Source organism: Theropithecus gelada, chromosome 14, assembly GCF_003255815.1.
Source record: "Theropithecus gelada isolate Dixy chromosome 14, Tgel_1.0, whole genome shotgun sequence".
In the NCBI taxonomy this organism is placed as follows: Eukaryota; Metazoa; Chordata; class Mammalia; order Primates; family Cercopithecidae; genus Theropithecus; species Theropithecus gelada.
The window spans coordinates 61,710,310-61,782,398 of NC_037682.1; the positions used below are offsets into that span (position 1 = coordinate 61,710,310).

Consider the following 72,089-nt stretch of genomic DNA (forward strand, 5'->3'; position numbering starts at 1 on the left):
AGAGAGAGATTTACAGATATATGTATGTTTGTATATGCATATATATATATATGTGTAGGATTAAATTAATTACTATTTTTTAGAAGAAATTCTTTTTTCTTTTTTTTGAGATGGAGTCTCGCTCTGTTGCCCAGGCTGCAGTGCAGTGGCACAATCTCAGCTCACTGCAAGCTCTGCCTCCCGGGTTCACATCATTCTCCTGCCTCAGCCTCCCGAGTAGCTGGGACTACAGGCACCTGCCACCATGCCCGGCTAATTTTTTGTATTTTTAGTAGAGATGGGGTTTCACCATGTTAGCCAGGATGGTCTCGATCTCCTGACCTCATGATCCACCGGCCTCAGCCTCCCAAAGTCCTGGGATTACAGGTGTGAGCCACTGTGCCCTGCCAAAAGAAATTCTTTAATACAACTCATCACATTAATGACTGAAATAATAAAAACTATGTTGGCAATAGCCTTCAGAAAAGATAAAATGAAACAAAAATGTGTTTTATGTAAAAATAAAGCAATTTTTTCGGTGTATTTTCTTAACTTGTCAGATCATATACTTAAAATAAAATAATTTGTCTCTACTTTTTAAAACTATAATTATTTATCATTTATTTGTAGGAATCCTTGACCAATGTAGTAAAACTTGAGACAGGAGGAGCTATTTTACCTTATCGCTTTATCTGTGATTGAACACTAAATCCTGACAACTCTGATTAGACTTTGACTTACCCTGTCTCTGTGTCTATATCACCACTGTTGCTACCTTATTTGGGGCCTTCATTATCTCCTGTCACTTCACATGGCATTGTCTTCCAAACTGATCTCATTGTTTACCATTCCCTTTTCTCCTTTTTCCATGCCACAACTATAGAGATCTTCTAAAGAGTCTATCTGATTATAAAATGTGTCATACTCTTTAGTTTCTCATTGCCTAAAAATCAAGTCCCTTAGCACATCTCTTAATATTATCATCACAGCAAGTGTCTTTTATGCCTTATTATTCTTAATCATTTTTCCCACCCCAAAATAATTTGCTCTAGCTATAATAAACTACATGTGGTTCCTGAACCAACAGGCTGCTTTATGCTTCTGTAGTTTTGTTCTAACAGCCTCTATTTAGAAATTCTTCTCCACACTCATGTGCCTAAAAACTGTACATCAGTCTATTTATTCATCAAAATAATATTTATTAAACAGATACCCTGGGCCAGGCACTGACTCAGCTTTTGGGTTATCCACTCTGTGAAACATTTCCAGCCCTTCATTTGCTATGAGCCCTCTACCTACCTGCTTCTCCTCCCTCAAAAAGCGATAAAACATATATTCTATTATTTTTATGCTTTATTTTTTGTGTAGAATTATAATACAGCATTTAGAAACCATTCTGTCCTTTTCTGTTTATTGCATATAGCTGTTTATTTGAATTACAAGCTTCTTGAAAGAATGAATTATTTTGTTAATATTAGAATAAGTGCAAATTTTTTGAAAGGCATATCATGGCCTTAGAAAATTCCAAAATCTCTGAGACTCAATCATTTCTAAAATTGAGTTTTTAAAATGACTAGATTGTTGGGTTTTTATAAAGTCTCAAGATAATGTATGTAAGATGGTTGATATACTGGTTAGCATATAATACGTACTCAATTAAAAAAAAAAACTTTTATAGTAACCAGATTTTTATCTTTTAGAATTTAGCATTGTAAGATTACATATTAAATTTCAATAAATACTTATAGAATGGATAAATTAATGTGACCATTTTGTCATTATTCACAAATAATATTATGGATCAAGAAAACACAAAGGCTTAAATGTAAATATTACTGAAAATTGATAAAATTTGCCAAATATGATAGAACAATATGAAACTATTAATTTCTGAAATACTGAAAAGTTTTTAACCCACCTTGAGTTAATTTTTGTATAAGGTGTAAGGAAGGGATCCAATTAGAGCTTTCTGCATATGGCTAGCCGGTTTTCCTAACACCATTTATTAAATAGGGAATCCTTTCCCCATTGCTCAACAAAATAATTTTAAAGTTAGTTTGAAATTCTTATACAAATGAGACTGTCTGCCCTCAAATACAATGAGAACAGAAATATAGTAGACCTCCCAAGTGTTAAAATGTGAATATAAAAACAAACTGTATTAATTAAAATAGAACATGTCCTGCCAGAATGGATTTCTAGCTCAGGATAGCTGAAAGGATTGTATAAACCATGTAAAAGAATATTTTCAAATAAAGTACATATTATCAAATAGCATTATAGATGCTGACTTTTGTTTTGGATAAAACACTAGCATATCATGTTATTGCTAAATATTTGTACTTTTGTATAGAACAAATATTTTGAAGGATTATCACAAATTTTGTTAGTATCTGGTTAGTGAGATTTGGGAAAATGAATTTTCTACTTTTCTACAAAAAAAATTAGGTTTGTAATAAACTGAGACAGAAAGAGGACAGATTTTTAGATGAATGCCAGCAACTAAGAGTTATCTGAGAGCTTCAAGGAGGTGAGCCTCAAAGGGAGCAGTTGGAGTGTTGGTGCCCACTGGTTCCCCTCTGAGGTGCTTTCCAAGTGCACCTTTGTGCTCATCTCAAGGGATAAGTGTTTCTCTTTCCTGTCAGAGCCATTTTCTTCAGCTGTGACTGTTGGCTGCGAAGTGTCCACCATCACTACCAATGGGGCCCCAAAGAGGCTCATCTTCCCCGGCACTCAGGGAATTCAGTATGCAGTGGGAACAATCATAGTTTCACTCCCTAGCTCCCACTTCACCAGAAGGCTGTGTTAACCAGAATGTTTTCTCTGTTGTCAAAGGACAATATCAGGTAACTAATCTGAAATGAAATAGCAGAACACTTTATATATGTAACGGCTGATATCAGTACTACTAATTTCACCTGATCTCTTCATTTATCTGGGCCAGTTAGACCTGTCATTTAAAATCTCTGATGCTTATTTTAATGGCAGCTAACTAATACAAATAATAACATTTCTTTTTTTTTAACTTTATTAAGATGTAATTGATATACAAAATATTCTGCATATTTAATGCCTACAAGTTGATGAGTTTGAAGATAAGTATACAGCCATGAAACCATCACCACAGTCCATATCATACACATATGCATCACCTCTAAAAGTTCCCTCCCACTCTATTTATTTACTTATGGTGATGAGAACACTTATGATAAGATCTACTCTCTTGGCACATTTAAAAATATTCAATAATTCTTATAGGCACTATTTTGTACAGTAGATCTTTAGGACTTATTCTTGTTTAACTGAAACTTTGTACCCTTTGACAAACACCTTGCTGTTTTTTGATGGTGTCTAACGTGCTCAGTAAACTTTAAAGGATATTTTACTCATTTATCTATTTAACTTTGTAGCATATCAGCAAGCCAATGATATAGGTAAAACATTATTCTTATTTTACAGCTGGAGACACTGAGATGCAAAGAACAGATTAAGTAACTTGTCTAGGATAACACCACTAGTAAGTCAAAGAACAGGAGGTAAAACTCATATAGTCTAACTCCCAAATCCAAGACTGTATTATTTTGGGTTGGTGACATCACTGTGAAAAGCCTTACAGTTTTTTCCTTCCTCTTATTGGCTTATTCACGGTAAATTCATTTAATACTGAGGATCTTAGTTTAACCTGGAGATCCAAGAAATGCTAAATCACAAAGGAGGCTCATTCTTTCATCCAGTAACTATTTGTTGAGTACCTAAACATGTCAGACCCCTTCAGCATTAAGAGAATCCTTGGAGCGTGAGGAACAAAGGCACTTACCCTCTGAATGCCCCATTGTGGCCATACAGCATATTAGTTAAGAGTACTTAGGTTCAAATGCTAGTGTTGTCAGTTGGGTGTTTTGTGACTGTAGATAAGTTATTTATCTCAGAGTGGCTTCATGTAAAATATGAATCTGTATCATAATGTAATTGTAAAATTTAAATGAGTTTATGGAGTTAGTCAACACATAAAGTTCTCAATAAGTATACATGAATGCTATTAGTGGGGGGAAATAGTTATAATCCAATGAGATAAGATGTCATGTTCTGTCTGTGGTATCCCAGAAAATGATTCTCTAATACAGCCTATAGAGCTGGAGATTTCTCTACTGCACATGAACTTGGATTAATGAAAGTAAAAAGGTGAGTAAATCACTTTACGAAGATTTTATATGAGGAATGAAGAGAAGGTTTGGATTGGAATTTGGTTTCATCTAAAAAGAATCAAGACTCCAGTGTGGCTCATGCTACAAGATGGTACTGTGAGGCTGCTATGAATCTAGATACAATGAGAAAGAAACGTAGTTTGAATAGGTGTATGCAAGTCACATGTACCTTACCATGTGATTCATCCAATTTTGCAAAAGGTTACAGAAAGATCGCTGGTGCTGTTATGCTGATGGTGTTGGTTATGGTAAAAATATTAGTTATATGCCTAATGTTTGCTAAACATCATGCTGGGTCCATTGAATATATTAAGGAATAAGGGAGATGGTCATGTTTCATGGAATTTACATAATAACATAGAAGAAAGGAATTAAGTGCATACTTTTCCATTTACCTTAGATCATTTAATCACAACTCTGCAAGATATTAGTAAAGATCACTGGAGAATGCTATATAAGTATCTATTAGTAGATCCTCTTCCAGGCTAAGGGGTTAGGGGGATCCATAAGGCAGTAATATTTAAGCCAAGAGTTGGAGGATAAATAACTAGCCCTGTGAAGGAGAAGTGCATGGAGAAAAGCTTTCAGGACATGTGAAACAGCATTTGTTAAGGTCTTGAGGTTGGAGTAATCCTTGCATCTTCAAGGAACTGAAAGGAGGCCATTTTGGTTGGAACAGAAAGAACAAGAGAACAATAATATAACATAAAGTTGAAAATGAAGGTCGTGGCCAGTCCCAGGACTTTGGGAGGCCGAGGTGGGTGGATCACGAGGTCAGGAGATTGAGACCATCCTGGCTAACACTGTGAAACCCTGTCTATACTAAAAATACAAAAAAATTAGCCGGGTGTGGTGGCGGGGGCCTGTAGTCTCAGCTACTCGGGAGGCTGAGGCAGGAAAATGGCGTGAACCCGGAAGGCAGAGCTTGCAGTGAGCTGAGATCCTGCCACTGCACTCCAGCCTGGGTGACAGAGCAAGACTCCATCTCAAAAAACAATAAAGAAAATAAAGGTCATATTCCACAGTGCTTTACAGGCAATATGAATGTTTGGATTTTATCATGAAAATAGCATGATGAAATTTGACTTAATATTGATGTAATGTGGAAAATGAATTAGAAGAGGGCTGAATAATGTGGGGAAATCTGTTAAGATGCTATTGAAATGTTGATATATAATCTAGAGAATGACAGTGGGTCTGGTAAGAAGTCAATGAAATAGACAAATATTCAGGGAATTGGAACCGAAAGGATATAATATTTTTACAAGCAGAGTTCATAATTCAAACACTTACTTACTGAGCTCACTCCTCTCTTCCTCTGGCCATTTCTAATTTACCTTTAAGGTCTCAAACTAATCATCCACATTTTTAAAGGTTTTCTCCTTAAAAGTAGTTCCTATTCCTACCACCCCAAACTTATTCTCCAAAGCAAATTAATGCATGAAACTATTTGTTTAGCCTGTTGCCCTCATCACTGTGAGACGGGAGAAAAGGCTTATCCTGTCATACCTTAGCACCTCCTTCAGTGTGTTTTTTTTCTCTCAAAGATGAGTTTACACTAACCAACACATTGAAATGTATGTGTGATGTTATTAATTTCCGATGAGAAATAGAATTATTGCATTGGCACAAATTGTCTTGTCAACTTGAATAGTAAACTATCTGGGGAAAAACACGTCATAGTTTTATTTCTGGGTAAACAAGAGACAAGAGACAAAATGCTTAACTACAAAAGTCAAAAATTTCATGTCTTACATTTGGAAAGATAACAATCTCCAAAAAGCCAATTTGTTAGTTTATTAATCCATGACACTTAGTGGGCTAGTTGGGTCTTCTCTATAAACCTGCTTGATTAATGTTGTCCTTCAAGTCTCTTTTTGTTCTTCACTTTTATCTCCTCTTGCAAGTGGTGATTTTATGTGTGTGTGTTAGGGGGAGGGCATCTATTTATAATTACAACCTTTGATCCTGGATTGGACTGAAATCTTGTCTCACCCAACAGTTTTATGATATGGTAAGTTGCATAATCTCTTTGAATCTCATATATTTCATCTACAAAAGGTGAATAAAAATACTAACTCGTGGATTATTTGAATATTAAATAATACATATGAAGATTGTAGTAAGCTTATGGTATGTTGTTGGTGGATAATAAATAGTAATTATTTTCCATGGCTTATTCTTGTAATCAGGTTAAATCAGTCAAATCTCCAATGTTTGGGAATCATTATTTCTTGTAAGGGTGTCCTTTTATGTCCCTCTTCTGATGTCTTGTGACAGAATTACTGATTAATTCTAAGAAGGTAGACTTACTTTTCCCATTTCCCGGTAACTACAGGCACTTTCCCATGCACACTTTCTCCCCATTCTCATGCAAACATTTAGGCACACTCACACACTCATTTTGTAATTTAAAACAATTAAATTTTTTGTCCTATAATTTAAAAGAGTTGTAAAATCTTCAATGAAGTTCTAGTTTTTCATGAGAAAGTCTTTTATGTTTTTTTAAGATGTCAAATATTATACCCATACACACATTTGTATAAATAATTTGAATACTCTTCTTTTCTGATGCTCTAAATATGTATGCTTTTATTTTCCTTTAAATAATTCCATAGTGCTTTTAGGTATAATAAAATGTATTCATAAGGTTTTAACTGATAACAAAATGAACTAACTATATCAAAAAACCTAGCAGAATCACAAATATTTAGTAAATAAATATTAGTTACTCTCACTTTATTTCCTCAGCCATGATAAATGGGGATAATTTGGGTCTGCATCAGGATAATTATAATTATCTAACTCTGTTCGAACTCTGTATAAGTTCTAACTCTGTAAATAATATCTCTGTGCATATTAGCAAAACTTCTTAAAGTCTCCATTTCTTCATTACGAAAGTTTAAATGTGATACAAGATGGCCCCAAAATTTTTTTACAAAATTTAAGACCCTTACATTAGTGTTAGAAGTCAGCCTCCCCGAGAATCCTCAGGACCCCCAAAGCCAAAGGGCATTTGCACCCCTTATTCAAGTTGTTTTTTTCTGGCAGATGAAAAATTGGCAAATCCTTATGATAGGTCTTGTTTAATAAGTGTTTATAATGTGACTGTTTCAAATATGCCTGGATCTATAGGAGTTTGTTTATCATTTTATAAGTGAGAAATTTGAAACATGAACATATCAACTGATTTCATAATGACATTCATTTAGACAAGGTTTTGACTCCAGGTCTGGCGGTAGGGTGCAAGTTATATCAGTTTGCCGAAACTGAGGAGTTTCTCCTAATACAGGACTTTCAGTGTTAAAACCGGTACAGTTTGGGGCAAACAAGGATGGCCACCTTATTTGATGACTCTAAATAATTATGCTGCTATCTGTTATGCCATTTGACTTCTTGAAGTCCATTTAAGTTGTGGTATGCTTACTGGAAAGAACCCTAATCTGAGAATCAGTGGTCTGGGATTCAGTTCAGCTATGTTGTTGGCTTACTGAATGGATTCTTCCTGGGCCTCAGCTTTCCTACAAAATGAGGAGCTGAATATGTTGATCACTCCAGGACAAGCCAGTCTTCATTCTCAATGTCTTGGAAATTTCTAAGTGGGAGAAATGGCAGAGCACAAAGGAGTCGTTCACTCAAGATTTTCTATAATCCCTGCTGCCCAGCTACCTCTTGGAGCCCTTGGACCCAGGGAACTCTGAAGATGCAGCTTTACAGAGCTTAGAGCAGGGAGTGGGTGGAGACTGGCAGTGGGGCTGTGTGCACAGTGTGTGCAGTACTTGGTATTTCTCCCTTCAGTGGACTCTTCACCAGCCTCTCTCCTCCCACCCACCAGAGCTACCCTGAGGAGGTAAGTGGGGACCTCATCTCTTCCGCCACAGAGGCCCTCAGGAACCTCCTTCACAGCTTCAAAATCTTTAAGTGATTAGGGTACAAGGATTTGAAAGAGGCAGTCTGTGATTTAAGTTAATTTTTATTTTCCTACACTCCATGTCTCTCCCCACATGCACATCCTCATCTAGTTGTTGGTGCCTGAAATGCCACCATCTGGCTTCATGCTTGGAGCTTCACTCTGTGGTTCTGAGCATGCACAGCTCTGGCTCAGAGGGGCATCTTCTGAAGCCTTTGTTTGGTGTGAATGCCTCAGAGTGGTTAACTCACATGCCAGTATTCTCATAGACAGTGGATAAAATGGTGAAACAAAAGAAAGAAAGAAACCTTTGATTGGGAAACTGAATGTGGGAAGACAGTTTGGAGATGGGACCAGGAACTTTCAGCCCCTCGATGTCCCTCTTTATCACAGCTTTCCTAGTTGTCATGTATTCAGTACATCTTGTGCCAGGGATCTGAATAAGCACATTCAATGTTTACTTTGCATTGCTCTTTCCAGTCTAGGGATGTGAAAATAAGACGTGAGGAAACTAACTAAATTCACAGCTTGTATGTAGCAAAGGTGAAATAATAACTCAGTTATTAGATGCCAGGGGAGCTACTTTTACTTACCTAAACAATTTTACACTAAAAATATGTAGCTCTTATTTTAATACGTTATTCCTGTTAATAAAATAGTTTATTTATTTGATCAAAATTTTTTTTTTTTTTTTTTTCCGAGACAGAGTATTGGTCTGTCACCCAGGCTGGAGTGCAATGGCGCGATCTCAGCTCATGGCAACCTCCACTTCCCGAGTTCAAGCGATTCTCCTGCCTCAGACTTCCCAGTAACTGAGATTACAGTCATGTGCCACCACACCCGGGTACTTTTTGTAGTTTTAGTAGAGATGGGGTTTTACCATGTTGTCCAGACTGGTCTCGAACTCCTGACCTCGTGATCTGCCCACCCTGGCCTCTCAAAGTGCTGGGATTACAGGGGTGAGCCACCATGTCCAGCCTATTTGGTCAATATTCTAACCATTAAAACTAGAACTGGTAATCTCTGAGTCCCAGTCCAGGGCTCTATATGCCCAGTCACTTGTCTAAACATTGAGAATAAAATGAGAAGAAACACAGACAGTTACAGGGAGTTATAAATTTTGGGGGGAACAAAGATACTAATCAAATAACTAAACAAATATATAACAAATGCACTACAATTTAAAGTGTGATAAGAAAAGCCACAAAGAAGAGTATGTGTGAGGGTGTATAACATCCAAAATTATGAGAAGAAATGAAATGAATGATTAGAATTATTGGAAGACGGCAAGTTCTTATGTGGTCTTAAAGCTGCTATGAGCCATGGTAAGGACTTGAATTTTTATTTAAATTCTTATTTCATAAGGTAAATGAAGCCATTGAAAGGTTTCTAGTAGGAGAGTAACATCACTTTATATTAAAAGCAAATAATTTGGCTGCTTTGTGGAGAATGGATTAGACAGAGATATGATACCTGGGTGATCGTCAGGAAGATTCCACAGACATTTTGGTTGAAGATGTTGAGGGATGAGTGACAGCTGGAAGTGAGATGGAAAGAGGAAACCAGGGTTTACAATGAATTAATAGACTTGTGAATAGGAGAGGGTGAGAAATATCAAGAATGACTTGGCCAGGGTTTTCTGGCATGACCATGTGAATAGATGGTGATTGGTGATGAGATGATAACTTTGAAGAGGATAAAACATAGTAATTGACATAAAGTTCAATTTTGCACACGTTACGTTTGGGATGACAATGAACTCTTACATTTGGAAGTCCAATCGCAAATTGTCTGCATGAATACATATTGAGAAGGGAAGCCTGGGCAGCAGACGTATATTTGGGATAATTGAGGCTCAGAGCAGAGACAAGGAGGACATTTTGGGTAGATAATAATTTCAAAGGTATTAATTGTGAAAGTGAGTGGAAAATGGGTGATTACTAGGAAGAAATGAGGAGGCAATTAAGAGGTTTGCTGAAGTTTGTGATTGTTTGTTTCCTATGATAGTAACTCCCCAAATTGATCCTCAGGGAGGAATATGGGTGGGACATATTTGAATTGTGATAGGAGTCACCTACATTCCTGATACTCACACTTGGCTGCATGTTGGAATTGCCTGTGAGTTTAAACACATGCTGATTTGTAAGTTCTACCTGCACAGTGTCAAAATTAATTGGTAGGTTTCTTCTGAGGAAAGCAATATTTTAATGCTTCTTAATTGAATCTAGCATACAGCAGAATTTGAGAATCTGTGGTCTGAACAGAGATTTAAAAAAATCCATGTTAAAATATAGAAGAGCAAAACCAAGAGAATAAAGTGTAGAGAAGTGTGACATTCTGGACCCTTGGTGAATAAGTGAGGGGTTCCAGCCACAAGGAAAGGCAGAGAACTGAAATAATGCTTGAGTGTAGGCAAGAGAGGAGAAGCAGCTTGGAATATACACAAAAGATGTCATCACTTGCACAAGACAGAATCAATCAGTGGATGGGAATATTAAGGAAAGACTTCATGGAGGACATGGTGCACCTCACTTATGGAAGAAACTGATGGCTATGACCTGGTAGAGAGAAAGGGGAACCCATTTTTTACCATTAGAGAAAGATTTGAACCAATGTAAAAAAATATATAGACACAAGAAAAATAAAAGATAATATCTAAAAATTAGTCAAAAATTTCTGTGGGGGAAAACCTGGAACTCATGACAGATCTAGGGGTGTTGCCAGACTGTAGAAGGTCTGAAATGTGTCCTGCTTTTTTCTGAACTTTCCAAATCTTTGGCACTGGAATCTAAGCATCATTGTCTCTCCTAGTTTTAGATATCAGCCACTCCTAGTCTTCACTTCTCCCACCATCTCACCTCAATCCACCCAGGTTGATTTCCCTAAAAGTCACTGAGAAACCCTGATGGGGGACTTTGGGACTAACATCTCAAGTACTACCAGCTTCACTCTAACAGGCTTCCCAGAGATGAAGGGCCTAGAGCACTGGCTGGCTGCCCTTCTGCTGCTGCTTTATGCTATTTCCTTCCTGGGCAACATCCTCATCCTCTTTATCATAAAGGAAGAGCAGACCTTGCACCAGCCAATGTACTACTTCCTGTCTCTTTTGTCTGTTAATGACCTGGGTGTGTCTTTTCTACATTGCCCGCTGTACTGGCTGCTGTGTGTTTTCATGCCCCAGAGATGACTTTTGATGCCTGCCTGGCCCAGATGTTCTTCATCCACTTTTCCTCCTGGATAGAGTCTGGCATCCTGCTGGCCATGAGCTTCGACCACTATGTGGCCATCTGTAACCCCTTGCGCTATGCCACAGTGCTCACTGATGCCCGTGTGGCCCACATTGGCATATCCATTGTCATCCGCAGCTTCTGCATGGTCTTCCCACTTCTCTTCCTCCTGAAGAGGCTGCCTTTCTGCAAGGCCAGTGTGGTACTGACCCATTCCTACTGCCTGCACGTAGACCTGATACGCCTGCCCTGTGAGACACTACCATCAACAGCATGTATGGCCTGTTCATTGTCATATCTGCCTTTGGTGTAGATGCACTGCTCATCTTTCTCTCCTATGTGCTCATTCTACATTCAGTGCTGGCCATCGCCTCCAGGGATGAGAGGCTAAAGACACGCAACACATGTGTGTCACATGTCTGTGCTCTGCTAATCTTCTACATGCCTGTGGTTAGTGTGTCCATGGTTCATCAATTTGGGAAGCATGCTCCTGAATATGTGCATAAGTTCATGTCTCTGGTCTACCTCTTTGTACCTCCGATGCTCAACCCAATTATCTATTCCATCAAGACTAAGGAGATTCGCAGGAGACTACACAAGATATTACTGGGAAATAAGTCTGATCAAGGAGAACTGTCCCGGAAAGCCTTAGAGGTTCTTTGTTGTTGCTGATGTTTGCATGTACCAGGTTAGTCCTTTGGAGCCTTTCAATCTCCCTCCAGACATACACCTACAATTGTGTACCTGCCAGTAGTTATATGCGTTAGCCAGGCTACAACCCGTAACTTAAAACATCAGGCTGCCCTATGTTGTAATTAACTGTGTCACAGGTTGCCACAAGTGACTTCTCTCAGACCCAACAAGAAAGAGAGTCTTGAATTGAATCCTTTTTGTCCCAATGTACTAGTAACATCTATGCTTTCAAGCGATTCTCAGAAACAGACAAAAACGAATGCCTACATTAGTTATATGTTATAATGTAGATTATGTTACCTGAGATCATATCAGCCCAGAATATTTAAATAATCATTTTGAATATCTTTAAACTCAAAAACTAAAAAATACATAATAGCTGTGACCAAGTTTACACTTTTGAAATAAGAATACTCCAGAGTTCCATAAAATGGAACAAAAATAGAAACCATACAACACATGGAATTCAGAAATTTAGTACAAAGAAAAATGTTTTATGGAAAAGCCACATGCTGTCATCCTTTGGGCATGACTACAGAGAGGACTGAATGACTAGAGGCAGCTAATGAGAACTCCAAATCGAAGCCTAACAGAGGTTGTTGATTAATGGAGTGGCAAGTCTGCTTCAGTGGCAGTGGTTGCTTAGTCGCATAGTTGGCTGAAATCTGGGCTCGTGTCCTGCAGTGAGCAACCCAGACAACAAGCTTAAGCACCTGCTTGAGCAGAGGAGAGATAGCTGAAAGCTGTCAGCAAATTTACAGAGAATTAAAGCCACAAAGAAAGAAATCCTCTGAAAAACCATGCCAAGAAAACACAACCCAGACCACACAGGCAGGCACGCACTTAGCAGATTTAGAAAGAATGATATGTGGACTTCAACTGGAGAGTAAACAGGCAGTGGACAGGCCATGGAATAACTCAACTCCGATGGATGATTAGGGAATGAAGGCATGTAAGAAAAAAAATTGCTTTTTAAAAAGCAATAGCTAATAATTTTTTTTTCCTCATAGGATCATGGAATAACTTTTCTAAAATAAAGCCATAGGGATCAAATAACATCATCACTTACTAACCATAGTTGCAGTATAGCCTTGAATTACTCCCAAACAACCTCTGAATGTCTCATTAAGCAACCAGGAGAGAAAAGCAAAACAAAATTAAAACTTACAGATGACATCTTTGGCAAAATCACATGACAGAAAAATATTGTCCCTAATTGGACAGGACGGTATACTAAGCAAAAATCTGGGCAGATGGTTTTGAGATTGGTGAAACTTGGAACAGTACTTGCAGGCTCTAAGTGCTCATAAACATAAGAGGATAAAGCAGTGCTGTGGTGATCCTCAGCATTTGAAAATCTCAAAAATGTCCAGCAAATAAGCTCTTCCAAAAGGATGTAGCCTCAGCCCAAAGAAAAGCACGTTAAAACACATAAAGATCCACTTGCACAAGAGAGAAAGAAGGCTCTGATGGTAGAGGAAAGGACTTAGGGAAAGCAGACACAAGAAAGTGATGCAACAGCTAAATACAGCTTCTCAAAACCTGTGGAGTTCTAGGGCTGGAACAGAAGGAAGCAGAATGTCCTCCAGGACCAGACTTTGCTCTAACACACAGAAGTGGCCTCAAAGAAAGTGCTACTTTGAGCCATTTGAACAGCAACAGAGGGACCCCTAGAGCTGCAAAACCATAAAAGCTATTCTGCCATTGCCTCTCCCTCCAGGGGATCCCACAAGTCATCCCAGAAAGCTATGCTTATTTATACAGAGAGACAAAAAAGAGATATGTGCTAATTCTATACACAGTTATGAGCAAAAATAAAGACATTGATGACAAAGATGAATCCATGGCACTTAGGGCCATGCTGATGATAGGAATCTCCCTCTTTTTTGTTTCAAGTCTTTTTATTATTATTATTATTATATTTTAAGTTCTAGGGTACATGTGCATAACGTGCAGGTTTGTTACATATGTATACTTGTGCCATGTTGCTGTGCTGCACCCATCAACTCGTCAGCACCCATCAACTCGTCATTTACATCAGGTATAACTCCCAATGCAATCCCTCCCGCCTCCCCCCTCCCCATGATAGGCCCTGGTGTGTGATGTTCCCCTTCCCGAGTCCAAGTGACCTCATTGTTCAGTTCCCACCTATGAGTGAGAACATGCGGTGTTTGGTTTTCTGTTCTTGTGATAGTTTGCTAAGAATGATGGTTTCCAGCTGCATCCATGTCCCTACAAAGGATGCAAACTCATCCTTTTTTATGGCTGCATAGTATTCCATGGTGTATATGTGCCACATTTTCTTAATCCAATCTGTCACTGATGGACATTTGGGTTTATTCCAAGTCTTTGCTATTGTGAATAGTGCCGCAATAAACATACGTGTGCATGTGTCTTTATAGCAGCATAATTTATAATCCTTTGGGTATATCCCCAGTAATGGGATGGCTGGGTCATATGGTACATCTAGTTCTAGATCCTTGAGGAATCGCCATACTGTTTTCCATAATGGTTGAACTAGTTTACAATCCCACCAACAGTGTAAAAGTGTTCNNNAACTATACTACAAGGCTACAGTAACCAAAACAGCATGGTACTGGTACCAAAACAGAGATATAGACCAATGGAACAGAACCGAGTCCTCAGAAATAATACCACACATCTACAGCCATCTGATATTTGACAAACCTGAGAGAAACAAGAAATGGGGAAAGGATTCCCTATTTAATAAATGGTGCTGGGAAAATTGGCTAGCCATAAGTAGAAAGCTGAAACTGGATCCTTTCCTTACTCCTTATATGAAAATTAATTCAAGATGGATTAGAGACTTAAATGTTAGACCTAATACCATAAAAACCCTAGAAGAAAACCTAGGTATACCATTCAGGACATAGGCATGGACAAGGAATTCATGTCTAAAACACCAAAAGCAATGACAACAAAAGCCAAAATTGACAAATGGGATCTAATTAAACTAAAGAGCTTCTGCACAGCAACAGAAACTACCATCAGAGTGAACAGGCAACCTACAGAATGGGAGAGAATTTTTGCAATCTACTCATCTGACAGAGGGCTAATATCCAGAACCTACAAAGAACTCAAACAAATTTACAAGAAGAGAAAAACAAACAACTGCATCAAAAAGTGGGCAAAGAATATGAACAGACATTTTTCAAAAGAAGACATTCATACAGCCAACAGACACATGAAAAAATGCTCATCATCACTGGCCATCAGAGAAATGCAAATCAAAACCACAATGAGATACCATCTCACACCAGTTAGAATGGCAATCGTTAAAAAGTCAGGAAACAACAGGTGCTGGAGAGGATGTGGAGAAATAGGAACACTTTTATGCTGTTGGTGGGATTGTAAACTAGTTCAACCATTATGGAAAACAGTATGGCGATTCCTAAAAGATCTAGAACTAGAAGTACCATATGACCCAGCCATCCCATTACTGGGTATATACCCAAAGGATTATAAATCATGCCGCTATAAAGACACATGCACAACGTATGTTCATTTCAGCACTATCACAATAGCAAAGACTTGGAATCAACCCAAATGTCCATCAGTGACAGACTGGATTAAGAAAATGTGGCACATACACACCATGGAATACTATGCAGCCATAAAAAGGGATGAATTTGTGTCCTTTGTAGGGACATGGATGCAGCTGGAAACCATCATTCTCAGCAAACTATCACAAGAACAGAAAACCAAACACCGCATGTTCTCACTCATAGGTGGGAACTAAACAATGAGATCACTTGGACTGCGGAAGGGGAACATCACACACCGGGGCCTATTATGGGGAGGAGGAGAGGGGAGGGGTTGCATTGGGAGTTATACCTGATATAAATGACGAGTTGATGGGTGCTGATGAGTTGATGGGTGCAGCACACCAACATGGCACAAGTATACATATGTAACAAACCTGCATGTTGTGCACATGTACCTTAAAACTTAAAGTATAATAATAATTTTAAAAACCTGGGATTGAGTAAAAGAGTGTTACTTAATATCTCTGCTAGGAAGAATGAAGGCTGAGAAACACTTTAGGGAGAGTATCTTGATTAACATGGCTGGCAGTAAATGATATATCCAGGTGATCTCATAGCCAGCACTGCTGTTTGCATTTCTATTAGTTGAGATCAGTATGTCATCTATACCTTTAATAAAGCCTATCACACACCAATACTCTGGATAAGTTACACATGCCTCCAGAAATTTATAGAAAGTTTTGGCTGGCAATTATACTTTACATTTGGAGTACTGGAGGCTTGTGCAACTATTCATTTGTGCAAATATTTATGGGTTGTCAACTGACACCTGAATTGTACATGTACAAATCAAACGAACTAATTAATGCCTATTCAATGGATAATTTATTCTATTTATTTTCATACACATTTTTGATAGACAAGTCTTCCATGCATAATGGAAACAAAGAAAAAATCCTTTATAAATATGAATGAAATGACACCCACCTACCCCTAATATGACAAAACAATGAGACCAAATCTTGATTTCTGACATACATGTCAAGTTACTATTTGCTTAATAGTCCTCCTGTTCCCTGCAGAGGGTTATTTTTTGGAATAGATTTTTTTTTTTTTTTTTTTTTTTTTGAGACGGAGTCTCACTCAGTTGCCCAGGCTGGAGTGCAGTGGCCGGATCTCAGCTCACTGCAAGCTCCGCCTCCCGGGTTCACGCCATTCTCTTGCCTCAGCCTCCAGAGTAGCTGGGACTACAGGCGCCCGCCACCACGCCCGGCTAATTTTTTTTGTATTTTTTAGTAGAGACGGGGTTTCACCATGTTAGCCAGAATGGTCTCGATCTCCTGACCTCGTGATCCGCCCGTCTCGGCCTCCCAAAGTGCTGGGATTACAGGCTTGAGCCACCGCGGAATAGATTCTTGATTAGTTTTTGAGGTTAGGAAGATGAGAATTCACAAAGTAACTGATGACTTTATATGCTGTATGCTGTTTCTAGGACTCCTGAAAGCATTTACAAGCAAATGCTCTCCTCAGTTGTCTGGAGGGCATCTGATTGCCTGTGTTCAAATGTACAAACACAACAAGTAGATTACTTCTTATCTGAGAACGAAATTAAACAATAGAGGGTCCTGAGTCCAAAGCAGTGCATGAGCCCAGGTAGAAAATGTGTCTAGTTGATAATGGAATATTGGAAATCCTCCTGATGAGGAAGTGCCCTTGCTGCACATTACTCAACTCAGAAGATAAACTCTGTGCCTCTGCTGCCATTTATTGTTTTTTAAAACACTATCTGGCTGAAAAAAACTTCTCAGCCAACTGAACTATTACTGCAAGAGCAAACAAGTTCTTGCTGTAGTAGAGCTAATGAGGTCTGAAGGTAGCTTAATTGAGGTAGGTCAGGACCTCTTTGTGGTAATCAGAAAATGAGGCTGGTGGTCAGTCATCCTAGGGACATACCCTCCTCTACCACGTTCTCCTTTTGCCTTTCCCCTCTTGCCTGAGTTTACACAGAAATTAATTCCATAAAACTCCAAGAAACATGAATTTGTATTTTTTTTCATTCTGCATTAGATTCTAGTTTTCTTAACCCTTCTGTTGGTCTTACCCATGAAACACAGAGAGCAAGAATTTCATCCTACTATAATTCTTCTGAGTTTCTCTTCTCTCTCTCTTCTCACCATCCTGCCCAGCACTGGCCCTGGAGGATGAAAACATACCCATGACAGAGCAAGACAAAAATATTATTACTCAGATATTTTTTCCATACACCTTAAACCTATGTTCAGTATTTGATTTTCTTATGTTAGAGGAAGGCCTAGTGAGCCTAAAAAATAGAAGTACAAATTTTCTTTGATTAGGGAGAGAGCCATGTGGTTAACTAGCCACAGCCAGTAGGAGCTTCTCCCATGAAGAGACCAGGTCATCAAGAGACCAACACACCCTGAGTGGATCTTCAGAAAGAAGGCATCCAGAGTAGATACAGGAGAATACTGAAACAGGGAGAAGCTGGAAGCCTGTATGGGGTTGCCGAGCACTAGGACTCCTTTCTGGCCCTGAGTGCTGGTAGGGAAGGGATGAAAAACATAGGCATGTAGTGACCTACTCTTGCCACAGACTTTCAGGATCCTACCTGCAGGATAACCCACAATCCCCGTGGGCATTTGAGTTGGCAGGGAGAACTGCCCAGAGAGTTGGCAGAGACAGAATTCCAGTCTGTGCAAGGCCCCAAGGGTTTGGCATGGGAAAGGCTGCAGTGGAGTATGGCCATGGATGCTCATTCCTCCAAAGCTTGTCACACTCCTCTAGGTGACTTTAGCCTTAGTTAGCAGTGGGACCTGGAGAGAGCAGAGCTCTCTTGCCTGCGGGACAAGGCAAGTCTGATCTGAACGCACCCCTGTCTGCCAGCCTCTCCCAGGGTCTCCACTTGGCCTCACCACCTTGCAGTGCAGTCTCAGCTCTCCTGCCAAAATACTTGCCAGTGGCTGCTGCCATAGCTCTTTTTCTGGCAGCCCCTGCCATCGAGCACTTTTGCAGGTAGACCCTTGCAGGTGTGCACCTGCCTGCAGCCTCTCCCAATGGCACGCACTTGCCTGCATCCCCTGGCCTGCAGCCTCTCAACATGAATAGGAAGACCCACCATCGCCCACCCAGTGCACATGAGCACTGGGGACACCAGTCATCCCATTGGTGTGCACTTGCCAGGGCCCTCACTTGCCACCCCACCAGTGGGTGAGCCGCTTGTGCACCCTCACCCACAGCCCCCCAGCCGCAGCCAGCACATACTCATGTGCCCCCCTGCCACCCTGCTGTTTGAGCATGTAGCCCAGGAGTGCTGAGCTGAACCTTGGCCCTTTGAAAGCATCTACAAACAAAGTCAATCAACTAAACAAAACTTATATCACATTTAAATCATCAAAGCATCAAAGAATATGAAAGCAAAAGCCCTATTCAAAGGATAGCAACTTCAAAGATTAAGGGAACATAGGCCAACACAGAGAAAGAACCAGGGAAAGAATTCTGGTAACTCTAAAGGCCAGAATGTCTTCTTACCTACCAATGACTGCACCAGCTCCTCAGCAATGATTCTTAACCAGATTGAAATGGCTAAAATGGCAGATAAAGAATTCAGAATCTGATGGCAAGGAAGCTCAATGAGATACTGAAGAAGGTTGAAACAGTTCAAGGAAAGCAGTAAAATGATGCAAGAGTTGAAAGACGACATAGTCATTTTAAGAACGAACCAAACTGAACTTCTGGAAATAAAAAATTCACTAGAGGAATTTCTTTTTTCAAAATATTTAGGTTCAAGGGTACATGTGCAGGTTTGTTACATAGGTAAACTTGAGTCATGGGAATTTATGGATTATTTTATCACCAAGGTACTATGCCTAGTACCCGATAGTTAATTTTTTTGATCCTCTCCCTCTTCACATCCTTGACCTTCTAGTAGGCCCCAGTATCTGTTGTTCCCTTCTGTGTGTCTATGTATTTTCACCATTTAGCTCCCACTTATAGGTGAGAACATGTGGTCTTCTGTTTCTGCATTAGTTTGCTAAGAATAATGGCCTCTAGCTCCATTCATGTTTCTGCAAAGGACATGATCTCATGATATCATTTTTGATGGCTTTCTTTTTATGGCTGTGTAGAATTCCATGGTGTATATGTATGACATTTTCATTATCCAGTATACCATTGATGGGCATTTGGGTTGATTCCATGTCTTTGTTATTGTGAATAGTGCTGCAGTGAACACATGTGTTTTTATGGTAGAACAATGTATATACCTTTCGGTATATACCCAGTAGTAGGATTAATGGGTTGAATGGTTTTTCTGTTTTTAGCCCTTTGAGGAATCACTACACTGCTTTCTGCAATGGTTGAACTAATTTACACGCCCACCAACAGTGCATTAGAATTCCCCTTTCTCCACAACCTCGCCAGCATCTGTTCTTTTTTGACTTTTTAATAATAGCCATTTAGACGGGTGGGAGATGGCATCCCTTTGTGGTTTTGACTCACATTTCCCTAAAGATCAGTGATATTGAGCTTTTATTTTATATGCTTGTTGACCACCTGTATGTCTTCTTTTGAGAAGGGTCTGTTCCTGTCTTTTGCCCATCTTTTAATGGTTTTCATTTTTTTGTAGATTTGTTTAGCATGGAAGAAAATATCTACAAAGCATACATCAGACAAAAGTCATTCTATGAGGCCAGCATCATCCTTATGACAAAACCTGGCAGAGATACAATATATTCCTGATGAAACTAGCAGGCCAATATTCCTGATAAAAATAGATGAAAAAATCCTTAACAAAATACTAGCAAACTTAATCCAGCAGTACATCAAAGAGCTAATCCCCCATAAGCAAGTTGGCTTTATGTTCCTGGGATGCAAGGATGGTTCAACATACACAAATCAACAAATGTAATTCATCTGTTAAACAGAACTAAAAGCAAAGACCATGTGACCATCTCAGTAGAGACAGAAAAGCCTTTTAATATCATTCAACATCCTTTTATGTTAAAAACACTCAATAAACTAGGCATTGAAGGATTATACTTCAAAATAATAAGAGCTGTCTATGAGAAACCCACAGCCAACATTGTACTGAATGGACAAAAGCTAGAAGCATTCCTTTTGAGAACTGAAACAAAGCAAGGCTATTCACTTCCACCACTCTTATTCTGCATAGTATTGGAAGTCCCAGCCAGAGCGTCAAGCAAGAGAAAGAAATAAAAGGCATCCAAATAGGAAGAGAGGAAGTTAAACTATCCCTGTTTCCAGATGACATGTTTCTGTACCTAGAAAATCCCATAGTCTTTGCCTATAGGCTCCTAGATCTGATAAGGAATTTCAGCAAACATTTAAGACAAATTGATGTACAAAAATCAGTAGCATTGGCTGGGCACGGTGGCTCAAGCCTGTAATCCCAGCACTTTGGGAGGCCGAGACGGGCGGATCACGAGGTCAGGAGATCGAGACCATTCTGGCTAACGTGGTGAAACCCCGTCTCTACTAAAAAATACAAAAAACTAGCTGGGTGAGGTGGCGGGCGCCTGTAGTCCCAGCTACGTGGGAGGCTGAGGCAGGAAAATGGCATAAACCTGGGAGGCGGAGCTTGCAGTGAGCTGAGATCTGGCCACTGCACCCAGCCCGGGTGACAGAGCAAGACTCTGTCTCAAAAAAAAAAAAAAAAAAATTCAGTAGCATTTCTACATATCAATAACATCAAAGCTGAGAGCCACATCAAGAACTCATTCCCAGTCACAATAGTTACAAAAAGCATAAAATACCTACTATTACAGTTAATTGTGCAGGTGAAGGATCTCTATAATGAGAATTACAAAGCACTGCTGAAAGAAACCAGAGAGGACACAAACGGGAAAATATTTCATGCTCATGGATAGGAAGAATCAATTTTGTTAAAATGACCTGCCCAAAGCAATTCAGAGATTCAACATTATTCCTATCAAACCACCAACATCGTTCTTCTCAGAATTAGGGAAACTATTTGAAAATTAATATAAAACAAACAAAAAAGAATGCAAAGAGCCAAAGCAATCCTAAACAAAAACAACAAAACCAGAGGCATCACATCACCTGATTTCAAACTATATTACAAGGCTACAGTAACCAAAGCAGCATGTTACTGGTACAAATAGACCAATGGAACAGGTTAGAGAAACCAGAAACAAAGCCACACACCTACAACCATCTGATCTTTGACAAAGTCAAAAATAAAAAGGAGTGGGCAAAATAATCCTTATTCAATACACAATGCTGGGATAACTGGCTAACCATACCCAGCAGATTGAAACTGGACCCCTTCCTTTCATTATACACAAAAATCAATTCAAAATAAATTAAACACTTAAACATGATACTATAACTAAAACTATAAAAATCCTAGAATAAAACCTAGGAAATACCATTCTGGACATAGGCCTTGGGAAATATTTCATGATGAAATCTCCAAAAGCCATTGCAACAAAAACAAAAATATACAAGTAGTACCTAATTAAACTAAAGACCTTCAGCACAGCAAAAGAAGCTATCAATAGAGTGACTAGATAACATACAGAATGGGAGCAAATACTTCCAAACTGTGGACCTGACAAATGTCTAATATCCAGAATCTATAAGCAGCTTAAATCAACATGGAAAACACATAACTCCATTAAAAATGGGCAAAGGACATAAAGATATCATTCTCAAAAGAAGACATATACGTGGCCAACAAGCATATAGAATAATGTTCAACATTATTAATCATTAGAGAAATGCAAATCAAAACCTCAATGAGATATCATCTCATACCAGTCAGAATGACTATTACTAAAAAAATCAAAAAATTACAGATGCTGGCGAGGTTGCAGAGAAAATGGAACATTTATACACTGTTGGTGGGGATGTAAATTAGTGCAGCCACTGTGGAAAGAAGTTTGGATATTTCTCACAGAACTTAAAACAGAGCTATCCATTGACCCAGCAATCCTATTACTGTATACCCAAAGGAGTATAAATCATTCTACCAAAAAGACACATACACTTGTATGTTCATTGCAGCACTATTTACAATAGCAAAGACATGAAATAAACCAAGGTGCCCTTCAACAGTGGACTGGTTAAAGAAAATGTGGTACATACATATCATGGAGTGCTGTGTAGCCATAAAAAGAACAAAATCATGTCCTTTGCAGCTACATGGATGTGACTTGAGGTCATTATCCTAGGTGAATTAATGCATGAACAGAAAACCAAAACCATCTCTTCTCACATACAAGTGGGAGAATACACATGGATACACTTTGAATACACATGGATACAAAGATAGGAACAGCAGACACTCAGGCCTACTTGAAGGGGCATTGTGGGAAGAGTATGGGGTTCAAAAAACTACCTATTTGTTACTATGCTGTATTAATTCATTTTCACATTGCTGTAAAGAAATAATCGTTCTGCAGGCTGTACAGGAACCATGATGCTGGCATCGGATTGGCTTCTGGGAAGGCCTCAGGAAACTTACAATCATTGTGGAAGGTGAAGATGGAGAAGGCACATCAGATGTCCAGAGCAGGACTAATAGAGACAGAGGTAGGCAGTGCCATACATTTTTAGACAACTAGACTTCGTGAGAACTCACTCATTATCATGAGAACAGCATCAAGAGGATGGTTCTAAACTACGCGTAAGAAATCTGTCCCTGTGATCCAGTCACCTCCCACCAAGTTCCACCTTCGATAATGGGGATTATATTTCAACATGAGATTTGGGCAGGAAATATATGCTCACTACCGGGATGATGAAATAATTTGTCCCCCAAACCCCAGTGACAGCAATTTACTCATGTAAGAAACCTGCACATGTACCACCTGAAATTAAAATAAAAGTTCAGAAAAGAAAAAGTAACCAAAGAATTCAAAAACAGTTTGATTTTTACCTTTATTTTAGGCCAAAATTCAAGTATTTTTGCTGTTTCAATAAGGGAAAATGTTGAGTTCAAAACCGATCATGTCAAATAAAAAGAAGTTAAAGAGTTTTTAACCCAAAGTCAAAACAAAAACAAAAACAGGGCTTAGCTTAGGCCTTTTTAGGATTAGAGCTGCAGGAGTGGTCCTACATTTTTCTTATGGCACCTGCCTCGTGAGGGAGGGAAAAATATAAATATGCCTTTTCCATTAGAACCAAAAATCAGTAGCTCTTTTAATTAATGCTGAAGAAAGGAAGGGGAAAATAAAGTGCAAAGGAGTCACAGGCCTTTTGGGAGGCTCATATTTTCTTGTTCCTTGTCCTTTCTATGTTACACCATTGGGTTTCTAAGTAAGGCCTATGGTCAAAAGAATGTATCCTTTGCTGCTTCTGAGGTAGGAATCAGTGAGAGTTTTCTTCCATTAGGCAGCTTCCCTAAGCCTTGCCTTTATATTTATGTATTCATTGTATATATTTGAAACTAAAATATCAAAACATTAAAATTATTATTTCATGTTGAAATAGGAACTTCTTATATGAATCAGAAAATTTATCATTTAAATTGACTGAAGACCATGCTTTAATCTAAACCACTAAATATCCTAATAATTTTCCATTGGAAATCATGCTAAGTTGCGCTATCCCAACATTGTTCTAAAAGCAATCTAGTGGACCAGGACACATGTATTATTAGTCTCTTATTGTACCTGTAGACATTTTTGAAAAACTCTAGATAACAATATGCTTTGCTACCATGTGGTTTCTGGATGAGTTTCCCTGGTGAGCTAAGTTAGACTACATAGTATCTATATCTATATCTATATCTATATCTATATCTATATCTATATCTATATATATCTCTCTTTCTCTTTCTCTCTTTCTCTTTCTCTCTTCCTCTTTACCTCTCTCTCTCCCCTCTCTCTTTTTTCTCTTTTGATCTACAAGTAAATCTAAACTTAGTATGAGAGCGCCAAAATTAGCACCAAGGAATTTCTTACTATATCCTACCTCTGGTATCAAGGGAAGAGTATGAGAAGGTCTGAAAGAATTATTTTCTGGTATCTAAATAATAAGTGCTCTAGTCTGTCTATCCTAGGCTTTGTTTTGTTTTGTTTTGTTTTGTTTTTGTTTTTGTTTTTGTTTTGCAACTGGAAATCCTAGAAGGATTTAATTTCTAACCTCTCTTAACATGTAATTTTTTGGAAGACAGTTAAAACCTCAAGAAGGAAAGAGAAAGAGAAGTTGTGCCCCTAGCATAATTTGCCCTATCCCCCAAAATTCTGTGAATCAGATATCTCAGATATTAAATATCACTTTCTGTTGGTGAGGGTTGAGTGCTGGGCAGATAAAAGAAGTAAAGAGAAATCTGGAGATTTTCCTAAATGTCAATATCTATCAGTTTACCTGGATCACATTTGTTCATACATTTTGTGGTGAGTTCTAATAGTTAATCTGATGTCACTTTGTGAAGTTAAAGCAATGTGTGAGTGTTTGAGAATGACAGTGGTGGGGAAAGCAAAGGCAGCAATGGTAATGTTAAATGATGCCAATTTGACTGTCAGGCCATATTTGTAGTGGTTGGGTGCTGCACTACCGACAGAGAGAGATTAGTCTTGAATGTCAACTGGACCACATATTATCTATGTTAGTCTGAAGAATTAATTATCTGTGTCTTAGAGGATTTGTATGAATATTAAGTGAATTAATACACACAAATTATAATAGAACTTGACACATTTTAGGACTAAGTTCGTTAATTGTTATATTAGTAATATTCATTATTATAGAAAATAATTCCTAGCTTAAATCTTCCTCTGTAAAACTTGTCTAATTACTCAATTGCCCCCAATATTTATCTTTCTAAGAATGCTGTTGGTATTTAGTGAATGTACTATTCATTTGGAACTCCTTGTTTTGTGTTATAAGTTTTGCATCACCATTTCCTGGCCTACTTTCCCCACAGCACATAATCTATCTTATACTTTGATGATGATGATGATGATGCTACTGATGAGAACCTATGGCCAAAATAAACAACAGATTCTAAAGCCAAGTGTGAAAGTCATATTTTGATGTGGCGAAACATGTGGACAATGGCTTGGCGGATTTCCTTTGTCTTGGCACTATAAATGAGAGGGTTGAGCACGGGAGGCACAAATAGGTACACATTTGACATGAGGACATGTATGTAGTGTGGGACATGCTTCCCAAAGCGGTGCACTGTGGAGACCCCAGTCATTGGCACATAAAACGCAAGTACAGCCAGGATATGTGACACACATGTGTTGAGAGCTTTGAGAGATTCCTCACGGGAAGCAATGGCCATGACAGAATGCAGAATGAGCACATAGGAGAGGAAGATAAAAAACAGGTCCATGCCAAAGGTGGATACAAGAACAAAGAGTCCATAGATGCTGTTGATAGTGATATCAGCACAGGCAAGCCTCATCACGTCTGGGTGCAGGCAGTAGGAGTGAGAAAGAACATTGGATCTGCAGATAGGCAGCCTCTTAATAAGAAAGGGAAGAGGGAAGAGGGTGATGAAGCTTCGAGCAGCTGCACCTAAACCTATTGCAGCAATGACTTCAGTGGTGAGCACAGTGGCATAGTGCAAGGGGTCACAAATGGCCACATAGCGGTCAAAACTCATGGCCAGCAGAATACCTGATTCCATCATGGAGAAGAAGTGAATAAGAAACATCTGAATTAGACAGGCATCAAAAGCGATGTTGCGGGCATTGAGGCCGAAGGTTCGGAGTACAGTGGGCAGTGTGGCCATGGATATAGCCACATCACTGAAGGACAACATGGATAGAAAGTAGTACATGGGCTCATGGAGGCTGGGCTGCACTCGCACAGCCTGCAGGATCACTGTATTTCCCCCAAGGGCCACAGCGTACATCACACAGAGGGGCCCCACCAGCCAGGAGTGAGAGCTCTCCAGACCAGGGATACCAGTCAGGAGGAAGAATGCAGGGTGAGTGACATTGAACGACCCCATAGCAGAACAAACTTAGGGTACTTTTCAGGGTCAGATCTTCTGACTTGGAGAATTCTAACAGTTGCACTTGCTGGAGGATAAGAAATCAGGAAATAAGAGACAAAGCGATGATGTCGACATAAATGGAAACTGATGCATTCATGAAATCACTGCTTTTGAGATGATGCAGGCAAACTTTTCTTCGTATTTTATGATGATCAGGCTGCAGGCTGAGCTAATATTTCCCTCTGTTTTATGAAGAAGGGAGACATTGACAAATACTTCAATAATAGAAATTAGTTAAAAGGAAAATGTTTAAACTACATTTCTACAACTTTCATGTATTTCGGAGGCATCATTCAATAGAAATATGCTAACTACAATTCACACCACCAGAGAAGAAAGCACGAGTTTGTGTTATCAATAGCACTTGGAAATATTTAAATATTTTCTTAAAAACATTGCTTAATTCACATGTGTCCCTAATTAATGAGAGAAATTCCCAGAGCAGGTTTGTATCATGTCATGTGCTTGGATGGAGAGGGAAAAGGACAGTAGGGTGTGGAGGTCATTGACTGCCTCTGGGCATCAGCTTTTCATTGGCAGAGTTACTGCAAAAAAGCAACAACAGAAACAACATGTATTTGTGCAAAGGCACAAGGCTGTATCTGTTTCTGGAAAAATTATGCATTTGTCCCTAAATATTCTATAGGTACACTAGCATTCTGTGTGTGAGAGCATTGTTCCAAATACAAACTTACATGCCCTCACATGGTTAGATGTACTCTCAAAATACCCGTTAGTCACAAGGACACATTAATGTACCTTCACAACAGCTAGTAAAAAAGTTCATTCATACTCTAACAAGATGCTCATTCACATACTCTCTCCATATCTCATAAAGTCACTCTTGGTATGCAAATATATTCACACAGTCCCTCTTGATCTTTATACCATTTAACATGCACATCTTGTCCTCATACTCTCAGTCTGCACTGACATATATGCAGCATTTATACATACATACACACTCATAGACACATAGATTTGTATACTCACACAATCCTTCTATCTACATGCTTGGGGACTGCCCACTGATATCAATCCACTAATCCACACAGGCACTTTTTAAACCCTTAATGTCTTGTATTTATTCACTATTTTTCTTATGCTTGCACTCACATATTATTTCCTACAGCCATTTCTCTGTCACAGTGATTGTATTGTTTAATCTGTTTTTGACACACTTGTGTGTGTCAAAGCTTCAGTATTTCCAATGGCCTTATATTTACTAAATATAATATAGTAATATAGTAATAATATTTAAGAAGACTGAGAATTCACCATGCAATCTCAGAGGGAAAATGGAAGTGACTTCCTAAGATTCTCATTTTATGTTAAGCCATTTAACAATCTGGTCCTAACATCCACTCATGGCAGATGAGGATACAGAAGGCTAGGCTTTTCACTAAGCAGACTTTTCAAGCTAATAGGGTGCATGAGGTATCTAAAAGTAACAGAGGTTGTGGAATGTGGTGCAATGCCACATTGTCACCCCAGGAAGCATTTAAAAAATTTCCCCAGCAATACATAACTCACAGGTACTATGGTTTCCAGCAAGGCAGTGGCGGCCCCTCCATGTTTATACTGAGTTTGTCCCTTCTGGTCTTAGAAAGCAGTCTGCACATGCCTGTGTCTCCTCAAGAACTCTGATTCCTTGGGATCCAGGACTGATGTTTGTCTCTTATTTCTCCTGTTTGACTACACTCTCATTCTTCACATAAAGTCTTGTAGAAAGACATCACAATACATAGAAGAGAACCAAGCCAATGTAAAAGTAACAGAAAGAGAAGGGAGAAGAAAACAGGCTGAAAGCAGGATTTTGTTCAGGGCAAAGTCAAAGCCATTCTGGGTCTGGGTACTTATGTTTTAGTATTTGTAGAAGAAAGACTGCCTGACTGTTCCAGAATTACATCAATTCCCATACCTTGGGGATTGCTAACTTTGTGGGTTGTCTGGACAGATAGGAATAAAGTAATACTGAGAAAGAAAATGAATACTTATTGAACACACATGATGTGCCAAGTACTCTGCAAAGAACTTTACATTTATTTTCTCATTTAATACTTAACAGATATGGACACTGAAACCCAGTGAGGTGAACTTTCCTCACAGTTTGTGGAGATCAGGTGATAAAACCTCAATTTAAAGACTTTTAAGACTCTCTTCTCTCTCTCTCTCTTTTTCTTTTCTTTTTTTTTTTTTCACTTTAATTTCTGGGATACATGTGCAGAGCATGCAGGTCATGTCCTTTGCAGGGACATGGATGAGGCTGGAAGCCATCATTCTCAACAAATTAACACAGGAACAGAAAACCAGACACTGCAGGCTCTCACTCACAAGTGGGAGTTGAACAATGACTCTCTTCTCTCTTACCAAGGTCTTTGAAGCATCATTAAGGCATTGGAGAGGAAGTTTAAAAGGAAAATAGAGGAATGCATTTCTGAACAAAGATTTCACAGGTACCCTTAAACAAAGAAAGTGAGTGGCTAAAGGCAGATACATAGGAAAAAATTATACTAAAGTACCTGTCTCCAAGGCCGAACACAAATTCTCCTATTCCTGGAACCGAGAAGCTTGACATTTCTGAAGTCATATAAGAATCAGGCAGTTTAGAAGAAAGGACCCTGAGGGTGTCAGGAGTCCTGACCCTGGCTCTGGAAGGTACTGGCTATATGAGTGTAGAAAATTCCATTTCTTTTTCTAGACCTATGTATTTTATTTATTTATTTATTTATTTATTTATTTTATTTATTTACTTGAGAATGAGTCTTGCTCCATCGTCCAGGGTGGAGTGCAGTGGTACAATCTTGGCTCACTGCAACCTCTGCCTTCCAGGTTCAGGCGATTCTCGTGCCCCATCCTCCTGAGTAGCTGGGATTACAGGCGCCTGCCACCATGCCTGGCTAATTTTTGTATTTTTAGTAGAGACAAGGTTTCACCATGTTGGCCAGACTGGTCTCGAACTACTGACCTCAGGTGATCTGCCCACCTCAGTCTCCCAAAAGTGCTGGGATTATAGGCATGAGTCACCGTGCCTGGTGTATGTCTTATTTTTAAGGATATTCTCTGAGACCCTTTATGGCTGTGATGTTCTTTTACTTTATTTTGCTTTTTAATCAAGAAAAGACTGCCTGTGAGAGTTTGCTATGGTGCTGTTATGGGGGCAGAAAGAAGGTAGAGAGATACTAGAGGAATGTACAGAAAGGCTGTCTAAAGACCATAGTTTTCAATCTATATCATGGATAATAAAGAATGAAAATTGTTAGCTGTTCATTGTTCATCTAAAGTTTAGCTGATTTCTCCTTTTAATATCCTGGAGACTTTTACATATTTTGTTATCACTGAATTCATAAGGGAAGAGTAAAATTAAACCACATGTGCTTCAGCTGTTTGTCATGGGTTAGGTTGTGACCACTTCCCTTCTAGATTCCTGAACTGTTCCTGTATCCCGAGGCCTGCTTCCCTTTCTGAATTTGCAGCAGTGTTAATGAGCCACAGAAACTTTGCCCTTTGAAACTTGGAGTCACAGAGAAATTGACTATGGCAAGTAAGAACTCTAGAGAAGTACAATGAATTGCTTGGGGTTATAAAATCAGTACATGGCAGTGCCAGAACAAGAACCCCGAGTCCAGAGATCTTTCCTGCTCCTTTGCTCATTCTACTAAGATGCTTCTATCAGATACCCTCCACCAGTCTCTTCCACTTCCCCTCACCATACCCCTTGCCCAGTCTAATGCTTTCATGGAGCAGGCTTCAGGAGAATCAGCTGGCTTATTCCTACAGGGTTTCAGAACTCACCAGAAGAGAGACTGATGAGCCACCCACAGAACAAGTTCTTCCCTCTCTCTGCTGAAGTGAATTCATGCCTGCCACTTTTATGTCTCATGATAGGCCCTGGGATAGAGGGCAGTGATGCTGACTTTGTGTCTGAAAATTCTTCAGGGAGGTTTTAGTCTCCTGAGGTCCGTAATAACTACTGAGAATAAAGCATGTGCTCTTTTAGCTGAAAAAGAACTTAGCAATCTGTCAGACCAATTCTCTAGAACTTAGCAATCTGTCAGACCAATTCTCTACCCCACTCAAAACATCTTCTAGTGATAGACAGGCAATCGCTATAAGAGAGGAGCTCATTACCTCCTAAGAGATTCTAGGTTTATGTGATATGATGACCAAGCCCATCAATTGAGGTGCAATCAGAAACTGACTAGTTTTTCTCTTCTTGTCTCTTTAAATATATTGAGTGGGGCTGGTTCTCCTTTTATATTCCTGTACAAAAACTCTGTTCTTTAAATTTTCTGGTCACATTCAGATAATAAAATACCTTCTGGTGAATAACTAGAATGTTTAGTCTGGAATAATAGTCAAACTTTCCAGCATTCAGAGCTGTATCCTTTCTTCTTCTTTCATCCTTCATGTGCTAACTCTGATTTCTGGCTTCTCCTCCCAGAGAGAGATGGGGAAATGGAAAGTTCACAATTAATTAGTGCTGCAGTTAGTTGTTATCATGTTAACTGGGTCTCTTACATGTATAAAGCTGACTCTTTCTTATATTTACTTTCATAGGTTATTCTTAGAAGCTTCTTATTTTTCACTTGTTCTCCACTTGGTTTAAGCTAAAATATTCTGTGTGGTTGCTTGTAACTCCTTCTACAACCTCTTGTGGAACCTTGCAGTCTTTTGGATAGGACATAAGACAACATCATGCCAGCTCTCTCTAACTTGTACCCCATTCAAGAAATGATCAGGCTTTTACAACAAATGCCCTACTTCACTGCAACAATAGTCTTTCCGTCAATGTTGCTATCAGAGCAGAAAGGTACATTTATCAATGTTAGTTTATTCATTTAGATTAATATCTACTAGGTGTGGATCATATTAAGTGACTCTGTTGGCTTCACACGGGTCAGTCACCATCTAACCTAGGAACAAAAATTAGGGTTCAGTTATGGTCTAGTCAGAATATAAGAAACATACCAGCTCTTTTAATTGAGAAAAATTAATGAATTGTTAAACAAATATTGGTGAATGCACAAGACAAAAAGGGAATATGAAGGTATCATTATAGGCAGCAACTTCAGGACATAGCTTCTAAGCCTAGGACTGGAGGGAAAAAGGTAGGAATTTGGCATGATTAAATCTTACAAATTTGAAACAGGAGTGCTGCAAAGCTGAAACTCAGACTTTGAGGAATGGTAACTGTTTAGGTGATGCTGGGGTCTCAAGAATTCAGAAGAGAGATTCCCTGTGACTAGGACTTACTCCTCTGAGATTGGGGTTGAGGGGAGACTTATCTGGCTAATTCTTAGGTCTTTAAGAGGGCATTGTAAGGCTGGTCTAGAAGTGTTGGAAAGCTTCAAAATACAACCAACTAAGGCCACTGGAATTGACCACTAGTACTTGGGTAAAGAAGTGCCACTAGGGAAAGAGCAAGAGAAAGGAAGTAGGGTACAAGTTCCTTCTTCCCGCTCCAGCTTCCTAATGCACCATATTTGTAGATCTTGGGAGCTGGTTGGCAAAGGAGGAATGCAGTTTGCAGAGACTCAATCCCAATATTCCAAAAAATGGTATAGAAGATATGGGATTGAGACTGAGCGGTGATAACATAATAACAAGTACAATAAAACTGAATACGTTTACTCCTGGAAATTATTTATGCAGATTTCAAAAGAGCTGAGGAACTGACCAGCAGACAGTAACATAGTCTAGAGATCTGTAACAGCAGGAAGCTACTACCACCTACAGACTGGAAAGCCAAAGGTGAGGTTACCAGAACTACAGCCAAAGTGAGCCCAACCAGTGGAAGCTGGAACCATAGAAGAGATGCATCTCACACTGGAGACTCTGCCTGAGGCAGGGGAGTGGAGTGAGGGATACCTTGCATCTGTCATTGCTTCCCAACCAGCTTTATCCATCATATTCTTCAATTAATGGTTGGATAGGTGTGATACAAAGAGTCGCAGAAGAGTCAGGAGTGGACTTGAGGGTAAACGGGCTTAGCCTTAATACAGAACAGAAGCACATTTTATTTGCCTCATTCTTATTGTATTATTATCATTGTAAGATACATGATCTCCTAGGGGCTTTCATTTTCATGGTCAGCACCATGCAAAGCATCAACTCGTTGTAGTCCATGAAAGATGAAAGTAATTGACATTTTAGAGTTCTAGGGAATAGAGATTCTGTTGTACATAATGATCTTCTCCCTTAAAGCCAGATGACCAGATTTCTCTGGGAACTACTTCTGGCAGGTACACTATCAAACACTATATCCCTATATCTCTAAAACCTTACCCACTGAAGTAGAATCAATGCCTCTTTTCTTCATAACGCTGTTCAGTTCTGCCATGAAGGCAGTGACCACACTCTATTATAGTTGGCTCTGCATGTTTCTGTGGCATCCACTGGAGAGACAGACCTGTGGGGGAAGAAATAGATGTCCCTGGAATGGGATATAGGCATGGCAGGGAATGTTTATTTGTTGAACATAAGTAATTAATCTTTGGCAAAATAGCTTCAACTGAAAAATTTGATTTTTTTCTTTAGTCATATGAAAATATCAATTATGTCAAATACATAAAATTTATCCCATAACATGCTTAATACCGAGTTGATATGAAAGATGCTCAGGGTTAGCTTAAAGGACATTGAGATCACTTGTATTAGTTTGCGTTTTCACTGGTGTTTTGAACATGGTTTGTACTTTTGGCATAATAGCCTATGTCTTGCTTCATCCTTTTTTCATTAAACATTTCCCAACATTTTATTGTGAAAAATTTCAAACACAGAAAACTTGAAAGAATTTCACAGTAAATACCAGTATACTCATGACATAAATTCTACCATGAATATTTTATTATGCTTGATTTCTTATTTATATTCCGATGTATCCATCTTTCTACTAATTTATCAATACAGCTCACCTTTTGGATGCTTTTCAAAGTAAGTTGTAACACCAGTACACTTCTTCATAAATAGTTCAGCAGTTATAATATTATTTGTAGTTAATTATATTGTATAGTTCTTTGATTTCTTTCAAATACACCCTGCACAAATCTTACATGCACACTAGATAAGTTTTGATAAATGCATTGGCTTTGTTTTGAAATATGTTTATAACATATTTCTAGGTAGGCTTGGAGATATATTTAGCCTGGTAGGTGGATTAGTTTTTAAATATTTATTTTCTTTGCAAGGGTAGGTGCTATGTCTTTATTGGTCTGTATACTATCAATACTGATAATAATATCTAGACTAAAATGTTGCTCAAAAATGTGTTTTTATCTGTTTGGTTGGCAGAAATAAACTGATTATAACTTTTAGGTTCCATATAGTGATGGAGTAAAAGGAGTGCTTGCATAAGAAATTTGTTATATGGATGCCAGCATGCATTTGTACAAAAATACATAACACACTTAAATTCCACATGTGAGTCTGAATAAATGTGGAGATCTGAATTTGTTGAATATTTTATTGATTTGTTAATGGGAATGTGAATATGTATCTGAAATATATATTTTTAGCTATGTAAGCAGTGGAATGTATTTGAATCATTTCTTCAAGTATAAGTTTCTATTTCATAGTCTTTTTCTAAGTTTTGTCTATAAATTGGTGTATATAATCAATGTAAGAATACATAGATTATAATGTATATTTGATGTGTCAATACATACAATTAGTGACAATTAGTGACTAGAGCACTGGGCAATTGCCTGAGCGTATTTGTGTTTATCTGTTTGTATGTGTGTAAATTTGAATGAGGCAATGTGAATGTTAGTAAATAAATAGTTAAATAGGTCTCAGGGGGTATCTGTGAAGGTCTTAGGAGAGCTATGGCTATTTATGTTTCTGTGCACACATGTATGCAGTGTGTTTATATTCCCTGATAAAAGAAGGATTAACACACTAATAGATATGGATGATTACATCAGGGATAATTGGGCCAAGAAAGAAATTCTCCTGGGAGCAATTTTCTTATGGCCCAACTCACTCTTCACTGTACTGCCCTCCCAATTATTTCCATGGTCCCTCCTCCTACCACACATAAGCAAGCCTTGGGGTTCTGGAGGGCTCATAAATTTATAAGTCTTAGGAGAATGAGCTGATGCCATTGCTAGCTGGACCCACAGCATAGTATATCCAGCTACAAGGAAAGCATCTTCCATCCAGTGAGTGCTCCCTACGTCACACTGCCCACCTGACCTCTGTATCTAGATTTTATTCTAAATTTTAACACTTTTGCCAAAATTCCAGGCAGCTTTTAACCCTTATATCTCCCCTTCTAAATGTGAGCCAAATCTGACCCCTTCCAAAATCCAGGATCACAGACCCCTGATGCCAGGTTTCCATCTAAATCAAAACCATACTACCAAACCACGTATCATTGAGTTAAGGCACTGCTGCATCATTTGTACATTTTTGTCTCAAGGATATTTTATACTTCTTATTTAAAAGCCTACAATTTGAATTTTGGTTTTTGATACCTGACTTTTGTGTGTACAGCTGGAGAAAAGTTACAGAACCAAATGAACTGAAGTCATTTAACAATGTAGTTGTCAATCTTAGCTGGATTTTCAGTATTGTGTATGTCAGTGTATATGTATGTATGTGGGAAAATAATTGGTGGAGATATTATTGTGGTTTTGTTAATGCTGATGCATTTGTGACACTGTGTGTGTGTGTGTGTAAACATTTATTCAAGAGGGCTTAAACATAAGGGAATATTTGAAATATATTGCATAATACCAATGAGTCTTCCTAAGTTGTTGCATGATACTATTTTGTGTGAGTAAGGGAGTGTTTGATAGTTTGTGTGTATGTGAGTGTGTGAGATAGTGCCTATAAATACCTGGGTGTGTAAGTATAAGAGGGTAAAAATGTATATTTTCTGGTACCTTTGAGTAACTGTGTGTATGTGTGTGTGTGTGCTCATGATATTCTATGCATTGCTTGTGTCTCTCCACCTTCTTGACCTTCCTTCCAAGATAGGTCATATTTAGGAAGTTTTGATGGACACTCCTGTGGACAAAGCAAAGAAAAAATGTTTTGAGGGTGGTGGGGGGAATTTTCTCCATGGAGGAAAAGTTTTCAAAGTTTCTTTGTAGACTGATGAAAATCTGGAGAATATATAAAATATTACCTTCTAGACTACCTCAATTTGCATGCCAGTGGTTACAGACAGCGGGGTAAACCTATCTTCTGGATGAATTCTTAGAAGAGTCTTTTTATTTCTTCATGACTCAGAGAAAATCTTGCAGCAAAGATAATCAAAGAAAAAAAAGCAGATCTGAACAGGCTATAGATCTAAAAAGACCTCTTAGAGACATGGACTTTAAATGTGGGTTTCGGGGAAGAGAGGTTTAGCAAGGAGAGTAGCCCATGAGGAGAAAATACTACGCATTAAATGGATGCTTTGCCTTTTCATTGGAAGGAGAAAGAAACCAAAAGAATAGAGGAATCTCTTCTCACTACCTATATATATTTGGGATTATGACTGATATCTGGATATTATTCAGCACCTTGTCACCATCTAATTTCACTCTGTTTATGAGGAGTGGTAGGAATAAAATGGGAACTCTAAAATGAGAAAGATAATAAAAGAGACATTATGCTGAAATTCCAGAATGAAGGTTTAATTTTGAGATATCAAATACCATGAAAATATAGTAGAAGAGCTACTTTAAATAAAGGTTACGTTGAAGTCTCTTATGGTGTGACTTCTCAGTTTGCATCATTCTGACTATTGTTTATTTTGCCTGAAGTTAGGTTGAGGCTGCTTAAAATAAAGACAGAAAAGAGAATTCAGTAAAGAAGCTAGAGAGGGAGAAGCCAAGGAAGAAATATAATTGTGGACAAATAGTACTCTTGAATGAAGAAGGTGGTTCTAAAAAGGTGAGTTAAAAACAGTGTTAACTGTAGCAGGAAGATCAAGTGAATTGGGAGAGAGAATGTTTGCATTAGATTCAGAGACAAAGAGGTCACTTGGTGACCATAGAGAAATTTGTTTCAACTCAGAGGAGGGGAGTGTGGAAGCCACAACATAATGAAATGAGCAGTGATAGAAGGTAACGTAAGATTGAATCCTGACATTGAAGATCTCAGAAACAAGCTGGAGAAGCAGGCAAATCACTAAAAAATAATAATTAAACAATACAAACTCCTATTTCCAGGTACCTGGAGAGACAATTTTTCAAGAAATTTGGTTAAGAATTGGGAAAAGGTCATAGAGTGGTGGGTAGAGAAGAATGTTATTGCATATTTATGATGGAACAGTCTTGCACACACTTATTGTCTGAAGGAAAAGAGGCAGAAAGGGAGAGAATGAATATGCACTGGATTAGTGAAAAAGGCTCTGAAGAAGGTGACAAGAAATGAAATCCTGAAGGTGGAGAGCTTGTCCTTGGAGAAGGAGAGAAATCTCTTTCTCTGAAAATAGAGATTAAGAATCAATAAAGGTGAGCATAAGTTTCAAATTTTGGTAATGGTTAAGTAATAATTCTCTCTTTTTTATTCCCATAAAATACTTTCTTCTTTGGTTTTATCCAGCTGCATACCTGGTTTGATTGTAGAATTTATTAAAGGTTGGAGTTTACTATGTGAATGTGAAAGAGAGGTAAAGAGGAGATGAAAATATCAGTCTTGGTGTGGGTGAGTAGTTCAGGGGAAAAGTGAGGAAGAAGAGTTCATAGACCAGAGGGAAATTAGGGGATCATGGGGACTCAAGAGCAAGTGCATGGGCATGAGAAGGTTGGAAGGTAGAAGCCTATAGCAAGGATATGAAAACAGGAAATTTAGGATTTCAGAGATAGAGAAGTTTTTGACTATGTCAAGTTCAGGGGCAGCCATTGGGATTGGGAGGCTGGGGTGAAATCTGAGTATAGGTTATTGAATCTGTAAATTTATAGTAGTAGATGTTCCATCTATGCTATCTACCAAAGACTTTCCAAAGCCTAAGATGTATTTCCTCTTCCTGGTCTACCAGGAACAATTAATGTTGTCTCCTATTATGCCTTGCTATGTTATGGGAACTCATTTGATCATCAAACCACAGAGTTTCTACTATGGCCTAGATAGTGAGCAGGGTCCTGGTGGTACAAAAACGATTAGAACCCAGTTGCTTCCTTAAAGAGATTAGTGTCTTACTTGGAAGGCAGAAATTTATGCCCAGCATGAGGCATCATCTGTTTCCGTCTTTGTCCATGATTTTGTTACCTAACTTACAAGGTCATGATTCATGATTACTACTGAATTTCATCTCCTGGTTCCCAACTCATTATTTTTGATCCAACCAATCCTATAACAATAATGAAAAGTAGAAGGTGTTCTTCTGCCACTGTTCCTCTGCTCCTTTGGTATTTCAGTGCTCTACATGGGGAAGAGAACATTACATCTTCTATTTCCCTCCCTGAACCATTCTACCACTTGATGGAAAAGGGAGAGAGCCCTCCTGCTGTTCTTTCTCTCAATACACCCTCACTCTAAAACTGAGATGAACAGGAGGTAAAATGGATTATTTAATGGGAAGTTCAGATGTTGGGAAAAAGAATCTGTTTGGGAGACCTGAAATTGAAACCTGCAAGGACACTTATGATAACTAACATGTGTGATAAATTCAATAAAAAGAAAAAAAACTTATTACTTTCTTCTTCTCATTTGGATTTCAATCGCTTGTATATAGGTACTATCCTTTTTTTATAAATCAGGTTCAAAGTTAAAGGAATGTTAATCTTCTAAAATCAGGTGGCAAAGTCAGGACTTAAAATTAGGTCTGTGTGATTTTGAACTCGTGGTCCTTCAGTATCCTGGAATGTTTCTTTTGGAGGAGGCCCTGAACTTGTAACTTGGCAGACCATGGGAGTGGGAATTTAGGAGGGAAGTATAGGACTAAGTGGATTGAGGCAGTCAGGTCATATCCTCTATGGCTTAAATCCTGGTGTTTTCTCTGGCCTTCAAGCTCCGGCCTCTGAGATCTGAGCTCTGGAATTTTCCCACTGGAATCTAAGCTTTAGGTTTTGCCTGAGATCTGAGTTTTAAGCTCAGAATTCAGGGATCTAGACTCTGTGTTCTGGGCACAGAGTTGCAGTTTTGAGGCTGGATAACTGTGAGGGTGTTGCTATGAAGTTTGGAGAATTTGTCTCCAACTTCTTCATTATAAGGAAAGAGCTGAAATTTCATTTCTCAGTGGGGAGAGGGCAGTATCTCCAGGTGAAGTGGTTTCTTCTTTGTTTGTTTATTTGCTTTTTCTTAGCTTTTTATTCCCAAGATCTAACCCCCCTCATTTCCCCATCACCAGCACAGCATCACACTCAGGCAAAGCAGGACCCCAGGAGCTCTGGCATCTGGGAACTCTTATGCAGAGGCATAAAGGCAACCTCCTCTCTTGGCTGGTGCCTACCTGAGGCCCATTCTGGAGCCATTGTGAGCTCTGGTCCTCTGCCTCTTAGTCCAACTCTCACATCACAAAGCTCTCTCAGGTGAATTTGATCAGTCTGTGTCTTTGAGGTGTGTATACAATAAGTGTGTTTCTAGCTACAATTCTGCTTGCGCTTCTGTATGCTTCTGTCAGATTCTCTTATCATGCCTCTGTATCTTTGAGTGAATCTCTATCAATGCCTGTGTATGTTTGCATAGTTGTCCGCAATTTAAAAATCCTCAAATCTCACTTTTATACAGGTTTTCTGTAGAAAGAACAATATTCATTCAAATACCCTCGTGGTCTGCCAGCCACTTTCAGATAAGCCTGCCAGAGACTGCTTTAGCAGTGAAAGACATATGGGTGATCACACAGCAGGGGTTGAGAGCTTGCCTCTGTTCTGTCCCACAGAGATCCACAGACATGGGGTTCTGTCACTGAATAGGAGAGACCTTGCCAGTCTGGAATCTCAGGCCTGCAGGCAGAAAGAGAGTTGAGCGCCCATTAATCCTGATTCAGCAGATGCTGACATTCTCTTTCCACAACTTTCATAAAGAGTTATCCAGTCTTTGCTTGAACACCTTCACTGCCCAGAAGCTTATTATTTCATTGTGATTTTAGAAAAATGTTTCTTACATGAACCCCAGACTCTCACCCTGTGATATCCACCTACAGCTCAGTACCTGTCACACTGATCCCAACCCGTCTCTACTGCAGTCTCCTCTGGTCAAAATGAAGCATCACTCATTCCTTCAATGTCCTTAATGTGACTTAATTCCCGTTACTTTTTGCGTGTAATGCAGTCAGTTTAACTCCTATTTAGAATATAGAACCAAGAACTGAAGGTACTCCAGTTACAGCCTAAGTAGTATATTCATCTTTTATTCATTAATCTTTTTTTTAGCATATCTTTGTGTCAGAATCATGTCATGTGTTGAGAAGGCGAGGATGAACCAGGCACAAGTCTGATCCTAAAAGACCTCAAAATCTGACAGGAAGCAGGTATAAATGTAATTTTAATAAAATAGAAAAAGTCTGTACAAAATACTACAAAGTTATAGATGAGAAAGTTATTGTTTCTACTAAATAGTATTAGAAAAACTACAGATTTGTTGTAAGCTCTGTATCACACTGCTGATTCATATTACGCTGGACTATTGATTGGCCACTCTGACAGGAGGACTTTTGTGGTGTGCAAATTAAAATTCAGACACTTGGAGAAATAGCTAAAGGGATTTAGGACAGGTTAAGAGAAGAAGGAAAGATTACAGGATATCACCATGGAAACCTCAGATACTATTTATCCATTCAGTTACTTATTCATCCAGTTAAATATTTATTAGGTGTCTGTTATGTATTTGACCCTGTGCTAGTATGGGATATCTAGTGATAACAGACAAATAAACACACAAAAACATTCAATATTATCCATTCTTTTTAGAATTTATGATCTAGTAGGGATACAGACTTTAGGCAAAAAATTACACAAGTACATGTATGTTTACAAATTAACATAAATGTTCTGCAAGAAAATAGCACATTCCATGAGCAATATTCAGTTAATACTTGATTAAGATTATTATGGCCCTGAGTCTGCAACATTATCTGTAATGTGGAGAAAGCATGTTTAAGACCAATATAAGAAAGCGCTTCATATCCGTGAGATCTGACCAGGACAGTGATTTAGGGATGCAATAAACTCCCCATCACTGGGAATGTTGAAGCTGAGCATGGGTGACAATTGTATAAAGATGGACATTCTCTCAGTGGGTACAGGATTGGACTCTTGTTTCAGATTCTAGAGAGCATATTAAGTTGATCACTGAATATATAGACTTTTGAGATGGGGCTATTTTTAAAGGTGACTTAACCCTTGTTCCTTACCACCTGACCTTCAGTTTGCGTAGGATGCTAGAAAAAAAATCTATCTGCTATTCAGTCTTTTTCTCTGCCTGGAAAAATAAAGATGACCAACTTCTCCAGCATCTTCCCATTTTTCTCATTTAGATGTCTTTTGCTTCAGAAGGTTGGCTGCTGGACCTTATAGGGAAGACCATGGGACTTGTAATTGGAAGAACTAGATTCTAGTCCCAGATCAGCCACTTACTGGTTTCAGGCTTTAAATAATTTCTAAATTACTTATCATGCCTAATACAATGTAAATGCTATGTAAATAATTGATATTCTATATTGTTTAGAGAATAATGACAGGGAAAAAGTCTGTGCATGTTCAGTGTAGATGGAAGTTTTTTTCCAATATTTTTGACCCAAGATTGGTTGAATCCATGGATGTGGAATACACAAATATGGAGGACCAACTGTAGTTCTGTTGAATTCCAAAGCCAAAGTACATTACCACTATGTTCTTAAAAGCACTTCTTTTCTCTAGGCATGCCTGATAACTCCTTATTACCTGAGATGCTGAAGACATTTTCATTCCTGGATATAGATATAAATTGGGCACTATGAGTAAAGCATTAGCTTATCATCATGATCTTGGGATGTCTGTGACACACAAGTGTGCCCCCAAAAGTCTCATTATGGCAAACAAAGAGAAGATAAGAAATCTTACATCATTTCAAAAATAAAGAGGGGAATATTTTAGACAATTTGAAGGAGAGTGAAGATGTATCAAAAGTAAGTCCTCAGATGTCTTATTAGGATATAGAATTCATATACCTGCACATGACTCAAAAAATGAGCACATGCCTCAAGAAATAATCAGAAAGTACCCTATTACTGATATTAAGAAACACTCACCAAAGGATACTGTGGTCTTTAAGTTCTGGGGTACATATGCAGAACGTGCACCTTTGTTACATAGGTATGCACGTGCCATGGTGGTTTGCTGCACCTATCAACCCATCACCTACATTAGGTATTTCTCCTAATGCTATCCCTCCCCTAACCCCCCACCTCCCAACAGGCCCGGGTGTGTGATGTTTCCCTCCCTGTGTCTGTGTGTTCTCATTGTTCAACTCCCAATTATGAGTGAGAACATGTGGTCTTTGGTTTTCTGTCCTTGCGATATTTTGCTGAGAATGATGGTTTCCAGCTTCATCCATGTCCCTGAAAAGGACATGAACTCATCCTTTTTATGGCGGTATAGTATTCCATGGTGTATATGTGCCACATTTTCTTAATCCAGTCTATCACTGATGGACATTTGAATTGGTTCAATGCTTTTTAATGCTTTCACTGTTAATGCTTTCTGGAGCCCTGAAAAAGACCAGGCATCTAGGATTTACCGAAGTAGATACAGTCACATTCTGGCAAATGATTTGCATATCAGAAAAACGACCGTATCTGTAAAGATGCATAGATTATAATGTCCCTTGAGCAGAGAAGCTTGAATTTGAGGACAAGGAGAGAAAGGTCGGTGACGTTATGTTAGTTTTCTGTGGTGACCAGAGCAAATTACCACAAACGTAATAGCTTAAAACAACATTTTTTAAAAAAATTTTAGAGTAGAGTCTGTAGTTCAGAAATCTGAAATAGATCTCACTGGGCTAAAATCAAGAAATTGGCTGGACTGCCTTGCTTACTCAAGGCTTTAGGGGAAACCCATTTTCTTGCCTTTTTCAGCTTCTAGAGGCCAACCACATTCTTGGAGTTTTAGTCAATTTCTTTCTCTACAAAGCCAGCAACATCAGGCTGAGTCCTTTTGACACTGCCTCTTCTCTGGTACACTTCTGCCTCTTAGGACATTTCCCTTCAAAGGACACTCGTGATTATGTTGGGCTCACTTGATTATGCAGGACTTTCACCTTATTTTAAGGTTTGCTGATCAGCAACCTTAATTCCATCTGCAGCCTTAACTGCCCTTTTCCACGTAAACCGACACATTCAGAAGTTCCAGGGATTAGGATGTGGACTTTTCTTATAGGGGTGGAGACATTATTTGGTCTACCACAATTATATTCTTTTTAATCATCCCAAATGCCCATGAATGGGGACTTATTTCATTTTCCATTCATTGATGTATTATTAGAAATACAGGCATGTGTCACTTAGCAACAGGGATATATCCTGAGGTATGTGTTGTTAGTCAATACTGTAGTTGTGCAAACATCATACTGTACTCACACAAACCTAGATGGTACAGCCTGTTACACACTTAGGCTATATCATGTAGCCTATTTTTCCTCGGCTACAAACATGTACATGTTGCTCTACTGAATACTGTAAGCAATTGTAACACAGAGGTATTTGTGTATCTAAACATATCTAAACATAGAAAAGGTATAGTAAAAAATGCTATGAAAGACAAACAGTGATACACCTGAATAGGGCATTTACCATGAATGGAGTTTGCAGGACTGAACGTTGCTCTGAGTGAATCAGTGAGTGAGTGGTGAGTGGATGAAAAGTCTTAGGACATTACTGTTTGCTACTATGCAGTTTATGAACACTGGACATTTAGGCTATGCTAAATTTATAAAAAATAGTATTCTTTCTTCAATAATAAATTAACCTTAGCTTACTGTATCTTTTCTACTTTATATACTTTGACTTTTTCACTGTTTTGTAATAATACAGCTAAATCCATGAATGCATTGTACAGTGGTACAGAAATATTTTTTCTTTATATCCTTATTTTACACATTTTTTCATTTTAAAAATGTATTTATTTTTACTTTTTAAACATTTTTGTTAAAAATAAAGACACGAACACACACATTAGCCTAGACCTACACAGGATCAAGATCATCAGTACATTGTCTTCAACTTCCACACATTGTTCCACTGGAGGATCTTTTGGACAATAACATACATGAAGCTGTCATCTCCTAGGATAATGACGCCTTATTCTTGAATACCTCCTGAAGGACCTGAGTCTTTTTTACAGTTAACCTTTTCTTTTTTTCTAAGTAGAAGAAGTACTCTCTCAAATAACAATAAAAGGTAAAGTATAGTAAGTAACTAGTGATAGGATTTTTCAGCTTCATTATAATCTATGGAACCACTGTCCTACATGCAATCCATTGTTGATAGAAAAGTCATTATGTGGAACATGACTGTATTTTACTATTCTTTTAGTGATTATCTTGTAGATAACAAATTGCATCTTGACATCTTATTGTCTACTATAAATTACCATTTTTCCATTTTCCCAATAATGCTAGACAGAAGTTCAGAACTTTAAAAACTCAAATTATATCTCCTTCTTTTTGCATTATTCCTGCCACAAATCTAGTTCAAAGAATGTTTAAACCCCAATACAACATGAGTATTATTGTTTTTTTAGTCAATGTTTGCTTTTTTCTATATATTTACCTTTTCCAATGCTTTTTTTTTAAATTTATTTATTATTATTATACTTTAAGTTGTAGGGTACATGTGCATAACGTGCAGGATTGTTACATATGTATACTTGTGCCATGTTGGTCTGCTGCACCCGTCAACTCGTCATTTACATCAGGTATAACTCCCAATGCAATCCCTCCCACCTCCCACCTCCCCATGATAGGCCCCGGTGTGTGATGTTCCCCTTCCCGAGTCCAAGTGATCTCATTGTTCAGTTCCCACCTATGAGTGAGAACATGCGGTGTTTGGTTTTCTGTTCTTGTGATAGTTTGCTAAGAATGATGGTTTCCAGCTGCATCCATGTCCCTACAAAGGACGCAAACTCATCCTTTTTTATGGCTGCATAGTATTCCATGGTGTATATGTCCCACATTTTCTTAATCCAATCTGTCACTGATGGACATTTGGGTTGATTCCAAGTCTTTGCTATTGGGAATAGTGCTGCAATAAACATACGTGTGCATGTGTCTTTATAGCAGCATAATTTATAATCCTTTGGGTATATACCCAGTAATGGGATGGCTGGCTCATATGGTACATCTAGTTCTAGATCCTTGAGGAATCGCCATACTGTTTTCCATAATGGTTGAACTAGTTTACAATCCCACCAACAGTGTAAAAGTGTTCCTATTTCTCCACAGCCTCTCCAGCACCTGTTGTTTCCTGACTTTTTAATGATTGCCATTCTAACTGGTGTGAGATGGTATCTCATTGTGGTTTTAATTTGCATTTCTCTGATGGCCAGTGATGATGAGCATTTTTTCATATGTCTGTTGGCTGTATGAATGTCTTCTTTTGAGAAATGTCTGTTCATATCCTTTGCCCACTTTTGGATGGGGTTGTTTGTTTTTTTCTTGTAAATTTGTTTGAGTTCTTTGTAGGTTCTGGATATTAGCCCTTTGTCAGATGAGTAGATTGCAAAAATTTTCTCCCATTCTGTAGGTTGCCTGTTCACTCTGATGGTAGTTTCTTTTGCTGTGCAGAAGCTCTTTAGTTTAATTAGATCCCATTTGTCAATTTTAGCTTTTGCTGCCGTTGCTTTTGGTGTTTTAGACATGAAGTCTTTGCCCATGCCTATGTCCTGAATGGTACTACCTAGGTTTTCCTCTAGGATTTTTATGGTATTAGGTCTAACATTTAAGTCTCTAATCCATCTTGAATTAATTTTCGTATAAGGAGTAAGGAAAGGATCCAGTTTCAGCTTTCTACTTATGGCTAGCCAATTTTCCCAGCACCATTTATTAAATAGGGAATCCTTTCCCCATTTCTTGTTTTTCTCAGGTTTGTCAAAGATCAGATGGCTGTAGATGTGTGGTATTATTTCTGAGGACTCTGTTCTGTTCCATTGGTCTATATCTCTCTTTTGGTACCAGTACCATGCTGTTTTGGTTACTGTAGCCTTGTAGTATAGTCTGAAGTCAGGTAGCGTGATGCCCCCAGCTTTGTTCTTTTCACTTAGGATTGTCTTGGAGATGCGGGCTCTTTTTTGGTTCCATATGAACTTTAAAGCAGTTTTTTCCAATTCTGTGAAGAAACTCGTTGGTAGCTTGATGGGGATGGCATTGAATCTATAAATTACCTTGGGCAGTATGGCCATTTTCACGATATTGATTCTTCCTATCCATGAGCATGGTATGTTCTTCCATTTGTTTGTGTCCTCTTTTATTTCACTGAGCAGTGGTTTGTAGTTCTCCTTGAAGAGGTCCTTTACATCCCTTGTAAGTTGGATTCCTAGGTATTTTATTCTCTTTGAAGCAATTGTGAATGGAAGTTCATTCATGATTTGGCTCTGTGTTTTTCTGTTATTGGTGTATAAGAGTGCTTGTGATTTTTGCACATTAATTTTGTATCCTGAGACTTTGCTGAAGTTGCTTATCAGCTTAAGGAGATTTTGGGCTGAGACAATGGGGTTTTCTAAATATACAATCATGTCATCTGCAAACAGGGACAATTTGACTTCTTCTTTTCCTAACTGAATACCCCTGATTTCTTTCTCTTGCCTAATTGCCCTAGCCAGAACTTCCAACACTATGTTGAATAGGAGTGGTGAGAGAGGGCATCCCTGTCTTGTGCCAGTTTTCAAAGGGAATTTTTCCAGTTTTTGCCCATTCAGTATGATATTGGCTGTGGGTTTGTCATAAATAGCTCTTATTATTTTGAGGTACGTTCCATCAATACCGAATTTATTGAGCGTTTTTAGCATGAAGGGCTGTTGAATTTTGTCAAAAGCCTTTTCTGCATCTATTGAGATAATCATGTGGTTCTTGTCTTTGGTTCCGTTTATATGCTGGATTATGTTTATTGATTTGCGAATGTTGAACCAGCCTTGCATCCCAGGGATGAAGCCCACTTGATCATGGTGGATAAGCTTTTTGATGTGTTGTTGAATCCGGTTTGCCAGTATTTTATTGAGGATTTTTGCATCGATGTTCATCAGGGATATTGGTCTAAAATTCTCTTTTTTTGTTGTGTCTCTGCCAGGCTTTGGTATCAGGATGATGTTGGCCTCATAAAATGAGTTAGGGAGGATTCCCTCTTTTTCTATTGATTGGAATAGTTTCAGAAGGAATGGTACCAACTCCTCCTTATACCTCTGGTAGAATTCAGCTGTGAATCCATCTGGTCCTGGAATTTTTTTGGTTGGTAGGCTATTAATTATTGCCTCAATTTCAGAGCCTACTATTGGTCTATTCAGGGATTCAACTTCTTCCTGGTTTAGTCTTGGAAGAGTGTAAGTGTCCAGGAAATTATCCATTTCTTCTAGGTTTTCCAGTTTATTTGCGTAGAGGCGGTTATAGTATTCTCTGATGGTAGTTTGTATTTCTGTGGGGTCGGTGGTGATATCCCCTTTATCATTTTTAATTGCGTCGATTTGATTCTTCTCTCTTTTCTTCTTTATTAGTCTTGCTAGCGGTCTGTCAATTTTGTTGATCTTTTCAAAAAACCAACTCCTGGATTCATTGATTTTTTGGAGGGTTTTTTGTGTCTCTATCTCCTTCAGTTCTGCTCTGATCTTAGTTATTTCTTGCCTTCTGCTAGCTTTGGAATGTGTTTGTTCTTGCTTCTCTAGTTCTTTTAATTGCGATGTTAGAGTGTCAATTTTTGATCTTTCCTGCTTTCTCTTGTGGGCATTTAGTGCTATGAATTTCCCTCTACACACTGCTTTAAATGTGTCCCAGAGATTCTGGTATGTTGTATCTTTGTTCTCATTGGTTTCAAAGAACATCTTTATTTCTGCCTTCATTTCGTTATGTACCCAGTAGTCATTCAGGAGCAGATTGTTCAGTTTCCATGTAGTTGAGCGGTTTTGATTGAGTTTCTTAGTCCTGAGTTCTAGTTTGATTGCACTGTGGTCTGAGAGACAGTTTGTTATAATTTCTGTTCTTGTACATTTGCTGAGGAGTGCTTTACTTCCAATTATATGGTCAATTTTGGAGTAAGTACGATGTGGTGCTGAGAAGAATGTATATTCTGTTGACTTGGGGTGGAGAGTTCTATAGATGTCTATTAGGTCTGCTTGCTGCAGAGATGAGTTCAATTCCTGGATATCCTTGTTAACTTTCTGTCTTGTTGATCTGTCTAATGTTGACAGTGGAGTGTTGAAGTCTCCCATTATTATTGTATGGGAGTCTAAGTCTCTTTGTAAGTCTCTAAGGACTTGCTTTATGAATCTGGGTGCTCCTGTATTGGGTGCATATATATTTAGGATAGTTAGCTCTTCCTGTTGAATTGATCCCTTTACCATTATGTAATGGCCTTGTTTGTCTCTTTTGATCTTTGATGGTTTAAAGTCTGTTTTATCAGAGACTAGGATTGCAACCCCCGCATTTTTTTGTTCTCCATTTGCTTGGTAAATCTTCCTCCATCCCTTTATTTTGAGCCTATGTATGTCTCTGCGTGTGAGATGGGTCTCCTGAATACAGCAGACTGATGGGTCTTGACTCTTTATCCAGTTTGCCAGTCTGTGTCTTTTCATTGGAGCATTTAGTCCATTTACATTTAAGGTTAAGATTGTTATGTGTGAACTTGATCCTGCCATTATGATATTAACTGGTTATTTTGCTCGTTAGTTGATGCAGTTTCTTCCTAGCCTCGACGGTCTGTACATTTTGGCATGTTTTTGCAATGGCTGGTACCGGTTGTTCCTTTCCATGTTGAGAGCTTCCTTCAGGGTCTCTTGTAAGGCAGGCCTAGTGGTGACAAAATCTCTAAGCATTTGCTTATCTGTAAAGGATTTTATTTCTCCTTCACTTATGAAACTTAGTTTGGCTGGATATGAAATTCTGGGTTGAAAATTCTTTTCTTTAAGAATGTTGAATATTGGCCCCCACTCTCTTCTGGCTTGGAGAGTTTCTGCCGAGAGATCTGCTGTGAGTCTGATGGGCTTCCCTTTGTGGGTAACCCGACCTTTCTCTCTGGCTGCCCTTAAGATTTTTTCCTTCATTTCAACTTTGGTGAATCTGGCAATTATGTGTCTTGGAGTTGCTCTTCTCGAGGAGTATCTTTGTGGCGTTCTCTGTATTTCCTGGATTTGAATGTTGGCCTGCCCTACTAGGTTGGGGAAGTTCTCCTGGATGATATCCTGAAGAGTGTTTTCCAACTTGGTTCCATTTTCCCCCTCACTTTCAGGCACCCCAATCAGACGTAGATTTGGTCTTTTTACATAATCCCATACTTCTTGCAGGCTTTGTTCATTTCTTTTTCTTCTTTTTTCTTTTGGTTTCTCTTCTCGCTTCATTTCATTCATTTGATCCTCAATCGCTGATACTCTTTCTTCCAGTTGATCGAGTCGGTTACTGAAGCTTGTGCATTTGTCACGTATTTCTCGTGTCATGGTTTTCATCTCTTTCATTTCGTTTATGACCTTCTCTGCATTAATTAGTCTAGCCGTCAATTCTTCCACTTTTTTTTCAAGATTTTTAGTTTCTTTGCGCTGGGTACGTAATTCCTCCTTTAGCTCTGAGAAATTTGATGGACTGAAGCCGTCTTCTGTCATCTCTTCAAAGTCATTCTCCGTCCAGCTTTGATCCATTGCTGGCGATGAGCTGCGCTCCTTTGCCGGGGGAGATGTGCTCTTATTTTTTGAATTTCCAGCTTTTCTGCCCTGCTTTTTCCCCATCTTTGTGGTTTTATCTGCCTCTGGTCTTTGATGATGGTGATGTACTGATGGGGTTTTGGTGTAGGTGTCCTTCCTGTTTGATAGTTTTCCTTCTAACAGTCAGGACCCTCAGCTGTAGGTCTGTTGGAGATTGCTTGAGGTCTACTCCAGACCCTGTTTGCCTGGGTATCAGCAGCAGAGGCTGCAGAAGATAGAATATTTCTGAACAGCGAGTGTACCTGTCTGATTCTTGCTTTGGAAGCTTCCTCTCAGGGGTGTACTCCACCCTGTGAGGTGTGGGGTGTCAAACTGCCCCTAATGGGGGATGTCTCCCAGTTAGGCTACTCAGGGGTCAGGGACCCACTTGAGCAGGCAGTCTGTCCGTTCTCAGATCTCAACCTCCGTGTTGGGAGATCCACTGCTCTCTTCAAAGCTGTCAGACAGAGTCGTTTGCGTCTGCAGAGGTTTCTGCTGCTTTTTTGTTGTTGTTGTTGTTGTTGTGTAGCTGTGCCCTGTCCCCAGAGGTGGAGTCTACAGAGACAGGCAGGTTTCCTTGAGCTGCTGTGAGCTCCACCCAGTTGGAGCTTCCCAGCAGCTTTGTTTACCTACTTAAGCCTCAGCAATGGCGGGCGCCCCTCCCCCAGCCTCGCTGCTGCCTTGCCGGTAGATCACAGACTGCTGTGCTAGCAATGAGGGAGGCTCCGTGGGCGTGGGACCCTCCCGGCCAGGTGTGGGATATGATCTCCTGGTGTGCCTGGTTGCTTAAAGCGCAATATTGGGGTGGGAGTTACCCGATTTTCCAGGTGTTGTGTGTCTCAGTTCCCCTGGCTAGGAAAAGGGATTCCCTTCCCCCTTGCGCTTCCCAGGTGAGGCGATGCCTCGCCCTGCTTCAGCTCTCGCTGGTCGGGCTGCAGCAGCTGACCAGCACAGATCGTCCGGCACTCCCCAGTGAGATGAACCCAGTACCTCAGTTGAAAATGCAGAAATCACCGGTCTTCTGTGTCGCTCGCGCTGGGAGTTGGAGACTGGAGCTGTTCCTATTCGGCCATCTTGCTCCGCCCCCTCTCCAATGCTTTTAATTTCGCTCCATATTTCTGTGCTTGTCTCTGGGATCATTTTTCTTTTGACTAAAGAACACATTTGATATAATGCAGGTTTGCTGCTAACAAATACTCTCGGTATTTGCTTATCTGAAAACTACTTTTTCATTTTAAAAGAATATTTTCACTGTGTATAGAATGGGATGTTGGTGGTTATTTTACATATATAAATCTATTATCTTTCAGCTTCTTTCATTTCTACTGAGAATCCGTTGTTTGTACTATTTTTGACCATTTAAAGATAAGGAGACATTTACATCAGGCACAAGTATACATATGTAACAAACCTGCACGTTATGCACATGTACCCTAGAACTTAAAGTATAATAATAATAATAAATTAAAAAAAAAAAGATAAGGAGACATTTTTCTCTGATTGACTTCAGTGTATTTCTCTTTGTTACTGGTTTCTGTTAATTTAAATATGATATGCTTATTCAGGGCTTTCATAAACTATGTGGACCTTGTTGAATATATGGGTTGATGTGTTTTACCAGTTTAGGGCAATTCTCAACCATTGTCTCTTGAAATATTGCTTCTGTACCTCCTTTTCCTCTACCGTTTAAGTTTCTATGAATGTTACATCTTTTAAATGTCCTACATGTATTTCACATATCTTTATATTTTCATTTTTTGTGCTTTCATTTAGCTATTTCTATTGACTTGTTTTTCTTTTCTTGGAATAGCTTTCTGTTACCTTTAATATTCCTTTAAATGCATTTATTTTGATAGATTTTTTTATTTCTAGAATTTACATTGAATTATTTATTAATATATCCCAATTCTTTGGTGAATTTTCCCATTATTTCATCAGCTTTTCCCCATTTTCCTTTACTTTTTGAAAAATGCTAATTGGATTTACTTTAGTTAATTCAAAGTTCTTTTCTGTTCTGCTGGTGTGTCTTTTTCCCTCTGTCTGGGCAAAGCCCATATCCTCATCTTTTTCTTCTTGCAGGGAATTGACATATGCCTCCAGGGAAAGAAAATGGCTCTAGATGTCAGTTTACCTCTCCAAGATTCTCCACTCTCCAGAGTCTGAGAGGGCAACCTCTTGTTGCCCTTGCTTCATAGCTTCCTAATGCCTTTGAACACACACAGACACACACAGTGATTTTAAAATATGACTTTTCTAGTTATTTTCAGCAGGAGTATTGATCTTACATAGACTTACATCCTGCTTAGAAGTCAGGGCATCCTTTTTAAAAAAGGCTAATACCACCAACAACATACCTATAGATGAACAAGTTGGGTTTATTACTTGTAGTGATAAAGAATGCACAACATTTGGAATTAGGAGGGTGTTACAAAAATATTATTATAGGTTATGGGCTTGTTTTAGGTGATTTTGAAGAAGGCTTAAGGATTTGATGCTTTTCTATAAATTAAATGCTTCCAGGAAGTAGCATTTAATTTTCCTTTGATAAATTCACAAATCTTATCTATAGAAAGTGAGATTAAGGCTGAGTTGATAATAAACCTAGAGTCACTCTAATTAACTGAGGGGGATTGCTCGGTAGTTTGAGGCTTGGACAATGTTTATGTTTGGATTATAAAATGGTCTTTTTTTTCTGGATACATTGTGATCACAGGCTGGTCTTGTAAACGACATTCTGAATGGTTTGTATTTAACAAAAGAGCACCAAACTTCAGCTGTGAGTGCCAGACCAGTCTCTAGCAAATAGCACCAGATCAGCAATTGGATGTCATGAATGACTTTTCTTGTTTTAACAAATAGATGGAGAATATAAGGAATTAGAACAGTTGCTCTGACTGCTACATTTTTTCTAAATTTATTAGTACATATCCAAGGCCATTGCAGGAAAAGAGCAAAGAAAGAAAAGGAAGAAAGGAAGGAAAGAAGGGAGGAAGGGAGGGAGGAAGGGAGGGAGGGAGGGAACAAGGGAGGAAGGAAAGGAAGGAAAGAATTTTGACAGTGTTAAGCTAGGAGATTTTTCCTAATACATGGTATAAAATAAGGTATCACTTAGGAAGCAATTATTGGGATAAAATTAAAGGATGAGGAGGAAGGGACTGGAGTGAGTAAGGAAGGGTAATAATCATTACAGATGGATGAAGCAGCTTGTTATAAACAGTGAAAGCTAATTTGGAACTGCAGAAAATGAAAGATATTTGATATTGCTGTAGTTCAGAGAGAAAAAGAGTGATGTAAGATGTAGTTTCAGGGAAGATCAGTGAAAAATTGAAAAGATAGTATCATAAGCCTGTGAAAATATGTTTTTAGGGAGAGAAGCCAGAATTATTGAAATGTAGACAAGGTGAATATTTTCAATATATATTCTCTCAAATCTTTTGAAATTTCAATCATGTGAATGTTTAATCTTTGTCAATAATATTTTATTAAAATGTGGATACAAAATTAATCATTATTGATAGGAAAAATGGCAGAGGAAGAAATATATGGTAATTAAAAATATATTAAATTATTTGCTTATTTGAAGAGAATGAAGGATATTCTGAATATCATTGAAATTTATAAAGTACAGATATTAAAATTTTACCCATGAGAATAGAAATACAGTTTATAACTCTATAATAAACAGGGGGAATAATAAAAAAAAATCTGATGGGAGACAGAAAGGGAGAAAAACTATGTAAATCAAAATATGTAAAGCAGGTAAACTGAACACATGTATTTATTTAAGTATTAATATTAATACAACTATTAACTCATGGTGAATAGTATAATGTGTGAGAAAGCAAAAGCAAGTGAGAAATTTTCAAAAAATGAAAATGGGAAGCACATGGATGTGTATGACAACGATTTTGCAAAGCAAAGAGATATAGAACCCAACTGATTACAGAGGAAGAAGTGAACAAGAAACCATGCAATTCTGCTAAGTCAGAAAGTTTCATGTATTTAAGGCAGCTGAAGCTCAGGAAGAGGGGATGATATCGTGTGGAACTCAAAACAGGAGATTTCTTGAAAGTCAATGTGCAGAGATTCACTCCTCATCACCACAAAGGCAGGTGATTATTATTATATGCTTTTTTATGTGCATATAATGTTAAGAGATAAAAGTGTCCATCTTATAAGTGTATAGCTCAAAAATTATTGCAAAATGAATACATCCTGTTCCCTCAATACAGATCAGGAAATATGCCCCACAGTAATGTCAGTTTTGGTAGGTGTTCCACATGCAGTTAAAAAATGGGTAGTACATAATTGTTATTTTCTTGTTTTTTAATTATTAATAAGATCGATATTTTTAATGATGTTTTTCAAATATTTTAAATAATTAATTTTGTGGTTTTGGCCTAGTTGTGTTATTTCCTAGAAAAGCTGTAATAAAATTTTTCATTGTCATTATGCATTTGACTGCTTATTTTTGTAGCTCTGACAATTGTCTTCTTGTACTCCAACTCTCTGAGTTTGCTGTAAGCTCTTCTTATTTACTCATCTATTACTTTTAAATTGATATATTTCTTAAGGGAAAAAATCTCCATAAATATCAGGCATACTTCTCTAGGCTTCACTTCTGTTTGGAATCTTGATCTTTACATCCTCATTGCCTTGAGTGCTCTCTGAAGTCATTTAAAACTATTTCTATATCTTTTCAAATTGTTCTTGGCAGGAGAATTGGCTTGAAGCAAACTCGTATTCCCTTGATAAATGTGAAAGTGTTTATTTAGTGTCCTAATTTTTAATTTAACTCCATGCTTAGCTGAATATAATGACTTGTAACGTTGTCTTGTTGAGAACATAAAAGATAGTTCCAAAAGTATAAATTTTAAGTTAAAATAGTAGAATATAAAGGTAGAAAATCCCAGAGAGTCATGAGATTCTGCTTATTACACAATTTCATAGACACCAAGAGATTCCAAGATTCTTTTCACTGTGTGATTTTCTAGGATTCTTCCTGAACCTGATATTGTCTCTGAGACTGGACTTCAGGGTAAAGATTGGAAAAAATAGAACTAGAAGGAGCATTACATGTAAAGAAATCCATTCTAGAATGAAGCCGAAGATATTCAGTAAATTGGCAATAATCTGAGAAACATCTAAGGACAAGTTATCTTTACAGAGCTTCAGTATTTCCAATGGCCTTACATTTACTAAATATAATATAGTAATAATATTTAAGAAGGCTGATAATTCACTATGCAATCTCAGAGGGAAAATGGAAGTGACTTCCTAAGATTCTCATTTTATGTTAAGTCATTTAGCAATCTGGTCCTAACATCTTTTCCTGTACCTACCTGGTTGTGGGATGTCTTTTTACAGATACTCTAATGTTACTCAGATGTTCCTTCTTCTCTTCTCATCCCAGGAAATAATCACTCTCTTATTTATCTGGCCACTGATGAAATTATTCTTCTTGTGGATTTACTTGCTTGGTTTCCATTGATAATTTTGAGGCATTGTCCTCTACAGAGTTGTGTCATCTATCAGCAGGCTATTAATTTAGGGTATGGCTACAGACAACTGCAGATCCCCAGGTCAGAATCTCTAGAAGCAGAGTATATGGAAACTTGGAGGCAGTCTCACACTATTAACTGTGCAAGAAATTAAGACTTCTTGTAAAAGCACTCTTTGTCAATTATTGACATCTTTACAATGCAAAATGCAAGCAAATTATTTAAAATGTTTAAAATTTATATTCATAAGCTTTATCAGTGTGTGCTTATTTGTAAAAGGATCATTATAAGGTCAATTTAAAAGTTGTTTCTAAACATCATTCCAGGAAGTGAAATGTACAGCAGAGATGGAGAATGTAGAAAAAAAAAGTTCTTTCTAAGTTCTTTTAGTGGAAGAAACCTTGTATCTTTTGTCACTGCTTTATCTCTAGGGCCTAGAAGTATACCTGACCCATTGAGTAACCTCAATAAATTCTACTTGGCTGACTACTAATGAGATCAAAGAGCTTTATTTCTTGCTTCGTTGACACAATTTAGGGGTTAAGAGCTCAGACTCTGAAGTCTTACCCAGGTACATTCCAATGCTAGGTCTTAGATGCAGAGATTTAAGCACGATGTTTACTGTATGTAAACATCAGTTTTTCATCTGAAAAGTAATAATTACATTAATCCTATTTCTTAGGGTTGCTATAGGAAGTGATGAAAATAATAAAATTCTTAGTATATATTTTATGTTAAAAATCTTAATTTCTTTCCCTGAAAATGTAAGTATAAACTGTATCATTTTAAATGCCTGCAAAAGAGCATCCAACGAGGTAGAAAATATGAATATCTACAAAGAGGATGTTTGCCTCTAAAAGTTTCTGCAACCTGGATGAGAGAGTCTCAGAAGTTTGCATAATAAACAAGATTTTTAATCTTTGAGACTTCCAACTTAGGGCCTTGGTAAGGTTGGGTGAATGCCACATCATAGCCTGTAGTGGAAGCCTCCTTTGAACTAGCTGGTATGTTTCTCTCCTATTGAATTCAGAGAGCAATAACTGAAGACAATATAATACACTTTACTTCCTCTCTCCCTAGCACAGAGGGCTCAATAGAGTTCCCATTATACCTTCCAACTCCCAGGTGCCTTTTCCTTATGAGGAATGCTGTGTTACTATCTTTTCTGCATTCCTGCTCCAGGTATACAAGGTAATGAAGAAAACCTCATACCACATGTTTTAAAATAGCCTCACTTTCTTGTACTGTTCTGTCACACATAATTCACCTCTACCTGCACCCTCACCTCAGTTCATGGTCAGACTGTAGAGAACCTCCTGTTACACGCCATGTTTTAAGGTGATATCAATTACATAACATGCAATCTAGGGCCACCTGTTATTATAGAAAGCAAGCAAACAAACAAAAACATTTCTTCCTACTATGGTTTTTGGCTACACTCTGGGTCTTTTTTCTGATAGCATTCGGACAATGGCACCACGGATCTCCCTGGTCTTAATGCTATAGACAATAGGATTGACAACAGGTGGGAAGAAGAGGTAGGCACTGGCCATCATGGCTTGCAGCAGAGGGGACACACGATGTCTAAGGCGGTGCACTATAGACAAGCTAATCATAGGCACATAGTAAGCAAGCACAGCACAGATATGTGAGCCACACGTGTTGAATGCCTTCTTCCGCCCTTCTCCAGTGGCAATACCCAGTACAGTGTGGAGTATGAGCCCATAGGAGATCACAATCAGCAACAAATCCAGCCCAAAAGTAGAGGTAACAATGAAAATCCCATAGATATTATTAACAGAAATGTTCCCACAAGATAGATAGATAAGATTTGGGTGCAGACAATAGGAATGTGAGAGGGCATTGTGGCCACAGAAGGACAGACGCCGTAAGAGAATGGGCAATGGAGTCATGAGCATAATGCTTTTCAGTACGATAATAGCTCCTGTGCCAAAGACCCTGGGCAGTGTCAGGATAGCTGTATAACGCAGTGGGCTGTAGATGGCTACAAAGCGGTCCAAAGACATGGCCAGCAGCACAGCTGACTCCATAATAGATAAAGAATGGATGGAGAACATCTGGAGAAGACAAGTTTCAAAACTAATTTCAGTATTTCCAAAAAGGAATATGCCTAACACTGTAGGCAGGGTGGATGCAGAGACACCAACCTCGGCCAGTGCCAACATGGCAAGAAAGAGGTACATGGGTTGATGTAGGGCAACATCTGTTCTGATGACATGAAGAATGATTCCATTCCCAAGGAAAATGATGATGTATATCAGGCAGAAGGGGATGGATACCCAGAGATGCTCTGCCTCCAACCCTGGGATGCCAACCAAAATGAATGTCGTAGGTAAAAACCCTGAAGAGTTATTAGAATTTTTCATGCTGACATATCATCCCCTGGGATCAGTGCCACCTTGAAAATTAGAAACAAATTAGTGAGATGACATCATTATGAAGAAAGATAACGGCGCTGAGGGAAGGGAAGAAAAAAGCAAACTCACAGATTTATTTGGCCGAATTTCTTATTTCTAAAAACTGACAAATGACCACCATCAAGAAATTTCCAATATGGAGAGTGCTACAGCCTCTGTCATAGGCAGATAGAAAATTATGTTATAGAAAATTACATTATGTTATAGACAGAAAGAAAATTATGCCTCTGATCAGATGCAGTGGCTCATGCCTGTAATCCCAGCACTTTGGGAGGCCAATGTAGGCAGATCGCTTGAGCCCAGGAGTTTGAGACCAGCTTAGGCAACATGGCAAAACTCTATCTCTACTAAAAAAAGACAAAAATTATCCAGGCTTGGTGGAGTGTGCCTGTAGTCCTAGCTATTTGAGAGACTGAGGCGGGAGGATCACTTGGGACCAGAAGGCAAAGATTGCAGTGAGCCAAGATTGCACCCCTACACTTATGCCTGGGCAACAACATGAGATAAAAGAAAAGAAGAGAGAAAAGAAGGAAAAAACAAAATAAAAGAAGAGGGAGGGAGGGAGGGAAGGAAGGAAGGAGGGAAGAAGGAAGGAAAGAAGAGAGGAAAGAAGGAAGGAAAGGAGAGGAAAGAAGGAAGGAAGAAAAGGAAGAGAGAGAGAAAGAAAAGAAGGGAAGGGAAGGAAGGAACAAAAGGAAGGAAGGAAGGAAAAAGAAAAGAAAGAAGAAGGAGAAGAAGAAGAAAAGGAGGGAAGGAAGGATAAGAAAGAAAAAGGGAAGAAAGGAAGAAAGAAAGAAAAGAAAGATTATGCATTTAAGGTGTAGTGCACCTTGGATAAACTCAGAGAGAAATGACTGTCTTGCATTGGTGTGGAGATGTGTGGCCCTAAAAAGCTGCTGGGGAAAGAGACAAATGTAAGCAATCCCAAAATGAGAGATGGAATAATGAATAATGTCAGGAATAGGGAAAATATTTTATTGGTAAATATATAAAGATGAGGTCCATAGCATGGTATATAAAAAGAGCTAAAAATTACCTGATGAATGAATATAATTGTATGAATAATTAAGCAAGGCTGAGATAGTGACAGTGGCCAGAGTCTGGAGCAAGTGGCAGAGAATTAAACTAGAAAAGCAAGAAATTTGGACCCACACTGGGTTAGCCATCCCATGTTTTGAAAATTCTAGGAGTCAACTAGAAAGATTATGTGCAAAGGTGTGGAAGATTCAGGAAGGAGAAGGAACCTACATTTGTGGATGTGTGTGCAGACTTTAAGGTTCATGGTTCATAAAAATATTCTGTCAATGATGACATCCACAATTTGTTGACTCAACAGTTCTCAAAGAAACTTACCTTATCCATTGGGACTTTTTCTTTCTAGCTCAGACACACTGCTGAATACACTACAGCAACAACACTGGAAATCTAAACAGATTTTCAAGGGATATTCTCCTGGGGAGGAGAGGAAGGCAGTCGAGGGAAAGAGAAAACCACCTGCCTGAATTGGGTGTGTTTTGAGATAAGCATTGTCTGGGTCAGCAGTTATAACATTAGAATCCTAGACGAGCATAGTAGGAAGGACCTCTGAAGATTGTTTTCAAGTCGTTCACCCAGATGCACACAAACACACACAGACACACCTGCTTACCTATTCACACATGAACAAACATGCTTCCCACATGTGCTGAAAATCTGATTCTTGTATGAACTTTCCATTCAGCCACTGCTGAACTTACACATCAACAGGGACCTCACTATTCCATGATGGTTATTATTAAGTTCTTTGCTCTGCAGATCTAGGACCAGTCAGCGCACCTCTATGTCACGGACCATGCAGGACCTAGGCAACACAGAGTCCTAGACCTACTCAGAAAATCTCTGCAACTTTCAACCACAGCTCATGAAGAACAAATCTTCTTCCACAAATATTCAAATTTTCGTCACCTATGCTGAAGTCTTATCTCCAAGCTAGTCACAATTATATTAAGTACTACAAAGGAAATGTTCAAGATACTTTGAGAGGGTCCTAAAGGGAAAAACCCAATTTATTCTTAAAAGTCAGGAAAAGTTTTCCTTGGAAAGTGGCATTTTAGCTAAGACCTAAGAATTAGTAGAAAATTTCCAGGCTAGGTTGTATGCAATGTGGTGCAGATAAAAAAAAGGAGATTACCATGGCAGTGGGTATATAAGATGGTACTTTGACAAAAGCTAAAATAAAATATGGAGAAAATAAAAACTGTAGATGTAATAGGATATTAAAATAATTGATTTTTTTCATATTTTTCCTATCATAAAAATATGGAAAGAAAAAATTAATTGCCTGGCTAAATAGACTAAATACAAGATCTCTGGACACTTATCATGCTCTGATACAATGTAACAGAGTAGATTATCAGTTTAGGAAAAGCTCTGTGCTGTGGGCTATGTTAAAATGTAGGGCAGGGAAATTCAGGGACAAATTATTGACCTTAACGAATGATCACACATGTCAGAACATCTTATGGCTGAAAATGAGAAACATTTGTCTTCCCCATTCTTATGCCCTTATGTTCCTTTCTCACCTCCAAAAGCTCAACATAGCCTTCTTATTTCTTTAAATAGATCAAATATTGATCTGCCTCTGGATTGAGCAGCTGTTCTTCCCGTGTGCTGCCTTGCTGAATCCTCGATCCCACTGCACCCTCTATCTTGCCTGCCACACCTCAAATAAACGGATATTGGAAGAAACAAATCTTGACTGACACTTGAGACTAGAGTCTTTCCTCCTCTGCCTTCTCTGCCCCTCTGTGGTCTCTTTTTTTTCTTTCTTGCATTTTTTTTTTTTTTTTGTATCTTTCTCAGTTTCCGTCTCCAGAGTCTCTACCGCCAGATAAGAGACTTGAAATAGATCTTAAAACAATCATTCTCCTGAGTTTAGGATTTGTTTGACAAGAGCATTTTAGCTTGAACGTTTACAAAATAGATCATGTAGTCTATACCCCAGTATAATAGGACACAACAAATCAGCAGAAAAAAATAGAATGTGGGAGAGCAACGACTATACCCCTGGTGCTGGACAGAATTGGAGGTGAATCTTATGTGCAGCATAACTTTGCATACTTTACCTTTGCGCACATTCATATCTTTATTTTTAAAGATAAAGATGTTAATACTTACCTCAGGGACTGGCTCTAAATATTTAATGTGAGCCTTTAGCAACCAGTGAATGTTAATATTCTCTCCACTCTCTCTCTCTTTCAGGCATTCTCAGAAGGAGTCAATCACAGTCAGCTTATTTCCAACTTTTTATTAAAAATTGTCTTTCCTTGTTATTGGCTCACTGATACTCAGACCACATCTGTGAGGTAAACAAGGAGACAAGAATTTCCCACTTAGTAGATGAGCATATAAACCAGACATATGCATTTCATGAGTAACCCAAGATAATATGATGGCAAAACTCTTTCAAGAATTCATGATGTTCTCTGGTGTTTTTGTTTTGTTTTCCACCTGTCACCAATTTAGGACATAATTCCTCTCATTCTACCAGACAGGTTCAAGAAGCTAGGGAGTTGACTACTATCTTAGGAAAAATGCTAAGGGCTTCACACTGTGACATGGGGTTGGGACTCCTGAATGCTGCTTCAGAAGGCAGGGCTTGGGGATTGTATTAGTTCATTCTCACACTGCTATAAAGATACTACCTGAGACTGGGTAATTTATAAACAAAGGAGGTTTAATTGACTCACATTTCCACATAGCTGGGGAGGCCTCAGAGAACTTACAATTATGGGAGAAGGGGAAGCAGACACACCTTACATGGTGGCAGGCAAGAGAGAGCTAGCAAGAAGAGGGAAAACTGCCTTATAAAACCATCAGATCTCATGAAGACTCAGTATCACGAGAACTGCATAGGGGAAACTGACCCCATGATCCAATAATCTCCCACGTGGTCCCTCTCCTGACACATGGGGATTGTGGGGATTACAGTTCAATATGAAATTTTAGTAGGGACACAGAGCCAAGCCATATCAGGGATCATGGGCTTGTACACTCACCTCAAGTAGAACTGGCCTCTGAGCCTCAGATGGGATGGGGAAGCTCAGTTCAACAAGTCCCAGCCACTGTGGCATTCATATCTTCTTAGTCCTGGGGCTGGAATGCTGCCTTATTTTTTTAAAAAGCTGATAAGAGTCCCTGGGAGTGGAGTAATAGGGAGAAAGTTAGGTTCCCTGAGGAGCAATTACCCAGGTAATAACATCACCCTCTCTCAATATCCAGAGAACCTAAGGGAAACAAGCAAAGATATAGAGTCAATGTCTTTGTGAAATGAGTGTAATAATAGTATTTATCTAGTATATTTAAATAACTAATATATGTAAATTGCTTAAAAAGTGTCTGTCTTATAAAAAGTACAGTAGAAATATTAGCTGATATAAGTATTATTGGGCAATTGTATCCTAAAGAAATGAAACATTAGTCTATTGTGGTCATCAACTATCACTTTTATGAATGTGTATTTATTAAGAAAGGAGAAGGTCACAGAATTGTTAGTATCCAGAGAACATCAAGAATGTTTAATTTCAGGAGATGACAGAATGTAAAGGGTTAAGCTATAGTGAGAAAAGGTTCTAGATTAGGTTGGCATACGGATGGGGGAAAGATTAATCAAAAAGCTGTGATGAATAGAGCTTCCCAGCATATGTGAACCAATGAGTTTTGATTGTTTGTATATGGTTGGTCCATTGGATAATTGTCTGACTGAAAAGAGGAAAAAAATGTGATTTGAAAGTCCACTATGATCCATTTATAAGACTTAATAAAACTGCTTTGAAAATACTTATTTTTTGAGCCACTGGCTTAACAAGAGAGGACTTTTGTGAATTGGTGAGAAAATGCTTTAAATGATAGCTTATGTGGTACAGATTAGATCTATAGATTAGATTAGATTAGATCACATAGATTAGATCTACATCACATGTGGTATGGATTATATGTGTGTGTATATATATATCTGGATCTAATATACGTGTGTGTATACACACACACACACACACACCTGTGATTAGGAAATGGGGTATTAGAGTTTAAAAAGAGAAGAAAAGTACTTCTGGTTGATCATGAGGTACAGAATATGACTGTGGAGTGAGTGGCAAAAGTAGTATTGAAATAAACTTCATTGGAATTGAAAAAGATCAGAACTTGTGATGAAAGATCAATGGATGGATGATTCATATGAACACCAAGTTGAATTTCGGCTGTTGGTATAGTTTTTCCCAAATGTCAGTGCCTGCTTCAAACATTTAGCATAAATATACGCATAAAGGAGGTTGTCATTTTTGTTATAAACTGGGATCGTGTTCTGGGAGACTTTGGTCATATTTTCCTTTTTCGGTCTTCGGCCCTATTACCATTACCATTATACATTCATTGAGTTTGACAATAATTTAATAATCTTTGACGTATAAATGAAAATTAGAGTTTTGTTCATTAATTATTGTTCTCAAGTAAGTCATGCCAGAAAAACTGCACACCTTTCTCAGAAAGACATATTTCATATCATTGCAGCTAATGAAACAAAGAATGTTTGCCATATTTTCATGAGAAAAGTTTGCCCACAAATATAAGTTTGTTCTAGGAGGACAGGAGAACTTGCTCAATAAGATAATGAATGTATCATATGATTATCATCATTGATAATCATCTGTGTACCAAGAGAATTATAAAATAGCAAAGCTCATACTCCTCCCCTTTAAAGCAGATGCTTAGATGTGAACCAAATTATTTGTGTTTATTGCTAAAACATGAGGGCATAGATCTGCTTGAATATATAGGAGAAAAACAGAATTTGTATAAGCAGAGGGCTGGATACAAAGTGATTTAATAATTTTGTTTAGTGGGCCATTAAGTGGAGAATTAAGAGGCAATACCAAGCAAACAAACAAAAACGTTGTCTAGGGCTCCTGTTGTACAAAAATTTCTGCTTATTAAAAGCATGTTAGAAATTAGGCATAGTCTAGAGAGGGATGTCATATCTGAGTCTTAGCAAAGAAACATATAATGTATCCTGACATTATCTAGTAAGTGCATCTTTATGATAGAAAAAAATGTTCCTGGTTCTCAATCTAACTGCTATTACAGATATGTCTCAGGATGAGTAAAATAGCAGATATGCAATGCTCATTTAAACCTGTTGGTTTTCTGGATGATGAGTAAAAAAGCCCAATTCCATATTGTCACCCACTTCTGAAACCAATCATGATTCAAAGACAAAAACCAATCCTAGACCTTTTCTTATACCTAAATAAAAATAAAGAAGATTGCTATGATCTGAATGTTTCTTCCCCTCTTCTAATTCATATGCAGAAATCGAATCACCAATGTGACAGTATGAGGAGGTGGGGCCTTTGGGAACTGAATAGGTTATGAGGACAGAGACTTCATGAATGGGATTAAGCCTTTATAAAAGGAGCTCCAGAAAGCCACCTTGATCCTTCTGCCATGTGAGGACACAGTGGGAAGACATCAACTACTAACCAGAAAGTAGGCCTTCACCAGAAACCATATCTGTCAATGCTTTGATCTTGAACTTCTCAGCCTCTAGAACTATAGGAAATAAATATCTGTTGTTTATGAGCTACTCATTTTATGGTATTTTTGCATAACAATCCAAATACACTAAGATAGAGTTTGGCCAGTGTTAGAAGACATTTCTCTTATTTTGCATAGCATTACAGAATTAAAACAAAAACCATGTTTTCTATATCTAACTGAAATAGTATGACAGTTGCGTGTATTTTATTTTGCAAAAGAAGAAAATTTTAATATTAAATGGAAACATTCTCTATCACACTTGAAAACTAATTTTCCCTAAGTCTTTATCTCCAAGATCAATAATTTAAAAAAAATTTAAGAAATGTTTGAGGGAGGGGCCAAGATGGCTGATTAGAAGCAGCTGTGGTTGGTGGGTTCCACTGAGAATGAAAATAGTGAGTGAATCCCGCACCTTCAACTGAGGTATCCCGGTTCTCTCACTGGGACTGACTAGGTGGTTGTTTGACCCACAGAGAGCAAGGAAAATAGGGTGGAGTGACAGCCCACCCAGTAGCCAGAGTGGGGAAGGGGAGCTGCCACCCCCAGCCAAGGGAGAAGGGGATTGTGCTCCCCCACCGGGGAAATCATGCTTTTTCCACACACCTGTGCAACCTGTGGATCAGGAGATCCCCTGGTGAGCCCATGCCACCAGGGCCTTGGGACACAAGCACAGAGTTGTGCAGACTCTTGGCAGCTACTCAGGCTGTAGCTAGTGGAAGCAGGCTGGACACTGCCTAAAAAAACCGAGTTCCTGGAGGGAGGGGTGGCTGCCATCACTGCAGCACCAGTTGGCTGTTTTCCCCTGCCAGTGCTGGGAAGCCTGGATGATTTGAACCAAGAAAAATTCTCCACAGCGCAGCACAGCAGCTGTGACAGATCACAGCCAGACTCCTTCTTTAGGTGCATCCCAGATTCATCCCTCATCACCAGGCAAGGCCTGCCTGTAAGAATATCAGCAACTCAAGCTGGGTGTGGTGGCTCACACCTGTACTCTCAACATTTTGGGAGGCTGAGATGGGCGGATCACCTGAGGTCAGGAGTTCAAGACCAGCCTGGCCAACATGGTGATACCCAGTCTCTACTAAAAATACAAAAAATTAGCTGGGTGTGGTGGCAGGCACCTGTAATCCCAGGTACTTGGGAGGCAGAGGCAGGAGAATTGCTTGAAGCCAGGAGGTAGAGGTTGCAGTGAGCCGAGATCTTGCTATTGCACTCCAGCCTAGGCAACAAGAGTGAAACTCCGTCTAAAAAAAAAAAAAAAAAAAAAAAAAAAAAGGAATATTAGGAACTCCAACCAGAGATTTATGGATAGAACTCTGATTTCCCTGGGACAGAGTCCCTGGAGGGAGGGGCAGCTGGAGTCTTCATGGATCAGCAGACTTAGTCTTTCCTGCCTCCTGGCTCTGAAGAGTCAGGGCAGTCCAGACAAGAGGGCACCACACTGGCTCCACCAAGGGTCAGCCAGACAGCTTCATTAAGCAGGTCCTGGATCTTGTGCCTTCTGACTAGGTAAGATGCCCTCCATCTAGGGTCAACAGACACTTTACACAGGAATGTTCCCACTGACATTAGGTTGGTGCCCCTCTGGGATGGAGCTCCTAGAGGAAGGAGCAGCAGGCCATCTTTTTCTGGTCTGTGGTCTCCAGTGGTGACACCTCCAGGTGCAGGAGGGGCCCAAATGAATAGGGTTTGAGTGGACCCCCAGCAAATTGCAGCAGCTCTATAGAAGGGGGCTTGATTGTTAAAGGAAAAACAAACAGAAAATGGCAACAACATCAACAAAAATGACACCACAAAACCCCATCCCAGTGTCAGCAGCCTCAAAGATCAAAGATAGATAAGCTCATGAAGATGAGAACCAATGTAAAAATGCTGAAAACTCAAAGAACCAGAGATCCTCTTCTCCTCCAAATGATTGCAACACCTCTCCAGCAAGGGCACAGAACTGGGTTGAGATAGATGAACTGACAGAAGTAGGCTTCAGAAGGTGGGTAATAATGAACTTTGCAGAGCTAAAGGAGTACGTGCTGTCCTAATGCAAAGAAGCTGAGAACTATGATAAAACATTACTGAAAGCTGTTAACCAGAATAATCAGTTTAGAGAGAAACATAAATGACCTGATGGAGCTGAAAAATACAACATGATAACTTAACAATACAACCACAAGTGTCAATAGCTGAATAGACCAAGCAGAGAAAGAAATCTCAGAACCTGAAGACTATCTTACTGAAATAAGACAGGGAGACAAGTTTAGACAATAAAGAATGAAAAGGAACAAACAAAACCTCTGAGAACTATGGGATTATGAAAAAGACCAAACCTATGACTGACTGGGGTATGTGAAAGAGATGGGGAGAATGGAACCAAGTTGGAAAACATACTTCAGGATGTGATCCAGGAGAACTTCCCCAACCTAACCATGCAGGCCAACATTCAAATTCAGGAAATCCAAAAAACCCCAGTAAGATACTCCATGAGAAGATTAACCCCAAGACACATAATCATCAGATTCCACAAGGTTGAAATGAAGAAAAAAATATTATGGGCAGCCAGAGAGAAAGGCCAGGTTGCCAACCAAGGGAAGCTTATCAGACTAACAGTGGACCTCTCAGCGAAATCCCTACAAGACAGAAGAGATTTGGAAACAATATTCAACATTCTTAAAGAAAAGAATTTCCAATCTAAAATTTCTTATCCAGTCAATCTAAACTTTATAAGCAAAGGAGAAATAAAATCCTTTTCAGAAAAGCAAATTCTGAAGGAATTTGTCACCACCAGTTCTGCTGTGCAAGATCTCCTGAAGTAAGCACTAAATATGGAAAGGAAAAAAAAACCTTTACCACCCTCTACAAAAGCCTACTGAAGTACACAGACCAATGACACTATGAAGCAACTACATTAACAAGTCTGCAAAATAACCAGCTAGCATCATGATGACAGGATCAAATTCACACAAAGCAATATTAACCTTAAATGTAAATGGGCTAAATGCCCCAATTAAAAGACACAGAATGACAAGCTGGATAAAGAGTCAAGACCCATTAGTGTGCTGTATTCAAGAGACCCATCTCACATGCAAAAACACACACAGTGCAAAATAAAGGAATGGAAGAAAATTTCCCAAGCAAATGAAAAGCAGAAAAAGCAGGGGTTGCATTCCTAGTTTCTGACAAAACAGAATTTAAACTAACAAAGATTAAAAAAGACAAAGAAGAGCATTACATAATGGTAACGGGATCAATTTAACAAAAGAGCTAACTATCCTAAATATATATGCACCCAATACAGGAGCACCCAGGTTCATAAAATAAGTTCCTAGAGACCTACAAAGAGACTTAGACTCCCGCACAATAATAGTGGGAGACTTTAACACCTGCTGTCAATATAAGACGGATCATCAAGACAGAAAATTAACAAAGATATTTAGGACTTGAACCCAGCTTCTCAAGATACTCCTTGAGAAGAGCAACTCCAAGACACATAATTGTCAGATTCACCAAAGTTGAAATAAAGGAAAAAATGTTAAGGGCAGTCAAAGAGAAAGGTTAGGTTACCCACAAAGGGAAGCCCTTCAGACTAACAGCGTATCTCTCAGCAGAAACTCTCCAAGCCAGAAGAGAGTGGGGGCCAATATTCAACATTCTTGAAGAAAAGAATTTACAACCCAGAATTTCATATCCAGCCAATTAAGCTTCATAAGTGAAGGAGAAATAAAATCCTTTACAGACAAGCAAATGCTGAGAGATTTTGTCACCACCAGGCCTGCCCTGCAAGAGATCCTGAAGGAAGCATTAAACATGGAAAGGAACGACTGGTACCAACCACTGCAAAAACATGCCAAAACGTAAAGACCATTGATGCTAGGAAGAACTGCATCAACTAACAAGCAAAATGACCAGCTAACATCATAATGACAGGATCAAATTCACACATAACAATATTAACCTTAAATGTAAATGGGCTAACTGCTCCAATTGAAAGACACAGAATGGCAGATTGGATAAAGGGTCAAGACCCATCCATATGTTGTATTCAGGAGACCCATCTCACATGCAGAGACACACATAGGCTCAAAATAAAAGAATGGAGAAAGATCTACCAAGAAAATGGAAAACAAAAAGAAGGCAGGGGTTGCAATCCTAATCTCTGATAAAACAGACTTTAAACCAACAAAGATCAAAAGAGACAAAGAAGGCCGTTACATAATGGTAAAGGAATCAATTCAACAAGAAGAGCTAACTATCCTAAATATATATGCACCCAATACAGGAGCACCCAGATTCACAAAGCAAGTCCTCAGAGACCTACAAAGAGACTTAGACTCCCACACAATAATAATGGGGGACTTTAACACCCCACTGTCAACATTAGACAGATCAATGAGACAGAAAGTTAACAAGGATATCCAGGAATTGAACTCAACTCTGCACCAAGCAGACCTAATGGACATCTACAGAACTCTCCACCCCAAATCAAAGGAATATACATTCTTCTCAGCACCACATCGCACTTATTCCAAAATTGACCACATAATTGGAAGTAAAGCACTCCTCAGCAAATATGAAAGAACAGAAATTATAACAAACTGTCTCTCAGACCACAGTGCAATCAAACTGGAACTCAGGATTAAGAAACTCACTCAAAACTGTTCAACTACATGGAAACTGAACAGCCTGCTCCTGAATGACTACTGAGTACATAACGAAATGAAGGCAGAAATAAAATGTTCTTTGAAACCAATAAGAACAAAGACTCCACATACCAGAATCTCTGGGACACATTTAAAGCAGTGTGTAGAGAGAAATTTATAGCACTAAATACCCACAAGAGAAAGCAGGAAAGATCTAAAATGGACATCCTAACATCACAATTCAAACAACTAGAGAAGCAAGAGCAAACACTTCAAAAGCCAGCAGAAGGCAAGAAATAACTAATATCAGAGCAGAACTGAAGGAGATAGAGACACAACAAAACCCTTCAAAAAATCAATGAATCCAGGAGTTGATATTTTGAAAAGATCAACAAAATTGACAGACCACTAGCAAGACTAATAAAGAAGAAAAGAGAGAAGAATCAAATAGATGCAATCAAAAATGATAAAGGGGATATCGCCACTGACCCCACAGAAATGCAAACTACCATCAGAGAATGCTATAAACATCTCTACGCAAATAAACTAGAAAACCTAGAAGAAAGGGATAAATTCCTATACACATACATAATTAATAGCCTAACAACCAAAAAGTCCAAGACCAGAGGGATTCACAGCCAAATTCTACCAGAGGTACAAGGAGGAGCTGGTACCATTCCTTCTGAAACTATTCCAATCAATAGAAAAGGAGGGAATCCTCCCTAGCTCATTTTATGAGGCTAGCATCATCCTGATACCAAAGCCTGGCAGAGACACAACAAAAAAAGACAATTTTAGACCAATATCCCTGAAGAACATCAATGCAAAAATCCTCAATAAAATATTGGCAAACTGAATCCAGCAGCACATCAAAAAGCTTATCCACCATGATCAGGTGGGCTTCATCCCTGGGATGGTTCAACATACACAAATCAATAAATGTAATCCAGCATATAAACAGAACCAAAGACAAAAACCACATGATTACCTCAATAGATACAGAAAAGGCCTCTGACAAAATTCTACAGCCCTTCATACTAAAAACTCTCAATAAATTAGGTATTGATGGGATGTATCTCAAAATAATCAGAGCCATTTATGACAAACACACAGCCAATATCATACTGAATGGGCAAAAACTGGAAGCATTCCCTTTGAAAACTGGCATGAAACATGGAGGCCCTCTCTCACCACTCCTATTCAACATAGTGTTGGAAGTTCTGGCCAGGGCAATCAGGCCGGAGAAAGAAATAAAGGGTATTCTATAGGGAAAAGAGGAAGTCAAATTGTCCCTGTTTGCAGATGGCATGATTGTACATTTGGAAAACCCCATGGTCTCAGCCCAAAATCTCCTTAAGCTGATAAGCAACTTCAGCAAAGTCTCAGGATACAAAATCAATGTGCAAAAATCACAAGTATTCTTACACACCAATAACACACAAACAGAGAGCCAAATCATGAGTGAACTCCCATTCACAGTTGCTTCAAATAGAATAAAATACCTAGGAATCCAATTTACAAGGGATGTGAAGGACCTCTTCAAGGACAACTACAAACCACTGCTCAACAAAATAAAAGAGGACACAAACAAATGGAAGAACATTCCATGCTCATGGGTAGTAAGAATCAAGATAGTGAAAATGGCCATACTGCCCAAGGTAATTTATAGATTCAATGCCATCCCCATCAAGCTACCAATGACTTTCTTCACAGAATTGGAAAAAACTACTTTAAAGTTCATATGGAACCAAAAAAGAGCCCACATTGCCAAGACAATCCTAAACCAAAAGAACAAAGCTGGAGGCATTATGCTACCTGACTTCAAACTATACTACAAGGCTACAGTAACCAAAACAGCATGGTACTGGTACCAATACAGAAATAGAGACCAATGGAACAGAACAGAGGCTTCGGAAATAACACCACACATCTACAACCATCTGATCTTTGAAAAATCTGACAAAAACAAGAAATGGGGAAAGGATTCCCTATTTAATAAATGGTGCTGGAAAAACTGACTAGTCTTATGTAGAAAGCTGAAACTGGATCCCTTCCTTACACCTTATACAAAAATTAATTCAAGATGGATTAAAGACTTAAATGTTAGACTTAAAAACCATAAAAACCCTAGAAGAAAACCTAGGCAATACCATTGAGGACATAGGCATGGGCAAGAACTTCATGTGTAAAACACCAAAAGCAACGGCAACAAAAGCCAGAATTCACAAATGGGATCTAATTAAACTAAAGAGCTTCTGCACAGCAAAGGAAACTACCATCAGAGTGAACAGGCAACCTACAGAATGGGAGAAAAATTTTGCAATCTACTCATCTGACAAAGGGCTAATATCCAGAATCTACAAAGAACTCAAACAAACTTATAAGAAAAAAAACCACCCCATCAAAAAGTAGGCAAAGGATATGAACAGACAGTTCTCAAAAGAAGACATTTATGCAGCCAGCAGACACATGAAAAAATGCTCATCATCACTTGCCATCAGAGAAATGCAAATCAAAACCACCATGAGATACCATCTCACACCAGTTAGAATGGCAATCATTAAAAAGTCAGGAAACAACAGGTGCTGGAGAGGATGTGGAGAAATAGGAACACTTTTACACTATTGGTGAGGCTGTAAACTTGTTCAACCATTTTGGAAGACATTGTGGCGATTCCTCAGGGATCTAGAACTAGAAATACCATTTGACCCAGCCATCCTGTTACTGGGTATATACCCAAAGGATTATACATCATGCTGTTATAAAGACACATGCACACATATGTTTACTGTGGCACTATTCACAATAACAAAGACTTGGAACCAACCCAGATGTCCATCAACGATAGACTCGATTAAGAAAATGTGGCACATATACCCTATGAAATACTGTGAAGCCATAAAAAGGATGAGTTTATGCCCTTTGTAGGGACATGGGTGAAGCTAGAAACCATCATTCTCAGCAAACTATCGCAAGGACAAAAAAACCAAACACCATATCTTCTCAATCATAGGTGAGAAGTGAACAATGAGAACACTTGGACACAGGAAGGGGAACAGCACACACCAGGGCCTGTCATGAGGTGTGGGGAAGGGGGAGGGATAGCATTAGGAGATATACCTAATGTAAATGACGAGTTAATGGGTGCAGCACACCAACATGGCACATGTATACATATGTAACAAACCTGCACGTTGTGCACATGTACCCCAGAACTTAAAGTATAATTTTAAAAAATCTAGTATATATTTCTAAAAGAATTTGGAACAAAAGCACCGATAAAATAAGAAAGTGAAAAAAAAAGAAATTCACTCAAAACTACACAACTAAATGGAAATTGAACAACCTGTTGCTGACTGACACCTGCGAAAATAGTAAAATTAAGGCAGAAATTAAGCAGTTTTTTGAAACTAATAAGAACAAAGAGACAACATACCAAAATCTCTGAGATGTAGCTAAAACAGTGTTGAGGGAAATTTATAGCACTAAATGCCCACATCATAAAGCTACAAAGATCTCAAATCGACATCCTAACATCACAGCAAAAAGAACTCTAGAAACCAAGAGCAATCAAATCCCAAAGCTAACAGAAGACAAGAAATAACCAAGATCAGATCAGAACTGAGGG

General features: G+C 38.6%; 2 protein-coding genes and 1 pseudogene across 2 annotated transcripts; 1 reads left to right on the forward strand and 2 right to left on the reverse strand.

The window, feature by feature from the left end:
* The first annotated feature begins 10,999 nt into the window (after positions 1–10,999).
* Positions 11,000–11,896, forward strand: LOC112607344 (annotated as a pseudogene).
* A 13,603-nt stretch (positions 11,897–25,499) lies between these two features.
* Positions 25,500–26,561, reverse strand: LOC112607339 (olfactory receptor 51I2). The gene has a single exon (XM_025358462.1). It carries the CDS (start codon positions 26,484–26,486, stop codon positions 25,548–25,550), a length of 939 nt encoding a protein of 312 aa, XP_025214247.1. The 5' UTR covers positions 26,487–26,561; the 3' UTR covers positions 25,500–25,547.
* Positions 26,562–56,252: 29,691 nt separating this feature from the next.
* On the reverse strand, positions 56,253–57,206 carry LOC112605550 (olfactory receptor 51J1). The gene is given in 3 exon segments (XM_025355117.1): positions 56,253–56,642; positions 56,644–56,903; positions 56,906–57,206. Coding segments are annotated over 3 exon segments (951 nt in total).
* Positions 57,207–72,089: the final 14,883 nt, after the last annotated feature.

Bases quoted from the DNA above. Each gene is read 5' to 3' on its own strand.
- LOC112607339 (XM_025358462.1), bottom strand. From the start codon at position 26,486: ATGGGGTCGTTCAATGTCACTCACCCTGCATTCTTCCTCCTGACTGGT.